General features: G+C 33.9%; 4 protein-coding genes across 4 annotated transcripts; 2 read left to right on the top strand and 2 right to left on the bottom strand.

Moving 5' to 3' along the window:
• Nucleotides 1-6,649: 6,649 nt before the first annotated feature.
• Nucleotides 6,650-15,562, bottom strand: LOC132564442 (V-type proton ATPase subunit d-like). The gene is made up of 8 exons (XM_060229096.1): nt 15,387-15,562; nt 14,495-14,666; nt 13,950-14,128; nt 13,253-13,332; nt 12,574-12,651; nt 10,586-10,762; nt 10,286-10,363; nt 6,650-9,791 (listed from the first exon to the last, which is right to left on the bottom strand). The coding sequence occupies exons 1-8, from the start codon at nt 15,520-15,522 to the stop codon at nt 9,630-9,632; spliced, it is 1,062 nt and encodes a 353-aa protein (XP_060085079.1). The 5' UTR covers nt 15,523-15,562; the 3' UTR covers nt 6,650-9,629.
• A 1,047-nt stretch (nt 15,563-16,609) lies between these two features.
• Nucleotides 16,610-28,046, top strand: LOC132564443 (adenosylhomocysteinase B-like). The gene is made up of 9 exons (XM_060229097.1): nt 16,610-16,684; nt 17,130-17,320; nt 20,006-20,134; nt 23,036-23,135; nt 23,930-24,042; nt 24,513-24,720; nt 25,159-25,364; nt 26,202-26,390; nt 27,348-28,046. The coding sequence occupies exons 1-9, from the start codon at nt 16,666-16,668 to the stop codon at nt 27,477-27,479; spliced, it is 1,287 nt and encodes a 428-aa protein (XP_060085080.1). The 5' UTR covers nt 16,610-16,665; the 3' UTR covers nt 27,480-28,046.
• Nucleotides 28,047-33,390: 5,344 nt separating this feature from the next.
• Nucleotides 33,391-35,049, top strand: LOC132564445 (uncharacterized). The gene has a single exon (XM_060229099.1). It carries the CDS (start codon nt 33,391-33,393, stop codon nt 35,047-35,049), a length of 1,659 nt encoding a protein of 552 aa, XP_060085082.1.
• An 8,039-nt stretch (nt 35,050-43,088) lies between these two features.
• Nucleotides 43,089-44,741, bottom strand: LOC132564444 (uncharacterized). Its single transcript, XM_060229098.1, has one exon. It carries the CDS (start codon nt 44,739-44,741, stop codon nt 43,089-43,091), a length of 1,653 nt encoding a protein of 550 aa, XP_060085081.1.
• Nucleotides 44,742-60,948: the final 16,207 nt, after the last annotated feature.

Genomic DNA, 60,948 nt, shown 5'->3' with positions numbered 1-60,948 from the left:
AATTTGGAGAAAACTTTACTTCTCTATTACACTTTGACATATCAAGTGAAATGAAATTGTATAGTACAGATTTGGAAGGCAGCATAATTATGATCTTACATAAAAAATTGTGTCCTTATATATAATAAAAAAATTGCTGTCAACATCAGTCTTAGCTTTAAAAAAAAAAAAATTTCAGTTAAAATCCATTTCTAGCTTATGAATTAGAAATCCTGAAATTCTTTGAATCAAATATAATTTTAAAATCCAAGGAAATTGATCGTTCTCCCTCTGCATTCCTTAGAAGTGACTTTGAGCTCTTGAACCATTCATCCGGCATTGTGTATCCGTAAACAATTTAACACTTTCAACTTCATCTCAAAAACCCTTAATCCAGTTTCAATGAAATTTTGCAGAAACCTTCCCTGGCCTCGCTAATATGAACCAATATCGTGAATTATACAGTCCCCACCCTAAGGGGCTTGAGGGTTGGGGCCAAAAGGGCTCAAATCGACTCAGATTTCAAAAATCTTCTTCTCAAGAGCCACATGTGGTAGAATCAAATACTCCTCATGAATGGAAGCATTTTTAAGGTGCTTTAATTACCAAAATGAGTCTCACATTTCTTCCTGGGGAGGAATATTTTTTTTTAGACTTTACTGTAATTTTCATAGAAAAATTGTATTTTTGAGCATAATGTTGATTATTTCCCACTTGAAATAACTTTGTGAGAATTATCCGTGTAGGAAGACAGTTTTGATGGTATGCATGTATTGACACTGCCTTACTTTATTCAGTGTCATAATTTCTGTTTCATGACATTTGATAACTATCCTTTAACATTCATATTCAAAATTGCTTATCTCAGGTGACCATCAAGGCCGTTAGACCTCTTGTTATATATAACACTGACTTGATGGTGGAAACCAGCAGTGGCTGGATTGTAGTACATTGTACAATTTTGATGTAACTTTATTTAAGTCATTTTTCTAGAAAGCAAATTGAAACAGATTTGAACTTGTAGAAACATTTTGCCATGAAGACTGAGTGGAATTTTATCTTGCCCTGAATGTACATGAAAAATGAACCAAAAAACATCGTCTCTCAATTAGCAATCATTTTCTCTGCATCATTTACTTTTCAAAATTGGTATACTTTTTAGATGAACAATATTTCTCTCTAGTGTTTTAAGTGATTTTCCATGTCCAATTTGGGTTTTTTTTATATTTATTCCCGTTTATGAACCATGATTAAAAGTCAATATTCAGTGGATTGTGAAATCACAAAAAAAATTCACGTTAACCAATAATATTTCAACTATTAAGGCACAAATTCTGATTTTTTATTTTTTTTTCCCTGTTGCTTCCTTTCTGTAAAATAACAAATATATGTAAATGTATGAAATAGAATGCTGCAGTACTTACACTAGGATCATGAAACTATTGTAGACATATTGAAAAATTATATATAGGTGAAAATTTATATAGATCATATATTATGTAAAAATTATGTAAATGTGTTCAATATTCTATTAAATGTCTGCTTATGGAGAAAAATTTAGATTGATAAAAGATTAGAAAACTTTGCCTTTTTTCATTGTTTGAGCTGTCCTCTCTTTTCTACATGCAACAGCAAAATAACCTGTAAAGTTATATAATTAGAAATATTTCCTTTATTGATAGATCAATAGTGTTTTAGTGTTGTAGTTTTTTCCTGTAAAATTTTACAATTTATTATATAACTAGAAAACACTTGATTATGATAAACATTTCTAATCAGGCACTTGAATTATTAACCCTACATTCTGTTTCATCAAACATTTTAACAATTTCGTCAAATCTATTAAAAAATTATTTTGTATTCTGACATCATGCTTAATCTGGGCATAACTTTAGCCGTTGTTAGAGCTTAGGTCTACATAACATCAGGTGACACTATATGTGGCAGTTTGTCCTGACACAGTTGTGTCCTTGACACTTCACCTTATTTGCTGTGGACAGCATGCAGCCAGCTTCTGGTATACTATTCATTGATGTAGCTGCCAGCAAGTACAAGGTGACTCTGTCTCAAAATAATTCTGATTATTTACAGAGCAATAAACCAAGTGAGAAAATTGTACAACTTTGTGTCAGATATTTTACTGGCTAAGTGTAAAGTGGCCACCTTTGTTCTATCCAAAGTGATCAAATTATGAGATGCTAGGATTTCTGGGACCCAGTTAAGGAACATTGCATTCTTTGTAAGCTCACTCTAGCAGAATGTCTTTGTTATTATTGGCAAAGGTGTGATGAAATAGTCAATTTTCAGATAAACATCGTGGAAATAACTGCAAACTTTCTTTTCAGGATGTTATAGTGGAACAGAATAATTGTCTTTAAAAACACAAGTTGGATTAACTGACATTTATATATTGCAGTAAAATACAGAGATTAATGTTCAGTGTCACAGGAAATTTCACTCAGTAATTTTGTCTTTGCCCTGAAGAAGAGAACGATTTTGAGAAAAAGGTAATACTATTCACTGTGTAGTGCCTGTGATAGTGTTTGTAATATTTATGCTGAGATTAATGTAAGTTAGTGAATGTGTGAGCTAGTCATGTGTGTGGTGTTGCATAAGTCCTTTTTAAGTATGTGTATGTGTTTGATTATATGTTATTATAATGGGTAAAAAATAGACACTAAATAATTGAAAGAAAGTTATAGAAAAGAAATCTGTTCAAACCTCATTTTAATATTCTGTTTGGCTACAACTAAACCACTAATCACTGCATACTGCAGGACAACCCCTTTCAAGAAAGGAGAAATGCAGAGGCTTGGAAGCTACATATACAAATGGGGAATTAATTTTTTATAATGTATAGATTCATTTAATTCAGATAATCAATAAACACTACAAGTACAAAGTATTCAGATGACACATGCTCATCATCTGATCTGACCATGCTACGATAATTGAGTAAATTAAAATCATACATTTTTTATGTCCATGACAACATTGTATTGAGAATGGTTGTTGTACCACACTAATCTTTTTATGTTTTATTTCACTTAAAAATGTTTTAATTTATCAAATCATTGTTGCTTTTTTATACTTGTAATTGTTAAAACTTAAAGCTTTTTATATTTGAATTAAAACAATGTACTTTCCTTTTGTTGCGTTTGTGTTTGTTTTCCTTGACAGGTAAAATTCAGTCCTTTGAAAGGTACGCTGACACAAGATCTGACAGAATTGTCTTCATTAGGGATTAAACATAACAAGTAACTGGGGTATTTCTGACAGCTGTATCCCAGAATGCATATATATTATCAACATGTACCTGGAACTTTGTTTTTACAGTGATTATAGTCTATATCATTAATGTAAGTTCGGTTTACCTGTGTTTTTACCTGTGGTTCTCACCTGTACGTGTATAAAACAAGAGGCCCAAAGGGCCTTAACGGTCACCTGAGGGATATATGTCAATAATCTGGGGATTTTAAAATGTTGCAAAAATGTAACAACACTTGTGCAGGACCAAGTGTAAAACATCTGTACCAAGTTTGATCATGACCCACCCAATGGTTCTTGAGAGGAAATCCGTAATGTTTTAGCCAAACAGAGGCCAGGGTGGCCATCTTGGATTTTGAAAGGCCCCAAAAAATTAAAACACTTGCCAGGACCTTGTGTAGAACATTCGTATTAAGTTTCGCCTTTTCCCCCTTATTGGGGCCACGCTCTTTTTCTTTGCAAACTTGAAGCGGCTTCCCATGGGGATGCTTTGTGCCAAGTTTGGTCAAAATCCATCCACTGGTTCTTGGGAAGTAGTCATTTAATGAAGGTTTTTACATATGGCCCCATTTACACCCCTTATGGGCCCCAAAGGGAACATTATCACTTTTTTCAACATAATTTCTGATGTCCTTCACTAAGGGATGCTGTCTACCAAATTTGGTTGAAATTGGTCAAAGTTGAATTTTCTATCCTTTTGAGTGCCCCCTAGTGGGGCCGTTTTTGACCCGATTTTTTTTCATTCTCAAACTTTGTAGACCTTGCTATAAGGACCCTAAATATCAAATATGAATTTAATCTGACTGTTGGTTCATGAGAAGAAGATTTTTAAAGATTTACCTAATTTTACCCCCTTTTTCCCCCTCCTGGGGCCCCTATTGGGGCCATGCCTTTTTTCTTCGCAAACTTGAAGCAGCTTCCCATGGGGATGCTTTGTGCCAAGTTTGGTCAAAATCCATTCAGTGGTTCTTGAAAAGAAGTCGAATATCTGAAAAGTTCACGACGCCTTCGGCTCAGACGACCTAAAAACTCAGCCATATAAGATTCAAAATGAATCCCCAATTCCATCATTCATTAATAGGTTCTGATACTTAGCTGATATTGTTAGAAACCAATCATGGCTAATGCTCAGTTTGATTTTAAGTTCATCCAAAAAAGAATAGGGGGTAACAACTTAGCATATAACGGTCATTTATACAGAATTAGGTCTTCTTGCCGAGAAAGGTAAATAATTATGTAAATTATTATGCATAGATTTATTATTTATCAATTTAATAGAGTAAGAAGTTGATTCATTTTTTAGAAGGACATGTGCATGTACATATGTACTTTCTATCTGCAATACTGAAGTACTAAGAGACAAAATATCAATAATTAATTGTTGATTTATAATGATACATCTGTAATATAATTTTAAAGTCATACATCTGTGAATATGTTAACCCGTCTGTGTCATCAAAATTGAAATCTCTTTTTATTCCTTTCAGAACTTACTGGAGATGTACTATCAGCACGTGCCTTGCTACTGTAAATACCCGCAACAACATCATAGTAGGAGTCGGATGACATCCACACAACCATCCACAAGTTTCTTCTTTGAAGTTATATGAAATGATGGACTTTAGTGCATATTAGTATACATTATGTAGATGCTGCTGTGTGTGGCATTAAATTGAACTTTTAGTGCTGTAAATAAGTTTCTTCTTTGAAGTTATTATTAATGTTAATTTTTTAGTATTTGTAACTAATGTCCTTCATGTAACTTTGCAGTCGAAAATAAAAAAAATACAGGTTGATCTACAAGTAAGCTATCTCGGGTAAATGCATTACCTATATGAAACAGACTTTAATTACCCTTCCTTCGATGTTTCTACCTATTGTCGTGGACATGTATATGCGTTCAGGGACCCCGCTCTGACACAACACACAACTGACTAATTGTTGATATTTAAAGATTCTGTAGAATGAGCCACAAGGGAAGCTCTGACACAACACACAACTGACTGTTCACATTTAAGGATTCTGTAGAATGAGCCACAAGGGAAGCTCTGACACAACACACAACTGACTAATTGTTGATATTTAAAGATTCTGTAGAATGAGCCACAAGGGAAGCTCTGACACTACACACAACTGACTAATTGTTGATATTTAAAGATTCTGTAGAATGAGCCACAAGGGAAGCTCTGACACTACAAACAACTGACTAATTGTTGATATTTAAAGATTCTGTAGAATGAGCCACAAGGGAAGCTCTGACACAACACACAACTGACTAATTGTTGATATTTAAAGATTCTGTAGAATGAGCCACAAGGGAAGCTCTGACACAACACACAACTGACTAATTGTTGATATTTAAAGATTCTGTAGAATGAGCCACAAGGGAAGCTCTGACACAACACACAACTGACTGTTCACATTTAAGGATTCTGTAGAATGAGCCACAAGGGAAGCTCTGACACAACACACACACTGACACAACTGACTGTTGATATTTAAAGATTCTGTAGAATGAGCCACAAGGGAAGCTCTGACACAACACACAACTGACTGTTCACATTTAAGGATTCTGTAGAATGAGCCACAAGGGAAGCTCTGACACAACACACAACTGACTGTTCACATTTAAGGATTCTGTAGAATGAGCCACTGAGGTAGCTCTGACACAACACACAACTGACTAATTGTTCACATTTAAGGATTCTGTAGAATTGGCACAGTGTTATTTCTGGCACAAGGTTACACAGAAATGACAAATAGTCCTTATTTGGGAACAACTCTGTAGAACTAGCCATTTGGGTAGTCCTCACACTATAGATTAAGGAATAGTAAGTAAACTGTCCTAATTAGAGTCTGGACAACTATGGAAGTGTAGACATTCAATATAAATGACAAGGTGCCTATACTTTAAGTTCTGTCAGAAAACATACAAAGAGTACATTAACTATAGGAATTATAGAGTTTAAGAAAATTACCCCAGTTCAGTACTGCCACTGTCCATGTGTGTTCTTTATTAGTGATTTTAACTGGAAAGTAACACTAAGGATTTTTCTGTTCCTGGGATGTACTGTAAGTCACTTTCATGAATACTTCACTCTTCAGGCATATTCACCAATTCATGATTTCACAAAGGCTGATCAAGGAATTACTTTTAAATTTGCAAATGATCGTAACAAAATCAACATGAATGCCATCCAGAGATATTTTGGTACAAATAATCACGAAGGATTTGATTCTTTTAAAGTGAAAATAAATTCCCCTCAAAAAGTAAGTAATTTACATTTAACAGTTCTGATAAAACAGATTCTGTAATTCTTACAACACACCTTTAACTATTTCAGATATTATAGACAAATTCTCTAGAACTCCTAGTCCAGGGCAGATTTCTTCAAACAAGAGATTCACCATTTTGACTTCTATATTTATTTGTGTATACACTTTACATAAATGTGTCTTGTGATTATCACAAGACATAACAACATCTGGGTTAAACAGGAACATGTGACATGTGTCATCTAGCCATCTAAATTACAACCAATATAATTCCCAACAATAACAGATGGTCATGCCAACCTGTTCATACATACACACAAAAAGAAGAGAATGTGGAAGTCATACAATACAACAGCACATTTGAAACCTATTGAAGACTTAATGTTTGTTCAAAAATGTATAACCTACCTGTATACATCTTCATTTAATGAAATATGTAGTTAAAAGATCTCAAGAAAAAATTATGACTAGGTATCACATTTTATATATACTACAAGATGATGTAATATTGTGACATGATGTGACATTCATAAATTTTGAACTGAAATGACACCTGTCTTTGCAAATCTGAAGTCAACTGATGACGACACTTGTCACATGATAGATCACATAACAGTGTTGATAAATACAGAGACAAGCTAAAGTGCTTTAATCATACATTCTATACTAAGCACAATACATACAATACAATCACATTTGGAATCAATAAATCAATAAATAATATGACACTTTATGGTCACTGATGCACATCCATAATTCACTCATCCATTACTAATTATATGTAATATATCATATAATGGTAAAAATTTATAATATCAAACGCAGACATTATCTGTCAATTATCAACCTGGACATGGCTTTCTCATCACATAAGCTGACTATGGTATTTAACCAAGATGAAGTTATACTCCCTGGTATATATACAAGTCTAAAACTTCTATTGATTTGCACAAGTCATACATTAATATATTTGTTAATTCTGTTGATCTTCCTGACACCATTTCAGTCAAGAGATAGCATCCACTCACATTTCACCCAGGATCATTAATCAAACATCAAAATCAATATTGTCATAATTAACTTAACATGATCCCAGAGTGTTAACACATAACCCTAATTCAATGTTGTGAGATGAGTTCCCTGGTATATAATGGGGAATTTGATAAAAACATATTGTTTGGATTTCCAATGAAAACAATACAGATGATGGTGGACTTTGTCATCAGTGTTTTGTCCAATTAATCAACTGAAAATCAGCAATGACTTATATTTACTCATGGAAATTTCATTGTGGCATGTTTTTCTTTTTCTTCCTCTCCTCTTTTTTGGAATAGATAAGAAATCAATTAAGTCAGGCAATTGTATTTGTTCAAAACTCCTTTATGAGTAGATATTAAAGTTCCTTGGTTATATATATATATATATATATTGACTAATCAGCAATTCTAAAATCCAGAGAGTGATTTTACAGCTATATCATTTGATGAAAACAATTCTAAGAAACAGCACTTCCCAATCACATAAAGAATAAACAATATCTACCACTCTTCCCTCACAAAAATCACAGTTTATACACAAAATATTTATTGATAAATATCTTTCAGAAAGAAAGAAAATCTTTTTAGAAATTAACACAACAATAATGAATGTTCAATAACAGATCTTGATAAGGAAATCAATTTCATGTTTTTTCATTATAATTTTGCACTGAAAAATATCTTCCATAACATTCTGTATAGTTTTACTACATTTGTCATTACTACATTGTAGTTTTCCCTAATAGTATATCAAACAAATCTCATCTTTTTATGATCACAAATTACTTCAATATCATGTTAAAAAATTCATCCGTTTGGTCCTTGTAGTTATGTGGGTGGTATTCAGGTGTTATTATCAAAATGTTTTGGTAAATTTAACTTGGTTGTAATCGAAATATTTTGTTCTGTTAAATTCTGTTATTTTAAACTTAACCCCTTTCTTTGCAATCTAGATATGAGAGGGAAATAATGGGTAGTTTGGTGGCACAATAGTAATGAACCCATCTTCCACCTAGAAGTCCTGGTTTTGATTCCCTGAACAGACATGAAAAAGTATGGGGTCACCTGTTTGACCTCATAGTTTTCCTCATATCCTCTATGTACTCCTTGCACACTTACATCTGGCTAACAAAAATGATAAGTAAAAGTTGAAATTGTTTCACAACTCTTGTAAAATCAATGAAATTCATATTATTGTGAGACAATAAAAATGACTAAAATTATCTATTGGTTTTTGAATGATCTTATCAAAATATTTTTTTCTATGTTCTATTGTTTTTTCATAATAAAACTAATGAAAGTATTTCTTTTCAACAGATCCATTGAAAGTGTACCAAACTTATACAACTTATGATAATCATTTCTGATTCGCCAACGTTGACTCAAAAAGAAATGAAAGTAACTATAGCATACCGTTAACTATAAACCTAACACAAATATCTGGAATGTCCTGCATATGAATGGATTTCTTCTCAACCTTAGGTTTCAAAGTTGAATCAATGTCAACCAATGATCTTATTAACACTAACAATTCTAAAGTAAAACCGTCACTTTTTGAAGTATGACAACATGGTAACTCCCTACCACTTATCATGGATATCCTTTGATCTACCTGTAATCAGAAGTATTTCAAATATTTTCCGATGTATTACCCTGCAAACTGTACCTAGTACTGGTGTTAATGTGAGTACAACCAAATTAAACTTAACATCAAAATGTGATATTTTTGAAGACTAGACTAATTCAAAATTCCATTTCACTTAAAAAAAAAAAATCTGATGTCTTTCCACACCTATCCTTATTACACTATTATACTTATTACTATTCTACGGTGTTCAAACTTTATTTTTTTAAATAAATTTGCATGTAAATAAGTTTGTTCATGTTTAAAAAAGTCTTTAAAACAAATTATTGGAAGTCCACAGATTTTCATTCTATGCTTCATAAGAATAAAGCTTTAGAACCAAAACTGATCACATCTAAGACTTCTCCTAAGTGTAACGGAGACTTCCAGTTTTGATTCAAACTTCTTTGCTCCCAAATCTTAGTTTTCCAGCCTGTTAATCCTGATCAGAAGATGGGTATATAGCTATCAATTTTTGCACGATGTCTTTGTGCTACACACTCAGCGATCCACACGATGTTGCGGTTTTCCTGCTCCTTCAGTTTGACATAGGAGTAAAAGGTACCCATTTGAAACTGTTGCATGAAGGAATTTTTCATCAGTTGTACCTAAAAGCATTTCAAATACATTAATAATTTCAGTTTTGAATATTTCAGCATCAGAGACTGAAAGTAACATAATAAATATGGTATTCTTTATTTCATTTAGAAGAATTTAATTGCATTTGTTATTAACGTAAACCTTGAGGTTATCTCCCGTTTCAGAAACTGCCCATTGTTTTTAGTTGGTTGACCTACAGTGGGAGATAACTCCTGATCTAATGGCAGGGGATGATTACATGAGCTTATAGTTGGAGATATTTGTGAGAGATTTAATTTTGCTATATCTGTGGTTATAAAAGACTGCACAGGGCCAAGTAAATACTCAAAATCTCCGAAAATGTATGTATATATATATATATATGTATATATGCATGTTCTGCTGTTTACTGTCAAAGGGGCATTGTGCATAATTCAATCCCAGCGAATTAATACAAGGTAGTACAACCATAAAAATATGAGCCCCACAAAATTAAACAACCATACAGCAATAAAATCCTTACCTCACGATCAAAGAATCTATCCTCCAGTGTTTTGTCCCCAGGGTTGGTACCAGATCCCTCAAACAATTCTTTATATTCCTAAATCATAAAATACAAAATCTACATTGAATATAAAATTTTGCAAAGAATCCTTAAGATCAAAGCCTAACTGAGTATAAACGGCTGTTAATGGAATATTTTCACAATCAAAACATATGATGATGGGTTACTGAAATGTTACTACTTGTGGAAGATATCTTTTCTTATATAAGCTTCTACATTTACTGTTGCTATTTCTTAAATGAATGTAGAGTGTCTTACACCATAGATGTCAGCAACAGCACGGACTTGGTCATAATCATCTGCCCTGCCTAGCTGAGTCAGTCCATATGGGTTCAGCTTCCCACAGCGGGGATACAGTTTTGCACGATCATCCTTGGTCAACTCAGTACCAAAGGAGTTGATAGTAATAATGAAAGCTCGTCGATCTGCCTCAAACTGAAACCGGTGAAATTTAAACAGGTCAAAATTTTCAAGTTTTTTATGAAATAATTTCATTATATTTCTATGAATTAAAATTTTGTGATCTGAATGTAAAAAGACATTAATACACATATGTCTCACTATTTCTCAGATAAAATATTTGCTTTCATGTTAATGTACCATGAAATAGAGAAAATATCATCCCAACCAAAATAACCCACTACATCATAATATTTTTAACTTTGGAAATTGAAAGTTCAAGATTTCTTCCAAAAACCTGTCAGCTGAACTGGCTGATAAACTGGAAATAATGTCTTTAACAAAACCATGAAATTTCAGTGAGTTATACATTAACTGAAAACTTATCATATGGATTGTCTGGTGACACTTCATGAAAACTATTTGTTAAGATTTGTTAAGATGTGAGGAAGTTTGATCAACATTCATTGTTGTAAACTGCTTTAGTTCACTATGCAGAGAAATGAGACACTTGACATTATCTGACTATTGCACCTACATTTTAGGATTTAGATAATGAGTGTTTCTAAAACCTACTAATAATTTTCTGAAGAATAATTAAGACAAGAGTGCCGTTGACACAATATACGCCGCCACAACATATAAAGATAAAAAAAAACCTAAAATCGCCACTTCCAGCTTATCCACCCATTGTAGTAGTGACATTGAGCAAGTTTCGTGAAAATCTGATCATTAGTTTAGGAGGAATTACATTCAAAAGGCTCCACTATGAGCAAGCTACAAACACAAAGATGAAAATGGCATAAATCTTACAAAAATCAATGAACCGTAAAATCACCCCTTCATGCCCTTCATGCACATTGAACCATTGTATTAGTAACACTGAGCAAGTTTTATGAAAATCTGATCATTAGTTTAGGAGCAAGCTACAGATACAAAGTTGAAAATGGCATAAATCTTACAAAAATCAAAGAACCGAAAAATCGCCCCTTCATGCACATCTACCCATTGTAGTAGTGACATTGAGCAAGTTTCATGAAAATCTGATGATTAGTTAAGGAGGAGTTGCGTTCACAAGAAATGGATGAACGGACGGATGGACAGATGGAGAAGATGATGCCAATATACGACCGCCTCCGGCGGCGTATAAAAAACCCACTCATGGGAGACAACTAACACAGAAACAAAGATGCATAACTTTAATGGAAGGATAGCTGTTAGGAAGATCTGAAACATAAAAATGCATCCCTTTGTTTTTTGTAAGATTTCAATTATCACCAATAAATTATTTGAACAAAAGGACTACCATATTGGTCGTACTGTCAAACCAAAATAAGTTCAGGAAGATTAAAACAAGAAAATTTCTTGTATTCAACACATTTGACCATTGGCCTATGTGAAAATCTATCTTTGCTCATATTTTGAAGCAGTTTCAAAAATTGTGAGTTGAGGGGCTCTAGGTTATATGTTATCTACAGATCAAGGACATTCACTGATTACTCAATGTCAAAAACACAATATTTATTTGGTTTGGGACATGCTGTATAAATCAGATTGACGCAATAATTTTATTGGTACATAACCATTGTCTAGTATCAACCTAAGAACATAGATCAACACATACTATACCGTACCTTGTATATCAATGATGTGATAACATGTATAAACCAAATGTAAATATCTCAAAAATAAATAAACAAATTGATGAATACAAATCATGTATAAGACATGTAATCTATCATTATTTGGATCACGACCATCCTACATGATGTCAACAAAGCTGATATCATGACTTAAAATATCAATTTGTAACCACCATTAATGTTTTCTGTTGGACAAACACTTACTGCCAGAGCATCACACATGACCTCTGCTGTAGCACCACCCAGCTCACTACAGAAACTGTAGAAATCTTCAAGGTATGCCTGAAATGAAAGCAATATTAAGCTGTGTATCTACAAACGTAATATACAAAATATTATCAACATATAAAACAAGGTTATCAGTGAAACTGTTGAATGCTCCCCGAAAACAACTTTATTAGACTCAAAACTTAATCAATGGGCAATAATTCTGTAATTAAGAAGTTGCTGGCCCTGAATTTGGTATACTGCAAATTCTCCAAGTTTTGATAACACCTTAATTATGCAAAACAGAGTTATGGTTCTCATACACTGCACTTATCGAGATCCTTCGACCTTTGACATTTCATGTTGATACCTCTTGTAGTTTTTGTGATATGCCCTCGACAAAATTCTGATGGGCGGACAGATGGATTAACAAAGCAGCAGTGATATGCTCTACCATTGGGGAACATAAAAACCTGTAAAGTTTATATCTGTAGCTTCAAATAATTAATCAGAAATTTTAGCATCAAAAGTCAATACTCATCTAATACTTGGTTTTAATATCAATGGCTGATGTGATAAAGTAGTAATACTGTTGTAACTGACACAAGTTGTACTGTTGACAGGAAAATATACATATTAGACAGCAAATAAATATGTATCCATGCACTTTTAATACCTTGTACAGCGTGTTTCTGATGATCTCAATGTTCATTTCATCCAAATCTTGTTCAGAAATGCAGTCGATGAAATAAGGAGCTGTGAAAAAAAAAATAAATAAAAAAGGATATTATAATTTGATGGAAACAATTTTATCATTATTGTTTTGATTTTTATCACCAAATCGGGAATGGGTGACTTTAAAATTTTTTCATTATCTACTAAACAAATTTTCGGCAATATATACCTGCATCAAAATATATGACCAGCAAAACTGATCATCTATTCACACCTTCATTTCAAACTTTCAAATTAGCAATCTTAATACAACTAATTGTAGATATGAATACACAACATCACTCTCTTATTACCTTTTATGTATAATTTCCTAATTATCATAAGTAATTACATTGTTGTCAAATATTCGTTCATATCATTATCAACTGTATGTTGAGATGTAAGCAGGTAAGAATTTATCTTTTAGATACTGGTTGCTGCCTTACTCTGGCCAAGTATGTATTCTCTTGTATATGATATAACAATTTTTCTAGAAATATTTGAAATCAAATATTTTCCTTCTTCTTGAATAATTTTGTTATCTACCAACGAAAAAAAGGGCCCAACCCCAGTACAATGCTAAACATAGCCCTTCCAAAGTCATTCCTACTTAGAAATATATCAGGTATAATAGCATATCTATATAATGGTTTACTTACCAAGTGGAGTGTCCACCAACACAGCATTATACAGTTCAGCTGGAGTAGCAGCTATGTGTATGGCCTCCATTTGTTCAAAGCTTCCAAGAGGGTGACACTTGGGGATCAGTTCATTAATTGGTCGCTGGTGAAGTGTGCCGGTAATAAGCAGAATGATATTGTCTATCATGTAACTATACCTGTAACAAAGACATTGATTTGTTGTCATTTTTTGTAACAGCTGAAAACATTATTAACACTTTTTTTGTCTTGATTTTATGTATAAAAAGTTTAATTTCTTCCAACACTGAAAGTTGATAAATCTACACATCCACATTTTTTTTTACATGAAACCAAATGATTTGTACAAGCAATTATACTCATCAGATGACAAAACTAAATGTGACTGATCATGATTTAAAGCCTGATATACAATATGCAAGTAAATATTCAAGACTGGTAAATTTCTTTTCTGGATGAATACTTTTTCCAGGCTACTGGTCTGATGGATGAGTGACTTCTGAAAGTTTTAGCCAACCTCTGTTTAAATAGGCAGTTATATTTACGTTATATAATCCAGAAATGTGGCAAGAGGTTCCAAGCAGTGGTTACGGAGATGCTGGAACTCAATAACAAGTTTTTCCTTAAGTTTGTCATCAATAACAGATACTGTCAAAGGACTTGGCTCATTGGCAAGGAAGTTTCCATAGTCAGTGCTCTGTAGATGAAGCTTCAGGTCTGCAAAGGAAAATCATGCAAGTGTTGTAATTATTTCTATTTTTGCAATATTGAAATAATTCATATTGTAAAAATGTGTTGATACCCCTTTTGATTTTTCTTGTGCATTCAAGATGATTTGATAGGATACTAGGGATGGTTATAACATGTATTGAAAATATTTGAATTACTGAAATACTGTACTCATTAACTTGCATTTCAATTTTAAAAAAGACAATAATCAAGTCCACAATTTTATGGCCTCTCATTCACATTGTCTAGAATTAAGGAACTTGTGAAAAGTGCAAATTTCAGTATAAATATTGAGTATTCAACATGTACTTCCAAATATTTTGCATAATACATTAAAGTTCAAGCTGAAGTGAAAATACATCAACAGTTTTATGAATTTGGTAACATCAAAAGTATTTGATTTTTTCATACGGTGCTGTTTACTTTGATAATCAAGAAGAATATAGACAATCGTCCTTGCTCTATACTTTACAGACACAAAAATATTGCACGGTCTGCAACGTGTGCTACAATACCGGTGGCATACGCATAGATCAAAGTGTGCTAGATTTGTACGCCATTACAAATGTTTTTCAAGTAATTATAAAAGGAGATAAACAAAACTACATATCCAACATTATCATTTGACTCATAATCACATACACCATGTCGCTGTGATCACTGATGATCTGTCATTGAGACGTTATAGGTCATCATGATTCGTCTTACCATCCAGACTTTCACACTGTACAAGATTTAGATAATCCGCCTGTTTTAAGATCCCTCCTTTAAATCCTCGAACAAGACCTTCGAGATAACCATGGTCTATGTTGAAGTACATCTCTGGCATTGCGTAGGCCGACATTCTGGTGTATTATTGAAAATCTGCACAAGATTCTTCCGTTGTCAATATTTTATCCGGAAGTAAGGATCACATGAACGATTGACGCGTCATCTATGAATTATCCAAGGGAGATAAATAATTCATAACCCTTCCTTTTTTATTATTACTCACTAATGTAATCCAGAGCGTGTTATCATTGTAACAATACAGATTACAAGTTTTTTTGTGTGTAAATGTTTGCGTTTGGACGGCATGAGACACATTGTCTTCATAAGTAATTTTAGGATCTATGAAATACACATATTTTCCGAAAAAGATCGGGGCTCCCAAAGGGGTAATGAATGACCAAATAGGCTGGTATTCCATATATGATCAGTCCGAACGAAAGAGATTTGTCAAAAAATATCTTTTCACTTCTATCTTTATATTGTTTTTGTAATCAGGGGCGTGTTTATAATGCACTTCACTTCGCCATCGTAATTTAAAAAAAAAAAAAAAGCATACATACACAAATCTGAAGGCTTGATTGATACCAGTTGAAATAACGATAGTATCGTCGATCGTAATCTGTTCATCAACTTGAAAAGTCAATTTTACATCCCTGGTTGAAGTTGCTAGATATAAATAAAAACTATTTTACGGCATACTGAGTTAGATATATAGTCATTGGTTTATTTAAAGCATGTCAAAAGAGATAAGAAAAATGCATACGGAGACCGGATTTCGGAAATCCGGCATCCCAACGTCACAGAGGCTAATTCTAGGAAGACAGTTCGACCCATAATTGTAGGACTCTCTCGCATCACAAAATTCTTTCACAAAAATCACTTCATACAGTTCATAGGGAAAAAAGTTCTACATACTGTGTATTAATGTATTTATTTTTATTGGTTGCCAGAAAATTTCACAGAACATAACCAAACTACGTGATGTGTTAAAGGTTTCCTGTATGTAAACCCAAAAATACCTCCCAATCCAGATTTATTACAAATGTTTTCATTCGCTGATTTGTCGTACGTTAGGCCAAACATATCTCTTGAAACAAACAACGTCACGTGATTATGCAAATAAGTAAAGGGTATAAATTGGCCGGCGAACATGAATGCGACCTCTTTCTTCAACTAACACACGTGGGCTCAGAAGTGCCGTAGACGATCTAGCAAAATGCCCTCATATAAAGTCGGTACGTGTGTTTACATAGAAGTATGTTATGTCATGCACCAAACTTTACGCCATATGAAACTTCACTTATCACTTCATCATCTACAAGTATCATATTTGACATGAGTTTCCTCATAATATGAAAATGCAACGTTTGCACATAACGAGCAGGTGTAGTTACACGAAACGCATTGTCTTCCTTAGTCCTCAAAATTGTCGAGGCCGAGAACACAATCGAGTTGTGTTTAGAGCGTGGGATTACGTTTTACGAAAGATCTTCCTACAGACCCCTATTTACGGAACTGAAGCTGACAAGTGTACTTGTGCGAGATCAGCGTGGCTAGATTATAATTGTATAGATATATTGATCGCGATTTCTTGGGCAGGGGATTAATGCTGACATATTAATTTGATATATATATAATACTTGTTATCCGTGTGATGTTGCAAATGATTTCCGTTTCCAGCGGACATTGGTTTGGCCGATTGGGGCCGCAAATGCATTGAAGTTGCTGAAAATGAAATGCCTGGATTGATGCAGATGAGAACAAAATATGGTAAGACTAAGCCTTTGGCCGGAGCCCGGATCGCTGGATGTCTTCATATGACCACACAGACAGCAGTGCTCATTGAAACTCTTACAGCCCTCGGAGCAGAGGTAGGGAAACGGTTGGAATGAACTAAAGTGGTCCTTGTGGTGACGTACGTGTGTAAATATACTTGATATATTATAGATTGATGCTTGGCCACTACATAATTAGTATTGGAATGTTTGTTTATTGAAACTCTTGACTTGTACAATTGTTTGTCTTTTCAATGTCAAATGTTTTAAAAGCTTACTCCACACATCCACCAATATCCATGTTGTGCTTGCATAAGTTGGTAATATATGTTTTCTTTTTTTTTTTTGTTTCTGGAAAGTCAAAAAGATATTCTGACTTCAATTTCTTCATTTTACAAAAATGATTTACTTTTCATCAGAGGGAAGCAACCTAGATTTTCTATAAATGTAGTGAAAATTTCACATTTTAACCCCATGTCAATAAATTGTGTGTGCGTGCATTTTTTTTATTAACAGATCATTTGAGCTGTACACCTGTTTGTTGGAAGATTTTTAGCTTGCCTCTGTAAGAGAGGGGGAGCTTATGTTGTCACCCTGATGTAGGTGTAGGTGTCACCATTGGTTTTATAATGTTAGGTTTTGGTGCAAGTGTTGAAAGACATAAGTAAACCCATTATAATTGTACTAGGGTTCTGATGTTTGGCTGTAGGGTTCCTGTACAGATTAACTATTACTACCAGGAGTCAGAATGCCCAATTTTTTGTATGTATTTTGAAACTTTTGGAATTTTATTTTATGTCAAATCTAATGTTAAAGTTTGGTGCAAGTGATGAAAGGTATTAGTAAATCCCTTTAAAATTGTACTAGGGTACTGGTATTTGGTTGTAGGGATCCTGTGGAGGTCAACTATACTACCTGGGTACTGGTATTTGGTTGTAGGGATCCTGTGGAGGTCAACTATACTACCTGGGTACTGGTATTTGGTTGTAGGGATCCTGTGGAGGTCAACTATACTACCTGGGTACTGGTATTTGGTTGTAGGGATCCTGTGGAGGTCAACTATTACTACCGAGGTACTGGTATTTGGTTGTAGGGATCCTGTGGAGGTCAACTATTACTACCGAGGTACTGGTATTTAGTTGTAGGGATCATGTTGAGGTCTACTATTACTACCTAGGTACTGGTATTTGGTTGTAGGGATCCTGTGGAGGTCAACTATACTACCTAGGTACTGGTATTTGGTTGTAGGGATCCTGTGGAGGTCTACTATTACTACCTAGGTACTGGTATTTGGTTGTAGGGATCCTGTGGAGGTCTACTATTACTACCTAGGTACTGGTATTTGGTTGTAGGGATCCTGTGGAGGTCTACTATTACTACCGAGGTACTGGTATTTGGTTGTAGGGATCCTGTGGAGGTCTACTATTACTACCGAGGTACTGGTATTTGGTTGTAGGGATCATGTGGAGGTCTACTATTACTTCTTGGGTACTGATATTTCAGTTTTTTGTGGCAGTTAACTTATTAATTTCTTTTATGAAAGGTCAGGGAAATATAATGTGGCCAAATGAAGATAAAATGAAATATCATTCCTTTTCTAAATTGTTCAAAGTGCACCTATACTACTGGCAATAGTATTTAAGTACAATAGTCACTGTTTGCTTGAGATAAAGGTTCACATATTCATTGATCAAGGTGAGGATCATTGAACCTGTTATCTGTGACCCAGATCTTGCTTGGTCTTGTCTTGTTCATATCTGGCTAGAGACTACACTATCACTATTATCAGTAGGAAAGATGGTGATTTCACAACTTTCACATATGTTGGGTCAAAGTCATTGAACTCTCAAGACCACTTTATCATGCATATCCTGTAACCTTGATACTCGAGAGATTGCAATTACTTTCGCTCTCTGCACCCTTGGAACATGTCATAGCAAAATTGAAGGTTCTCTGTGCAACATCTTGTAGACAAGACATGAAGACTAGTTTGATCCTTTGGTTACATAAAACAAATCTCGAAGTTACATAACAGTTCATTGCACAGGTTTTGAAGTTGGGTGTCTCTCCTTTGTAATCTTCAAAAGGAGCATATCGGCCTGTGGTTGGTCAATTTTTTCTCCTGGAACCAATCAAAGTACTTTGTTTGAGCCTTCCAAGTTTGCCATGACATGTTCTAGGGTGCGGAGAGCGAAAGTGATCATAACCCCTGAAGTATCAAGTATACCTGTAAAAAGCCTCGGGAGCCCAAAAAAAGTCTTGAACAAAACTTGGGAGATTGCAGACGTGTATATGTCACAGGGTTTATTGGAGTAAGTGTCTGTAACATCCTGTTTAATCTGTATTCGTTACTGTACGTGTATGTCCTTATTTGGTGTTACCTGTTAGGTAGTGTCAGTGTCTGTCCTTATATGGTGTCGTCTTGAGACATATACATGTCCATGTGTGACAGGTGAGGAAGTCGTGCAAGAGTGAGTGTGTAGGGTAATAAAACTATGGATACCTCTGGGTGCTGGGCAGAATCACAGATTAGCCACGTCGCTCTGGACGTCCTCAGGGGTCCAGGAGCCACAAATAGCTACAGTTGAGTTACTGACACGAACTGACGGTCGGCGTAATGATGTGGTTGTAATCCTAAACCAGGGGTATTAATAAAAAATGTTCAACACACAACAAATTCGAGTTGATGGTGTGACGTATAGTTTGCTGTGCGGTTGAAATTCTACTGAAATTGTATTGCGGAGGATTTTTTCTCATCAGTTGTCATTGTTTTTGGGACAGGTTCAGTGGAGTAGCTGCAACATTTTCTCAACACAGGACTTTGCTGCAGCAGCTATAGCCAAAACTGGTGTCCCAGTCTATGCTTGGAAGGGAGAGACTGATGAGGAGTACATCTGGTGTATTGAACAGGTAAATCACAGTTGTACAAGGACAGGATCTATGGATTCATGTCTCAATTAAGGGCCATACGTCTCACCAGGGCACTTTATGTAAACATCATCAATGACTTTAATGGCCAACATTTCAAACCTATTTCCCAAGCAATAGATCAACCCACTTATCTGTTAGGTCCAGGATGGTCTAGTGTACTTATTGTGATTGGTTAGTACCATGTGTGAGTGGGCGCCATACCACAAGTTTTCTGATGTATTTTTATACATACCAGGATCAAAACATTTCTCATGGGAAGATTTGGTCACAATATCGAGCAGTCATTGTTTTTGTCTTTCTGCAAGACTTTTATTAATTCATGAGTACTGGTGACACGACCGTATGTTCTGAAACAAGGTTTTCCCTATGCTGTGTTTTACCACGTGATTGGCAATTACAAATAACCACTAGTATAACAGCCAATAAGAAATGATGTTTTGAAGGTTCACACTCGGTCAGCTTTTTTGCCAGCAGTGCTCTTTCGAACACATTTGATTGAAGTTGCAGAGATACACACTGTAGATATATCAACTTTGCTATGATGTACTATTATGCAGCATATACAGTAATGAATGAATTATGTGACAAATTATCAGCTGATGACACATTAGTGTCGCATATGAATTTGATCATGTGTGAATTTTGAACATGACATCATTGATGACAATGATTTATTATAGCACATCAGATGTTTCAAAGAATAAGCAAACACAAGTTGAGGAAAAGTACAATGCATATGAAAAAATGCATCAAATTAAGACAAATTGTCTTCAACCCATTTCTGTAAGAAATAAGCCAGTTTTGCCCATCAGGAAGTTAATTTCTTGGTTAAGACATCAAAAAAAATGTCAACTGTTAATGTCACATTCTGCTTACTGTCACATTTCCCCGACAAATGGAACATGATATCAAATGGTTTTCATTACATTGGGGCCATACTTTTTTCTTTAAACTTCTAAATAACCAATGGATCAAATGTTTTGATATTTGGGTGATGTTCCTAGGAAATGACCTTTATCAATATTCAAGGTCACGGGTCTAATTTCTTAACCTTTAAATGACCTCTTAGCATGAACGAAAAAAGGCCTAGAGGCATGATATTTGGCTGATATGTTCAAAGAATGAACCCCAACAAAATTGGTGAAAAACAAATTACCTTGTCTTATAGGCCAAATTAGTTTAAACATTAAAACAACTTGTCAAACATTTAAACAACTTCTTCTCATGAACATGCATGCCTAGAGGCAAGATATTTTGCTGGTGTGTTCCCAAGATGCAGTCTGACAAAAGTTGGTGAAAAGAAATGATTTTGACTTTTATTCAAGGTCACGGAGGTTCAGATTTGCTAGTATTTATATGTACCAGGTGAGAGCTGCAGGCCCATTGGGCCTCTTGTTATTTCTTTGTGTAGGAATTATATCTGATGACCTCATTGAATGATTGTAAGACAACTGAATTTAGATTTTTTTTTCTTTTTCCAACACTATTTCAATTTTTGTCAGTTACCCTTGTCAAGACATCCTTTTTTATGCATACATTTGTCCATCCTTCATACATTTGTCTGTGCATATCAAAAAAGCTGTAAGAGGATATAACCACAGAACTTCTCTAGATAGATCTTGATAAAGAGAAGTGTACTCTACAAGAACCATAACTCTTTTGTGTTACTAGGAGAATGTGTAGTATAACGAATTCGGGGCCTGCAACTTCTTAATTACAGAATTTTTGCTCTTTGATTCCAATAAAGTCGTTTTCAGGGAGCAGTAATCATTTTCACTGATACTCTTGTCAGAAATGGTAGTAATTATTCGCTGTTTAACATGTTAGTGTAACAACTAGTTAATCCATTGTTGGTTGTTTTGCTGGAGGCAGTATAAAATCATGATTAAATAGAAACTTGTTAAAAATCTGGTAAGTATACATTAACTGACCATTTTGTGTTGAGGCAACCAAGATACTTAACACTACCAGCTAATTCTGCATAATACATGACTGATGTTCAACTAACCATATTCCTATAAGCCATAAGCTTAGGGTTGTAACATCGGACTTCTCAAACACCAGGTCTTTTCCTGCAAGATAAAGAAACATCTTGGTTTTATAATTTCTTTTATCAATGGGTCTCCTCTTAGATAATTGTCAGTTTTAGATTGTAGTTATATCACATGCTAATCATCAGAACAGAATTTTGTTGTTTTTACTTACTTTCCCTTCTCATAATATATGGTTATTTATAACACAGTAGTTTATTTAAAACTTTAAGGATGAAAAAACCCTTGTCAATTATCATTGCCTGTGACAGTATAATGAAATGATGACTGTGCTTCCATATTGAAAGAGTTATGGATAAGTCACACTTCACAATGTAATTGAACCTAAACCAGTAATACATTGTCGAGCACTTGATGTTATCTGTTAATATATTGATTCCTCACAAGGAGATGTGATTCTAAAATCGGCACATATTTTTAATGATGGAGAGTTATCTCCCTTATGTAGATTTTCTACATGTAGATTAATTTGCCAATAGTTCTCAAAAAAACTTCTCAACCTTTACACCAAATATTTTGAAGGTGGAATACAATGTGGAAATATTTGACATGTTTATCATTTATTTTGTATTTTTAATCTACTCTATTAAGGGAAATGGTTGTTATTTCAGAAGTCTGGATTTAGTGTTGACTTCGTAACTGATGGTATGATATTTTATCCGTCACATTATTCTGACAATGTGCTGTCATTCCTGTAAATATACAAACCATCCAAAACATGTCACACTTCGTCAATCAGTTTGCAGATATAATTAGTTTTGTTTAAACAGAGAAATGATTGAACAGATTATTTTGTTTTGTTTTCTAACTCTTTTGATGTCTGTTGTAGACTTTGATGTTCCCTGATGGCAAACCTCTGAACATGATCCTTGATGATGGTGGTGATCTCACCAATCTTGTCCACGAGCGTTTCCCACAGTACCTCGAGGGTAAGTAAATGGTTGATGATAAAAGAAAAAATACTTCTGAAAATCTCACTTTGTACTTTAGCCTCATTTTTGTTTAGATTGGGAAACCCTTTTAGAGAATATTTTCAAAAACATGGAAAAATACTTCTACAAAATAAAGGTCTTTCGCCACCTTGTGAATGGGACCCGTGGTTTTAATATTGAAAAAAAAATCTCCAATCAGGAGAAATAACAATTCAACACAAAATTGATTTAGTAATACTTTACAAGTTTATTTCTTTCTGTAAGTATTGCTGATTATCACAATTGTACAAGTTTGCGATCAAAAAAATGTTATTTGAACAGCACCACCGAAATGATTAGACCATTTGTTAAACTGCCATTATCAAGGAATTTCATTGATAAGAATATAAAGGTTTTGACATAGGGAAGAATGCCCACATTCCAAAGTTCTGCTGAAGAAAAACATTTGAAATATTCCACAAACCTTAATTCAGTAAGAATTCACTTTGACTTTTTCAGCATATTATTGTTATTTCAGATTGAATTCCATGTAGTATGTATATACAATATAAAAAGTATGTTGTCATTTGTTAGATAAGGAAAATGTAAATAATTTGTTTGTAATTCCTTTTACCATGTACAAACAATATCTATACACTTTTTCAAAATACTTCCTAGTACAATATGTTATCTCCCTTTACTAGTGGTACATCAGTAAAATTTGTGTAGCAGTTAGAAAACAAGATATGTGTATACATAATCAGGGATGAAGGTTAACATTCTAGCTTGTTCATGTATTTTTGTTTTTTAAGGGATTAAGGGACTGTCGGAGGAGACCACCACAGGTGTCCACAATCTCTACAAAATGATGAAGAATGGAAAACTTAAGATCCCAGCCATCAATGTCAATGATTCAGTTACCAAGGTAAACTTTCAAATATAAGTATTGTGAATAAAGCTTAGTTGGTGTGAACTTTTTTGCAAATTTTCATCTGTGATTTCAGTGGATAGAATTTTCCCGATGCCTTGTTTCTCATATTTTCAAATAGCATTTCCTTGAACTCCTTCCATCTCATTGATTTGGTCTTGATGAGACGATTGAAGATGAAAATTCTGTAATATAATATAAACATTCAACATTTGAAACTTAAGTTATGAATCTTTATAAGATGCTCATTGTTGGGACGTGTTGGTACAACATTGCATTAGGTCTCAATTTAAAATTTTAATACTTTTGAGGAAAAAATTAAAATGAAATGCATGTCCAGAAAAAGCTAGAGTTTGGTGAAACCAGTCTGCAATATTAAATTGATGAACTTGCGTCTCTAGCTGTTGAGATGGACTTCTACTTTCTTAAAGATTATAACGGTATATTACGACATTGATTTGTTACAGAGCAAGTTTGATAACCTGTACGGCTGTCGTGAATCACTCGTTGATGGCATCAAGCGTGCAACAGATGTTATGTTGGCTGGTAAGGTTGCCATGGTTGCTGGTTATGGAGATGTTGGTAAGGGATCTGCCCATGCCCTGAGAGCTTTTGGTGCCCGTGTACTTGTCACAGAAATTGATCCAATCAATGCCCTCCAGGCTGCAATGGAAGGTAAAAACTTGCTACCAATAAGTTACTTCTAAACATTTAGATGTTTTAGATTATTTTATACCATGACTGAAGAAAAACTGAGGATGAGGATTCTTTGTAATTCCAAATAGTTTGTTTCAGTTTTCAGATTATACATCATAGAGATGTTTTTATTCAAGTTTATTTCACCTATTCATAAATAATTGTGACAGAATGGTCTTTATTCTGAACTGTTAGAACAGTCAATACATTTTGTCTTTTTTGGGTTTTTTTTTTTTATTATTTCTTTTGGGGGCAGGGGGGAGTAAAAGTGCTATAAAAATCTGTATTGAAAAGTAATTGAATTGAATAAATAGTTCTACATTTTAATCTTGTGAGTTACAAGAACAACTATGAATTTAGAAATAGATAAGATAATTGAAGCCTTTAAGTCACTAACTCTTTATACATCCTTTGCAGGATTTGAAGTGACAACTGTTGAGGAAGCTCTGAAGAAGGCCAGAATCTTCGTCACTGCTACTGGGTGTAAGGATATCATTCATGGTAACATGTTCGAACAGATGCTGGAGGATGCTGTTGTGTGTAATATCGGACATTTTGACTGTGAACTTGATGTCAAATGGCTTAATGAAAACTGTGCCAAAAAAGAACAAATCAAACCTCAGGTATACAATTGTTCTCAACTAATATGAACAAAACTTGACAATTTAATGACTTCCCTTGAGTGACTGTTTAGTGAAAAGTACCACAGAAACATATTGATAGAAATCTTGTCTTTATTTTTTCTTGCAGACTTAAATTTTCGAAGTCTAAATTTCCAAAGTGTTTAAAAAGTCCAGAAATTTGAAACATTTACAAGAACTTTGAATAAAGTGCTGCAATTTGAAGATAAATCTTTAAATTTTACGAAATTTTTATATATTTCTGATTCAGCAGAATTGAGAGTGTCAAAGAAAAATATTATTGAGAGAAGTTCTATTTTGATTCTGAATGTACATATAGTGCATCAATAATTTTATGGTTTCAGTAGTAATTTGAAATATGTGAATATTTGTTGTTTCAACGCCTAAGATTGTAGGATTACCATGTCACTGTGTTGATATCTTCAGTGTATAACATATAACAGTTTCCTTATATGACGTTAAAATTGTTGCCATGATCAGCTTGCTGTAGCCAAAGCATTTATGTTGGGTAAGGAAATGCATTAAAAGTGCTTGAGGGGAAAAACTTGTAAAAAAAAATAGGGAAGTTCTTCGATGGCTCTTTCAAAAAGTGGGGAATGGTTTTTCACTAGATAAATTGCAGTGTTCATTCTTTAGAATATTTTACCAATATCTCAACATTTTTGTATCATTTCAGTCTTGGTAGTTTTAGAGCTGTAACATATCTTTTAATTTGTTTTAGATTTTTCCTGCTTTATCTTAGCTTTTTGGCTGTTCAGTCTCATTTTAACAAATTCCATGTAAATTTGTGTTTAAAAATATCATTTAATTGTTTGACAGGTTGATAGATATACTCTGAAGAATGGGCGTCATATCATACTGCTTGCTGAGGGTCGTCTTGTGAATCTCGGCTGTGCCCATGGACATCCAAGCTTTGTCATGTCCAATTCCTTTACAAATCAAGTTCTTGCCCAAATTGAACTGTGGACCACACCCTACAAACTTGGTGTTCATCTTCTACCAAAGACTGTAAGTCATTCTGTTATTATTTTGTGATAAATTACAGATAAATTATAAAACAGGGCAAGCTGGTATGTTGACTGGATAGATTTTCCTGCTAGCACTTCCTCTCCTTTTGAACAGAAATTTGTTTTAAAACAGAACTGTTTTTTGCTCACCTGGCCCAGGGTACTGATGTTGGGCCTGTAGCATGCTGGGTTGGAGGGCGATCAAGTTTGTATAAATATATGAACTTGACCCATTTTCAAGAATGGATTGTGATACAGAAATATCAAGTTCATAAATGAATTAAGACTGGTCAGTTCTTTGGTCCTTCCTGGCTTATTTAAAATGACCGGAATACTTGATTAGCCTTCTCTGCATTGTTATCGCATGTTCCTTTACTGTAAATCACTTAGATTTCATGAATAGTTTATTTTACAAACTTACCTGTTCAGACAATTTGCAAAAACATGATTTCCTGGACACTGTTCTAGTACTGACTCTGAATTAAAGAATGATGAGCTATTAGAGACGAGGACTCGTGAACACTTCAATATGGGTTACCAAATCAACATGGATGTCATCCAAATTACTTTCGCGCAAATAATCATGAAGGATTTTAATTCAGGATGGAATCTCCTCCTGTATTACAGTAGCAATTGTCGATATTTGATATTGACACGAACAACATCAGACACAAAGAGTCTAACTTTACAATCTAAACTCTAAAGAATATTATTTTAATAAGTGTGGTTAATAGGAAGGTTTCATTTTTATGGATTAAATTAAATTTCAGAAATAACCATCCAGTTTATCCTGAGGTGCTAGAAGACATTTGTTTCTAGTTTTTTTTTCAGTTCCATAACAGTCTGTTACATTGTTGATTTTCTATGAGGTGTAGGTGAGTAATATCTGTTCAATATGATATATTCATTGTCTTAAGAATGACCTTTTCATTGGTGAAATTCATTCTTTTATTTTCAGCTTGATGAACAAGTAGCTGCTGCTCATCTTGATCACTTGGGAGTTAAGCTGACCAAACTCTCGGCAGACCAGTCAGAGTACCTCGGAATCCCACAAGAAGGTCCCTTCAAACCAGAAATTTACAGATACTAAGATGTATGGAGAGCCAAGGGGGACTCGAGGACAGTGGCTATTTGATATAGTACATAGATATTTATGCAGATATGTCGCTCAATTCATTAGCAACCTGTCACCCCTATAAGTGTTATTAGACCAATCATGAACTAAGAAAGAGCTCATCTAATTCACTATAATGGGGTTGATATGGTTCTAAGATAAAATGGGTTTCATGAGACACAACTCTTATCAAATTTTGTGTGGGGATGGAATTGAGTACCATTTCATTTGCATGATGAGAATAAGATATATATCATAAGTTAAGAACTGTCATTGAGAATTCAGAAATCCAATTGAACTGTGTATGTTTGTTGGTAATGTTATTTGTTACAGATGCTGTGTTTCTGAATTTCCAATATTAAAGCTTTAAGCTATGCTAATGCAAACAAGGCCTCCCATATATATCTGTAAATGAGTCCATTTGAAATAGTTCTTTGCTAAAATGGAGTGCATTTTTTTCCAGGCATATTGAATATATTTTAAACAGATTTGTTTTCTATCATGTCATCTTCATGAAAAATAAAAAGAAAAAAATATTAGAAATATTGATTTTTGTTTTTATTCAGTAAAGTTATGCTTCAAAGAAATGAAGCAATTAAGGTATGTAAAGACTTAAACTCTCCCTTGATAAGCAAAGGCCTGCAGAAATATTGATTTGATGACAAACGACATCAAAACAAATATTGTACAATAGGTGTTGGTGAATAGGAAGGTGGAATGTTTGCACGATCTCTACGATATTGGTGCAGAGCAGTTTACACTATGATCAAAAATTTCAAACTGTCGCCTTGGATTTGTACAATGTAAGTTTGGTACAGATATTTCCTAAGTACCTGTTAGCTTTTCAATTTCACGTGTGGGTTCCCTTAGTCTCTGGTACTGATATGATGTTGGGATTGAGCAGAAAAGCAAAATGACAGACAAGCGGCCATCTTGAATTTTGACAATTACAGATTGCGATCCCCATTGTTTGGGGAATACTGGATGAATCTTAAATCATTTATGTATGTTCCCCCTAGTTGTTAAATGTAACAACCACCAACTGTTAAACCTTATGAGGGAAAGAAGTCTCGGTATAATCATCATAAAGATGGTGAAAGGTAACGGACTTTAATCAGAGAAGACAAGTAGACAGACAAAAACGTGTAGGATGATAAGTGTTTGGAGGGATATATGTAACGTCTCCTGCCTCTTCGTCAGTGAATCCTGCCTAGTTCATTAATGATGAAAATTATGCATCGTTAGTGGTTTACATAGGATTACTGTAATTCTTGTGTTTTAGTTCAATGTAAGGTAAACTTACTCTCGTATAATTTAACTTTTGCTTTGTTGTACAGTTAAAAAGAATTTTAAAATTTCTAAACGCTAAGGGAAAAAGCTAAAAAAAAAATCATCAATTGTTAAAATTAGAGTTTGATAAAGTATCCTTTAAACTAACCAACATCAAATGAAATAGTTATATGTATTTAGCTGATTATTGAATTGTGTGATTATCTACATCATTAAGGTGTTTTTGATTGAGTATTACATGAATGGTATATGATATCTAGTCACTGATACATAAATTGACATTTTAAGACGAGAGTGTTGACTATAATGCCGACAAATAAAGGTACATGATCAGATAGCGGTAATAAGTGATCCTAATACGTCCTACCTGTACCTGATGGTTTACCTACAGTTTGTACCGTCTCTCTATCTCTGCCTCTCTTCTCTATCTTGGCTACACAAGTAATTCCCACGGTCACACCTATTTTAATAGTACAAACTAAAACCCTAACCCTATCCGGTTACACACTGAAGTCTTTCGAGTCACATTGTAGTCTTTAATGATCGTTATTAATAGTCATTAAAAACTATATTATACACGAATACATGTACTACCTAAATATGTTTCAGTTTATGAAATATAAACATTCCGTATAATATATATTTCAGATCACATGTAATGGACGCCAATTTAAAATTATTAGATATATAACAATGACGAAATTTTAGGCTAGTGCACAGTCCTATCTAGATTTCGATATTTCTTTTGATCAGTTTTGGTCTTCATCAGTGGCCTTCTACGTTTCGAAATTGAGGCCCAAAGCATCTCTGACGACTTCTAGAGGCACGAAACAACAATATAAGCTTTAAGCTAAGAATAAATGTACCTGTCTGTATTAAAATGCTAATTATTGAATAAAATATTGTTTAAACTAATCAACTCTCTGATGCCATTTGATTCATTGACTCTATTTTATCTAATTCTATATATTGAAAGGTGTTATATAATTGCGAGTCTTGTATACAATCTTTGGAATCCGTAAAAATATTGTTTTATTATTATTATATACTGTATACATACTTACTGTATACATACTTTAAGAAAATATTTATTTTAGTTTTGGAAATTTCAAATTCAAGATTCTTTATCAATTTGTATAGCCAGTGGTAATATTAAAACAAGATACTTTATCAATTTGTATAGCCAGTGGTAATATTAAAACAAGATACTTTATCAATTTAAAACAAGATACTTTATCAATTTGTATAGCCAGTGGTAATATTAAAACAAGATACTTTATCAATTTGTATAGCCAGTGGTAATATTAAAACAAGATTCTTTATCAATTTGTATAGCCAGTGGTAATATTAAAACAAGATACTTTATCAATTTGTATAGCCAGTGGTAATATTAAAACAAGATACTTTATCAATTTGTATAGCCAGTGGTAATATTAAAACAATGTTTAAGGATTTTAGGACATGTTTGAAATTTTATGCGCATTTTATCTAAAGGAGACATAAAATCAGAAATTGTTCGAAATCTTGTTTCAAGTAAACAGTTGGTGTTTTAAAAGAATTACTGTCACTAAGAATACTTGAAGCATACTACTGCAGCCTCACAACAAATATTAACGTGTAAAATTCTTGAAGGATTTTTTAAAAATATTCGTAATTTAGGACAAGAGGCAGTAAATAGCCAAACGTTAATTTTGATTTCAGAATATTTTATTGATATAAACAATCAATAGGATTAGACAGCAGATGTTGATGTTGATATAATTACATCATATAGCTGTTTTGTCTACGCCTTGCCAGTTATCATGCTTAAGGACTATATTGTTGAAACCTTAGGAGCGAATTGTACAATTGATTCTTTCAAAACAACGTCAATTAAAGGTGCTTATAATTTGGACCATATTTTAAAGCAATCGAGACACAGGCGTTACAGCTAACCTCGGTGACTAAGTGTCTACCACAATATCGGAGAATGGTAAAACATTGAAGACATAACTTTTCACAAGTGATGCACATTAGTGAAAGCTATCAATGCATTGCCCTTGTAAAAGGGGTCAAAAGTGAAATCAGACTTTTATTTCGTTTAATTTCGTTCGTCAAGGAAATATTCACGATATTTTATTATTATTGTTATTCTAATTAAGACAAGAAAATAAATCTTAAAAAATTATAAGGTATGGTTTTTTCAGTATTTAAAAAAACCCACTTATTTGGAAGAATGCAATGTTTTTCACAAGGTTCCTGGTGAAAGTCTCCCCAAAAGCCTAAAATACTGCTCTGCTCTAAGTCCCGACTTTCTCCATCAATAAGGACACTGATATCTCATGCCTACTCAGTAAAGGTGTCCTTGCATGCACTAGTAACCCCGATATACATATATATGTGAGTTTTTTTCGTTACCTAAACGGTTTTACTCACATACATGCGTACGCACGACTCAGTCATCATGGTACGCTAATTACTTATATATTGAATAAATTCTCTTGATGTTACAAGTGCATAGACCCAAGTAACATATATGTATTGTCGACTATTTTATTATAGTCTTCTTGCATTATATATGTACCGTGAAGTTTTTCAACTTCGTAATAGTTTATCGCAATCGTAAAATGCATGCTTCATATACAGTTAGAAATCTATAGGGAATATTTTGGCAACAATACCAAGTTTTTAGATAATTGACTGGTATACATGGCACTTCAATGACCCGCTTGTTACGGATGCCGGGTTAGGTCTACGATATCAACTTGTATATGTTTATCGCCGTAAGTGTGGTAAGAGGCGACTTAATTTGCTTAATATTCACATCTACCGTGAGGCTGACCAATGCAGTGTTATCGTTATTCTTGATCTGACCTTGTATATTTACTTAGATAAAGAAACAGAAAAGCTCACAATTACAATAAGATCTAACGGAAATATGTTGAGGACAAGTTGATGTTAAAATCAAATATCTACCGGGAATATGTTATTGATAAAATATCTATTGAGAATATGTCCATGACAAGTCAATGTATTCTGTTAATCGCAGGCGGTAAAATTATGACTTTGCTGTTATTATTTAATTTCCTGATATCATATCAACGTTAACCAAGATTTTAATTTTCCTAACTTTCATTTAAGAGTTCTATAAAAAGAATGTAGCTGTATGATACTCAGTCCCGACGTATGCCGTAATCCTTGTAGCAAGTTGAAGTACTTACTTATTAGTAAACCATAGTAAGACACAGGTTTTACGTAACTCGGTTTATGCTGCATTCATGTAAAGACTTCAGCCACTCGCATGAGTTTTTCACAACCCTTTCAATATGAGAAGAGCTGATTTTGTGTCCAAGTCATGAGATGATGTCATGAATCTTTATCAAAGAGCTGAATTATGTTTAATGTGATACTATTTTGAAAACTACAACAGTTTTTTAAGATAGAACTTATATCTCAAGCCAGTTCAGTTTTGGCGTTAGGGATGGACAAATAATGCCAACAAAACATTCACTGTGAAGAGTTGTGATACTTGACTCTGCCCATCCGTAAATAACAGTAATTTGGCAAGTTTTATTTTCAACGAAGAAAACCTAATTATATTTTTTAATATTTTATCCATAAGTATGTAAAGCAATGATCATTAAAGTCGTTATATTGTTAGTACGTGTCTTTTAATCAATTCATGCACTGTCAGCTGAACCAATCCTCACGCTTCATGAAATATTCTGAAAGGTCGGACTATTATATGTCTTGTTAAACGACTTTCACCTCTATATGCTAAACATAGTTGGTGCTAACATTTCATGCATATTATCATATAGTTGTAAGTACATTACAGTGAAGTGACCTATACTTCAAGCTGACCGAGCGTTCTGTAGAAGCCGTATGTTGGGAACACACAGCAGTGGGTTGTCTTCTAACCTTACCTAACCCTGCCAGACGGAGATCGTAGATAATCTGTAATCACACCAATCAACAATAGGCAGAGCCACGCTCCATGCCCATCCACCGTGTACCACACAGTACGATAATAAATAGCCTCTCCGCGTTGGTTAAAGACATTCAACTCCATTACAACACTGAATGTTCCTAAAACATACATTTATATCACTGAGAGTACGTATTCCGGCAAATAAAGAGAACCCTGTTGTTGAACACTGTAATTAGTTACTAATTTTACAGGTGTAGCTGTATATATAGGCTGTTTTCTTGAAAAGTATGTACTTATTACCAACAAAATTTATCCAATTACATCGAAATTATTTCCGAATTGTCTTACTTGTTTGATTGACAGGGCTAATATAGCAGAATCATATTACATGTGAATAGACTAATATAATTGATATTAGGCGTGCGCGAGGCACGACTCTACCCTCGTTACTGTTGCTATCATAAAGATCAGTGGACAGATTGTTTGGAGCTGGGTTATTACACTAGTCGAAAAAGACATTTTCCACAAAACACGAAAATATCGGTGTAGGAGAAGGACGGTGTTATATACATTTGTCGGAATTATACGGAAGATTTCTCACGCAGAATTATGCCGCGAACAAAAAAAATTGTGGATTTTGAACTTGTATCTAAGATTTACATGGGATTGGGCACATAGTAAACTGACATGGAGTGCAAGAAGCATCGAGATTCCCAGGTGGTAATGATATGTACCACATGTAACAACGTGTTTGTGTGTCTGGAATGTGCTACTAACGAGCACAAAGGACATACATTTGGAAAGTTTGACGAGGTAGGAAAAGACATACGCAAGAAGTGCTCAAATTTATCCAACGTATTACGAGAATTACGTTCCGATCTTCAAACCATCGTCCATGCGAAGAAAAATCAAATAAGATATTCGAAAACTGCCAACTCTAAAATAAAACAGCAGAGAGATTTGATGCACAAAGCTATAGATGATATATCCGATTATGTTATTTCTATATGTGAAAAGCAAAAGCTCAGAAATCTTGCTTTACTCAATGAACACGAATCCGCATTGTCAGAACAATTAGTTCAAGTTGAATCCGAGGATGAAAAACTTAAACGGATTATGACTTCCAAAAACGATTTAGATCTTATACGTGGTTCTCAAGATCTGAAATCATCCTCCACGAGACGGAAATCACGACATATACCAAAACCTCTGGAGTTCCACACAGGGACAATGGACGCCAGTGTACTACAACAAATGCTTGGCTCGCTCATTAGCGATCCAGTGGATACTCTCATAGTTCCTTGGCATGACATCCCTGCATCTTTGAGACCTCATGAAAATGATGACATGTCCACAGTCCGCTCAAAATTTCCTCCGATAGAACACAACGGGAACTATCATGAAAATGCCAAAACACCAAGTTCTCCGATTTCTACTGTTTCGTTCAACAAAAAGAAAGCAATTTCTGTGGTTTCTACATTCAAGCATTCTGCCAGTATGGGGATTAGTTCTGTATGCACTGCTAATCCAGGGCACGCCTGGGTGAAATGTGCTGGTCAGAACGAGATCAGGTTGACTGATAAGTCTGGTTACATCAAGCGTATCCTTCGTTTCGGAACTTTGATTCGCGGACTAGCCGTTACTGCCGATATGAGACTTCTCGTTTGCTGCTTTGACGCACGTTGTATAAAGAAACTTTCTCCTCCAAACTACAAAGCGTCGACTTCTTACAGCACAGGCAATTTGAAACCCAATTACGTTTGTTCCACAACAAAAGGTGATTACCTCGTAACGCTTGTAGACAGGATGTACCATGATGTCTCTCATGAAAGTCATCGAATACTTGCCCGATACACAGAATCTGGTAAAGAGGTCGCCCGTGCTCAATTTGACAAGTTTGGCGTAAACCTCTTTGTTTTGCCAGGCCAGGTCAGATTAACAACTAACGGCGATGTTGTAGCAGTAGTTAACGAGACAAGTGAGGAATCAGCACATCTGGTTCTTTTGGACGGGAGTTTTAAACTGAAATTACGCTTCTTCGGTGATGGCCGTTCTATTCCAGGCGAAAAGAAGCATAGTTTTCCAAGAAGACAGAAGAAATTTTATATCAACGATGTGGACTTCGATTCATTTGATAATATCGTGTTTGCCGAGTCCCACACTAGAACCGTCCAAATTCTCGACCCTGCTTGCCAGTTGCTACAGGTTATCCTGCAAGAGATCCACATCCCATGGTCTATCGGTCAGTATATGCACAATCATACGGAGTATTCTTGTTTGAAAAAGGTATATGTGGTTGGTTGTTTTTTCTCTAACTTTCGAAGTTATGTAAATAAAGAGGATTGAGTCTTGTCTTGTATCGCACTGTAAGACATTACACTATAAAATGACACACATTTAAAAGTATGTTATCTTGGTCTTACATAGTATATTATATACTATGCAGCAAACACAAATAGAACGAAAACGAACACGACGTATAGAACCGCTGTATACGGTACAGTATTTGGATCGAAAGGAAAGTCAACGTTTGTATCTTTTTCAGCTGTGAATGAGTTTGGTGATATATGGGTTGGTCTAGATGACGGACGAGTGAAATTACTCAAATAACAGGAAAGGTACGATATTTAAAAGTTAATAAAGACCGTTTGTTTATTACCTGTAACACGATCAAAGAAATGATATATTAAGCTATTGTAGCAAGATTCTACATTGCAACTTAGTGGCATGTTACAATAAAATCAAACTTCGATATCTCGTACTCTGTTAACTCGAAGACCCCATTGCTTATCCGGTCCAGACCAAATCTTCTCTTTATCCTAGCAATGAAGGGCTGAAGTATGTCAAAACATCGAAAGGTTTTTCGAAATTAGGTCGAATAAAGTTTGATTTATGCTATTGTGTTTTAGTATCATGATTCAATATTTTCACTGCTTACAGGTATCATTGCCGTGTATTGAAGATATTTCTGCTCATAATACTACCAGTGCATGGACTTGTGCAATCATCACAAATCCAAAAGAAAGATTGATGGTGAGTCAACCTACCTCATTGGTGTGCGTTTGTTGCTACAGAAATTCCGCCCTGTGTGCTTGGATTACCTACGGCGTTTCGTTGAAAGTGATGTGGTTATGCTGTGGAGTAGCTTGACTGCGATGATAGAATTAATTGATATTGAACTGTAAAACCATAGTTGGAACGGTGAAGTATTTCTGCTCCCATTGGCGCATTCATTCCGTTGCTAGGGTAGTGTGCCAGTGTAAGTATATCTTGTGAACAAGGACAATGTTGGCTTCATTATAGCTTTCTTCTACTATGGATAGTACTTTTATAACAGATTTAATCCTATTTGAAACAACAATTTTTATGGGTCAATTTATCACCAATATAGCATAAAAACTCGACGTCGTTTTATAACGTCACATTTCATTGTAAATGAATAGAATGCTGCAATTTGTGATTAAATTAAAAACATTTACTTTAATTCTTTCATGTTTCTTATTCATAATAAACGGAATGTACTCTTGTCATAAACCATTCTGTTGTTTTTAAGAGTATGCTCCGTTTTCTGTGCCATGGCTTAATAAAATAAAAATGTTTTAGTCCTTAACCAAAGGTTGGCTATTTTAAACTTATTTCATCACGTACATCAAAGAAATAGTTTTGTAGTTGTAAAGCTCACAGCGTAAGTGAAACATTCACCCAATTTTTTTCTATCCTCTTATAACACTTTTGTTTTTTGTCTTGTATTTGTTTTTAAATACATATTTTCCCAAATCTCAACACCAGCGTTAAACTTCGGCAATAGTTTCGGTACACAGAATTGATATGTTTTTTTCTAACTTTCTACAAACATCAATGTCTTGCATCGACCACAAGTTTGTTTTCAATCGTGGCAATTTTCAGAAAGATAAAACTCGGTTGGCTTCTTGTTAAATCTAACTTTGAGACATTGTTCACTAGGCTGTTGAATTTGATTGTTTTCCCCAGAATATTGTGAGCACATTCTTTAATACAAATCCGTTATTAGAAATAATAATGCTTGAAAAGTCAACAACGCAATTAAAGATTTTCAATAAGAATCATTTCGAAAAATAACGCGTTTATTTGTAAAAGAAATGTTCATATCAGTACCTGAAATATGACCATATAACCATCTGGCTATCTACAAGTGTATCAGGTAATCAAATTAATGACGTCTTATGTTTAAAAGATTTATGGTGCATTCATTCAATTAATAGCATTGATAGTTTACTTAATTTGTTAAATTTAATAAACCAGTGCGGTAAACCTACTGAACACGGTTCTGCTCTATTTTACTCTTTGCCGCACTGTAATTATTATTACAATTAGTTATATCCCGCACACATGTACAATACCCTTACTGACCAAGCACGGGATGACAATAATACGAAATTAAATTTGCTTTTGATACGCTACAAGAACCGATGTATGAAACTACAAATCATATCAGTATGACTTTATTATGAATCAATAAACATATGCAAAACGCGGTACTAGACAGTGTTTATCTGTTACAGAAGTACAAGTACTAGACTTCACCAATCACGCACAGATACACACAGTATGTTTTATCAATGAAAATACGTTGAGCACTTCATTGTCTTAATACTAAATCTGACAAAGTGCCCGATCACAGTCCTTTGATAAACAAGCTAAACATGTATTAGTTTCTCTCAGCATTGTGGGGATCAATAGGTCAAAACAGTTCGTACTGGTTTGACGGTTTCGTTTTTATCGTTCCTGAAGATGGAGATTTTTTTCAGATTTTGTGTAAACGCGCTAATTTTTAACGAACAGGTAAGTCACTGCTACAGGATGGTGACGCTGATTAAGAAGACGAACTTGCATTGGATAATTAAACTCGTACTTAATCGCCAGAGACCAAGTGTTGTGTGTACGATGGACTACCGATACGCCGTAATTAGTTCCGGTGACTTTCTACTCTGTGTATGTATTGACAGATTTCGTCAGAAGACGTGCCGATGTTTTGACAAAAAAAGAAAAAAAATCGAGACAACGAATGACTTTTCCCTTGTTTCAAATTGAAGTGACTGAAAAATCGCTTCAACTCAAACCGAATTTTCGAGCCATCCGAAATAAAATTACCAAGATATAGAAGGATAAATTCGGGACATGCAAATTATTTCGACTCAAACGGAATTTCGGCTCAAGCGATTTTGAGACAACGAGTTTCATCTGTATATGCCATAACGAAAGTCACATTACTTGTGTGACAAATCACTATACCTAGACAAGGAAAGATTATCCATGGATCATTTTATGAAAGAAAAAAAACTAGACAAATACAAAATCCAATATTTTTAAGCTTGTTTGGTAACGTTCTTTATTTTTATGCCATTTTAATGTAAGAGGTATTTAAAGAAATTATTTGAAACGATGTTATGGCTTTATATATTCTAGATATTCACATCCCGAAATAGACATGGGAATCCACTAAATATGTTTTCTTCTGAATTGTTTCAAGTGAAATTTTGTTGGCGAATATCAACCTTTGATAAAAAAAAAATGAAATAAAAACTCACATAAATGTAATCTTTCATTTATCAGTCAATATAAATTGTATTGTTAAGATTGCTCCACTGTAACAGCTTGACCAGATCTATAACGAGATAATACCATGTACACAGCACCAGGTTGTACTAATCTTATACCTTTAAAATTTAAACAAGACAATATATTACATGAAGCACTATTGAATACAAAACAATGTACATTGTGTGTCCTGGTCAGCCTTATTTTAAACTTGCTATCTAATGACCAACTACATTAATTATGTAATGTACTTGGGAATTTAAATTAAGTTGCTTCTGTATTAAAATTAAACAGTAAATGTTTATCCTTATCGGTGTATATGTTTATATTATATAAGAATATCTGTGCCTTAAGTACTATACCTCTGTACTATACCTCATTGTTGTACACATAACGGTTATATGTCAGATATAAGAATATCTGTGCCTTAAGTACTATACCTCTATACTATACCTCATTGTTGTAGACATAACGGTTATATGTCAGATATAAGAATATCTGTGCCTCTAGTACTATACCTCTGTACTATACCTCATTGTTGTACACATAACGGTTATATGTCAGATATAAGAATATCTGTGCCTTAAGTACTATACCTCTCTACTATACCTCATTGTTGTACACATAACGGTTATATGTCAGATATAAGAATATCTGTGCCTTATATGTCAGTACTATATACCTCTCTACTATACCTCATTGTTGTACACATAACGGTTATATGTCAGATATAAGAATATCTGTGCCTTAAGTACTATACCTCTCTACTATACCTCATTGTTGTACACATAACGGTTATATGTCAGATATAAGAATATCTGTGCCTTAAGTACTATACCTCTGTACTATACCTCATTGTTGTACACATAACGGTTATATGTCAGATATAAGAATATCTGTGCCTTAAGTACTATACCTCTCTACTATACCTCATTGTTGTACACATAACGGTTATATGTCAGATATAAGAATATCTGTGCCTTAAGTACTATACCTCTCTACTATACCTCATTGTTGTACACATAACGGTTATATGTCAGATATAAGAATATCTGAGCCTCTAGTACTATACATCTGAACTATACCTCATTGTTGTACACATAAAGGTTATATGTCAGATATAAGAATATCTGTGCCTCTAGTACTATACCTCTGTACTTATATGTCTAACGGTTATATGTCAGATATAAGAATATCTGTGCTCTGTACTATACCTCTCTACTATACCTCATTGTTGTACACATAACGGTTATATGTCAGATATAAGAATATCTGTGCCTCTAGTACTATACCTCTGTACTATACCTCATTGTTGTACACATAACGGTTATATGTCAGATATAAGAATATCTGTGCCTTAAGTACTATACCTCTGTACTATACCTCATTGTTGTACACATAACGGTTATATGTCAGATATAAGAATATCTGTGCCTTAAGTACTATACCTCTCTACTACTATACCTCATTGTTGTACACATAACGGTTATATGTCAGATATAAGAATATCTGTGCCTCTAGTACTATACCTCTGAACTATACCTCATTGTTGTACACATAAAGGTTATATGTCAGATATAAGAATATCTGTGCCTCTAGTACTATACCTCTGAACTATACCTCATTGTTGTACACATAAAGGTTATATGTCAGATATAAGAATATCTGTGCCTTAAGTACTATACCTCTGTACTATACCTCATTGTTGTACACATAACGGTTATATGTCAGATATAAGAATATCTGTGCCTTAAGTACTATACCTCTGTACTATACCTCATTGTTGTACACATAACGGTTATATGTCAGATATAAGAATATCTGTGCCTCTAGTACTATACCTCTGAACTATACCTCATTGTTGTACACTTAAAGGTTATATGTCAGATATAAGAATATCTGTGCCTCTAGTACTATACCTCTGAACTATACCTCATTGTTGTACACATAACGGTTATATGTCAGATATAAGAATATCTGTGCCTCTAGTACTATACCTCTGAACTATACCTCATTGTTGTACACATAAAGGTTATATGTCAGATATAAGAATATCTGTGCCTTAAGTACTATACCTCTGAACTATACCTCATTGTTGTACACATAAAGGTTATATGTCAGATATAAGAATATCTGTGCCTCTAGTACTATACCTCTGAACTATACCTCATTGTTGTACACATAAAGGTTATATGTCAGATATAAGAATATCTGTGCCTTAAGTACTATACCTCTGTACTATACCTCATTGTTGTACACATAACGGTTATATGTCAGATATAAGAATATCTGTGCCTTAAGTACTATACCTCTGTACTATACCTCATTGTTGTACACATAACGGTTATATGTCAGATATAAGAATATCTGTGCCTTAAGTACTATACCTCTGTACTATACCTCATTGTTGTACACATAACGGTTATATGTCAGATATAAGAATATCTGTGCCTTAAGTACTATACCTCTGTACTATACCTCATTGTTGTACACATAACGGTTATATGTCAGATATAAGAATATCTGTGCCTCTAGTACTATACCTCTGAACTATACCTCATTGTTGTACACATAAAGGTTATATGTCAGATATAAGAATATCTGTGCCTCTAGTACTATACCTCTGAACTATACCTCATTGTTGTACACATAAAGGTTATATGTCAGATATAAGAATATCTGTGCCTTAAGTACTATACCTCTCTACTATACCTCATTGTTGTACACATAACGGTTATATGTCAGATATAAGAATATCTGTGCCTCTAGTACTATACCTCTGAACTATACCTCATTGTTGTACACATAAAGGTTATATGTCAGATATAAGAATATCTGTGCCTTAAGTACTATACCTCTCTACTATACCTCATTGTTGTACACATAAAGGTTAATAGATGTAAAAAGATGAACAATAACTACACAATGGTCTGAATGGAAATGGGAACTGTTTGACTATTAACAGTATTTAATATAAAAATGTAGTAACAGGGAATAAATGTATAACAAAACACTGGAAATTTATATATCAAAAGCTGTCGATTGTCACCAGGGAAAAACCAAGCTGGTAACTGATATTTTTATGCTCCCCAAACGGAGAGCATATAGTCGCCGCTTTGTCCGTCCATCCGTCCTCTTGTGCGTCCGTTCGTCTCTACGTCATAGTTTTGTCCGGAGCATATCACAAAACCTATAACAGGTATCCACATGAAACTTCATCCATAGATAGATCTTTCGATAAAGAGAAGAAGTGCAGTGAACAAGAACTATTCAGAACTCTTTTCCATTGGCTGATAAAAATAATTTCAATGGTTATTTTCATAGTTTGTTTATTTTAGAAGTTTCGAAATTTGATTTTTTTTTTCTCTTTCAAATTTAAAGCTTACAATATATAAGACAAATAAGGCACATATGCACTTGAGGTCGTGCAGTACAATTGTAATATTCCAATTACAGATAAGACGAACAATGGTACAGTCTTTGTTTACGCAACTGGAACACGGTGGATTTAATTTCTCGTTGTATTTTTAACAAAAGAAAAGCGTGTATATGATACAATTCCTATCCTTTATTTGTTTCATAGCATGTATTAATAAATGAAAATTTACTATCTATTTTTAAAGATGATGTTTGTTACTTTGGAATGTCATTCATAATGATAATATGCTTGAAACGGTATTGTCAACAACATAGATTCATTGAAAAATATACAAACAATCTTATAATGTTCGGTTTGATAGACGTAAAAAAAAACAATGAGACGCCCACTTTGGGTCGTCCTGACAGGATGTATTAGTCAAAATGTTGAATGAAAATAAATAGTATAGGTTTATTATTTCTAATATACTTCACAAAGTTAAGTTTTATGTCAAGATAGAATTGTTACCTTTACATGTAATTTACTCAATAACGATAATATTCTTTTATAGATAATTCAAGGTACAAATACAATCAAAAGTTGTAATTACTTTTTGTATTTAAATATAAAGAAATACTTCGCATTGAAAACAAGTATCGTTATACATTGTATAGTACAAATAGTCTTCAAACATGTTACAATCGTCTGATCAAAATGAACGAAAACATTAAATAGTAAGTATGATAAAAAAGTTATTTAAAATACAATCAATAATTGTTATTGTCACGATATTTGGTTTACAATGCATAGTTACCATTAACTATGTACTGTATCACCCATATACTATTCTGAATCTTAAAAAAACACATGCTCGTATGACTCCAGTCCTGATTTAAATACCTTATATATTAACATTGTAAATAAGTAACGCTATTCAGTATGATAGTCAGTTTATATTTAGAACTAAAGACCAACCTCTGTGCAAAACCTGTAATGTATCATTCGCAATAAAATATATTAGAATTAATTGATCCTCAGCCTACACCGTCAATGGTTAATGGCAACATAACAAACCTAAAAAAATAGCATTAAATATGTATCAAATTCTAGAACTGCTAGGAAGTCAGTCTGTTTCTTTTGGTAGTTTTGTTTACCGTATGTTCGCCACTACTGCTGATGATAGCTTCTAGGACCACCACCGTCACTACTGCTGATGATAGCTACTAGGACCACCACCGTCACTACTGCTGATGATAACTACTAGGACCACCACCGTCACTACTGCTAATGATAACTACTAGGACCATTCCATCATTTCTGCATATCACTTATTCTTCTGCTAATCAAAAAATATGTTTGTACCAATGGTGGATATAATGCATTATTGTACAAAGTTTATGAAAAAGAGTGTTCCTATGTGAACACATAAACAGTCTTTCCTTGTTGTAATCTAAACTACATGACTCATAACGCATAGTTTGTCACTGTCATCCTTTACGAAGAGATTGTGATTACGATAATCCATTGCGAGAGCGACGGGGGCCGCCATGTAGGTCCCTAGAATTTTCAGATGCTCCATTCTCTGATTAAGCAGTTTCACAGTATTTGTTTTTCTGTCTGCTATCACCACATTGTCCTTATAATCAAACACAACGTCGGTCAAGCACATGTTCGTGTCATTCTGAAGATGACGTGGGTCGATATTTTCGTGCCCTTGGTATGCTTGAGCATCACCGAAGTAGCGCCACATTGGCTCTAAATTCCTGTTTATGATGACCAAATCAGATCTTCGTGGACCACGATGGTTGAGCACTGCTATTTTAGTCCCTGTTCTGTTGAAAGATATTTTTTCTGAACAGTAGAATAAATTATTTCCAAACCTGTCTACATTTATTCGTTTTTCTTCTTCTCCGTTGCTGTTGTATCTAACAAGTTCGCATGGACCCGGCTCTGGGGCGATACTTTGATCATACACAATTGCTACTATCTTCCCATCGAAGAGACCAGATTGTACACACCTCGGAGTGAATGGCGCTGTGCTGACGATGTCAAGAACGCTATACGTATCAACCTGTTGTATGAGTTTCTGATCCGGCAAACAAACAAGTAGTTTACCACCAGGAAAACCGGAAAATCCCCCAATTTTGTCAGAAAATGGAATCTGCTCTTTCATTTCTGTTCCTGATCTATTGACTAAAGTTAGTTTGCTTTGGTCTTGATTCTTCACCCAGCAGTTCTCTGAGTTCGAAGATAAAGCAATGTAGACTGCGTCTTTCTCAATATTTATTTTACAATGTTGAATAAGGGAAACTCGAGGTATGTTGCAAGCAGCTTCCTCGCACAGGCTGGGAACGCTGGCTGATCCTGACGACATTGAGAAAGAACTACATCTAGATGGCGTTAAGCTCGCGTATGCATCGTCATCATTTTCAGTCGGATGCGTGATCACTTTATTGCGCGTCCTAGGCCCTATTTTGTCATAGAGGTGAGTTTTCCGTTGCTCTTCTATACGCCCAAACATTTCAACAGGAGAATATCCGTTTCCTGGGATAAATCTTGGTGATGGTAATGGCATCTCTGGAACAACAACTTCGTCCTCAACAGGAGCAGTGACTAATTCGAACTGTCTTACTAGATCTGACACCTTGTCAGTGTTCATAAGTCTTGATAAATCTGCTTCATATTTTGTTCGCTTCTTAATTCTTCGTTTGATGTTTTCAGAACTTTTCTGTAAATTAGCTATTGTTCTATCATAATAGATTTGACACTCATCCTCAAGCTGTTTTTCTTGCTTGTCGATTTCTTTTTTTACCTCTTTCTTTCTACTTTCTATTTCACGAAAGGTTTGTGAATGATTTTCATTTTGTCTAAGAATTTCTTTTTTATTTTTCCTGAGGTCCTGCTCTAATTTCTGTTTAATTCTGGTATTTTCTTCTTTCTTTTCCCGTAATTTGGCGAGAATTCCTCCTTTCACTTCTGAAGTTTTCTTGAATCTGTGACCAGCATGAAGTGTTGTGATACACGAATTACAAACTGGAAGATAGTTACAGTCCTCACAGAATAGTTCTGTCCTTTCACCCGGATGCCTGCTACACCTCTCCATATCTAGCAGCGTTGTCAATACACCCGGTATATAAGCATAGAATGACACAGCTGACGCAATAGAAATTCTTTTACGTCAAATGTAAAAATAGCTGCTGATATATCTATTGTACATAGGTGCATTATTCTTCTAATAATAACATAATTGCAATACTTACTAAGACACGTATAATCTAATTATACCCGTTTAAACGAAGGTATACAAAAGGAAATAGGTCCAACATTACTGAACAATTTAGATGACTTAATGATAAGCCAACATGGGTTTTCCTTCTGTAATAAAAACTTTAAACGGAAATTCCTACTTAATAGTAAAGAAACTGTGAAATAACATTCGTTGGATATGATTAGTAAACGAAGATTCTTTATAATTTGTTGACGAAACGAAGTCTTGCTCACATGACTGAATAATATTATTGGAGTACATTTGTAAGTGAAAATAATCCCTAGATTGAGAATATCACCTACTGTAGCGATTACGGTGTATCAATATGACATTACTGACAAACTAACTTGAAGCAGAGAAAAGCCTATCGACACATGTCACAAAGATTATCATCATCTTTACTTCACATTTCGATGACATATTTTAGCTTGTCGTTCAATAAATTTCTCCAATAATCATCATAATTGGTTATAAATATCAATGAAATCATATTGCATTGATATACATATGAAAAACATAAATAGATTTTACAAGAAAGTAAATTCGATTAAGGATGGACAGGCAGGTCTAGGTATACATCAAACAAACAGGCATCGACATCTTAAAAAAAATATTAATGACATAACGAATTGTTCTAAAACTAAAACTATCTTACAGCATTTGTAGGGATTAATTTGCTATTAGAATGTGTGATTTATATCGTCGGTGATTTAAACGACACAAAAGGAGAGCCGTTTCATCTCTGTTAATTACTTTGAAATCCAGTACATCATGTATATAAATCTTATACAACAGTTCAGTCTTTCAAGAAGGCGATGAAGTAAGGTTATACCGCTAAAATAACTACAAAACATTGGATACATAACAGGGAAGTTTACTAGTTCTAAAAAAGGTCAAAAATAACTACAAAACATTGGATACATAACAGGGAAGTTTACTAGTTCTAAAAAAGGTCAAAAATAACTACAAAACATTGGATACATAACAGGGAAATACATAACAGGGAAGTTTACTAGTTCTAAAAAAGGTCAAAAATAACTACAAAACATTGGATACATAACAGGGAAGTTTACTAGTTCTAAAAAAGGTCAAAAATAACTACAAAACATTGGATACATAACAGGGAAGTTTACTAGTTCTAAAAAAGGTCAAAAATAACTACAAAACATTGGATACATAACAGGGAAGTTTACTAGTTCTAAAAAAGGTCAAAAATAACTACAAAACATTGGATACATAACAGGGAAGTTTACTAGTTCTAAAAAAGGTCAAAAATAACTAAAAAACATTGGATACATAACAGGGAAGTTTACTAGTTCTAAAAAAGGATACAAAACTAAAACATAACAAACAGGGAAGTTTACTAGTTCTAAAAAAGGTCAAAAATAACTACAAAACATTGGATACATAACAGGGAAGTTTACTAGTTCTAAAAAAGGTCAAAAATAACTACAAAACATTGGATACATAACAGGGAAGTTTACTAGTTCTAAAAAAGGTCAAAAATAACTACAAAACATTGGATACATAACAGGGAAGTTTACTAGTTCTAAAAAAGGTCAAAAATAACTACAAAACATTGGATACATAACAGGGAAGTTTACTAGTTCTAAAAAAGGTCAAAAATAACTACAAAACATTGGATACATAACAGGGAAGTTTACTAGTTCTAAAAAAGGTCAGAAATAACTACAAAACATTGGATACATAACAGGGAAGTTTACTAGTTCTAAAAAAGGTCAAAAATAACTACAAAACATTGGATACATAACAGGGAAGTTTACTAGTTCTAAAAAAGGTCAAAAATAACTACAAAACATTGGATACATAACAGGGAAGTTTACTAGTTCTAAAAAAGGTCAGAAATAACTACAAAACATTGGATACATAACAGGGAAGTTTACTAGTTCTACAAAAGGTCAAAAATAACTACAAAACATTGGATACATAACAGGGAAGTTTACATTGGATACATAACAGGGAAGTTTACTAGTTCTAAAAAAGGTCAAAAATAACTACAAAACATTGGATACATAACAGGGAAGTTTACTAGTTCAACAAAAGGTCAAAGATAACTACAAAACATTGGATACATAACAGGGAAGTTTATAAGTTCTAAAAAAGGTCAAAAATAACTACAAAACATTGGATACATAACAGGGAAGTTTACTAGTTCTAAAAAAGGTCAAAAATAACTACAAAACATTGGATACATAACAGGGAAGTTTACTAGTTCTAAAAAAGGTCAAAAATAACTACAAAACATTGGATACATAACAGGGAAGTTGAGAAGTTCTAAAAAGGGTCAAAAATAACTACAAAACATTGGATACATAACAGGGAAGTTTACAAGTTCTAAAAAAGGTCAAAAATAACTACAAAACATTGGATACATAACAGGGAAGTTTACTAGTTCTAAAAAAGGTCAAAAATAACTACAAAACATTGGATACATAACAGGGAAGTTTACTAGTTCTAAAAAAGGTCAAAAATAACTACAAAACATTGGATACATAACAGGGAAGTTTACTAGTTCTAAAAAAGGTCAAAAATAACTACAAAACATTGGATACATAACAGGGAAGTTTATTAGTTCTAAAAAAAGGTCAAAAATAACAAAAAAGGTCAAAAATAACTACAAAACATTGGATACATAACAGGGAAGTTTACTAGTTCTAAAAAAGGTAAAAAAAAATAACTACAAAACATTGGATACATAACAGGGAAGTTTACTAGTTCTAAAAAAGGTCAAAAATAACTACAAAACATTGGATACATAACAGGGAAGTTTACTAGTTCTAAAAAAGGTCAAAAATAACTACAAAACATTGGATACATAACAGGGAAGTTTACTAGTTCTAAAAAAGGTCAGAAATAACTACAAAACATTGGATACATAACAGGGAAGTTTACTAGTTCTAAAAAAGGTCAAAAATAACTACAAAACATTGGATACATAACAGGGAAGTTTACTAGTTCTAAAAAAGGTCAAAAATAACTACAAAACATTGGATACATAACAGGGAAGTTTACTAAAAAAGTTAACTAAAAAATTGGATACATAAAATAACTAACAAAAACATTGGATACATAACAGGGAAGTTTACTAGTTCTAAAAAAGGTCAAAAATAACTACAAAACATTGGATACATAACAGGGAAGTTTACTAATTCTAAAAAAGGTCAAAAATAACTACAAAACATTGAATACATATCAGGGCAATTTACAAGTTCTAAAAAAGATCAAAAATAACTACAAAACATTGGATACATAACAGGGAAGTTTACTAGTTCTAAAAAAGGTCAAAAATAACTACAAAACATTGGATACATAACAGGGAAGTTTACTAGTTCTAAAAAAGGTCAAAAATAACTACAAAACATTGGATACATAACAGGGAAGTTTACTAGTTCTAAAAAAGGTCAAAAATAACTACAAAACATTGGATACATAACAGGGAAGTTTACTAGTTCTAAAAAACAAAACATTGGATACATAACAGGGAAAAGTAAAAAAGGTCTAACAAAACATTGGATACATAACAGGGAAGTTTACTAGTTCTAAAAAAGGTCAAAAATAACTACAAAACATTGGATACATAACAGGGAAGTTTACTAGTTCTAAAAAAGGTCAAAAATAACTACAAAACATTGGATACATAACAGGGAAGTTTACTAATTCTAAAAAAGGTCAAAAATAACTACAAAACATTGAATACATATCAGGGAAGTTAACTAGTTCTAAAAAAAAGGTCAAAAATAACTACAAAACATTGGATACATAACAGGGAAGTTTACTAGTTCTAAAAAAGGTCAAAAATAACTACAAAACATTGGATACATAACAGGGAAGTTTACTAGTTCTAAAAAAGGTCAAAAATAACTACAAAACATTGGATACATAACAGGGAAGTTTACTAGTTCTAAAAAAGGTCAAAAATAACTACAAAACATTGGATACATAACAGGGAAGTTTACTAGTTCTAAAAAAGGTCAAAAATAACTACAAAACATTGGATACATAACAGGGAAGTTTACTAGTTCTAAAAAAAGGTCAGAAATAACTACAAAACATTGGATACATAACAGGGAAGTTTACTAGTTCTAAAAAAGGTCAAAAATAACTACAAAACATTGGATACATAACAGGGAAGTTTACAAGTTCTAAAAAAGGTCAAAAATAACTACAAAACATTGGATACATAACAGGGAAGTTTACTAGTTCTAAAAAAGGTCAGAAATAACTACAAAACATTGGATACATAACAGGGAAGTTTACTAGTTCTAAAAAAGGTCAAAAATAACTACAAAACATTGGATACATAACAGGGAAGTTTACTAGTTCTAAAAAAGGTCAAAAATAACTACAAAACATTGGATACATAACAGGGAAGTTTACTAGTTCTAAAAAAGGTAAAAAAAAATAACTACAAAACATTGGATGCATAACAGGGAAGTTGACTAGTTCTATAACAGGTCAAAAATAACTACAAAACATTGGATACATAACAGGAAAGTTTACTAGTTCTAAAAAAGGTAAAAAATAACTACAAAACATTGGATACATAACAGGGAAGTTTACAAGTTCTAAAAAAGGTAAAAAATAACTACAAAACATTGGATACATAACAGGGAAGTTTACTAGTTCTAAAAAAGGTCAAAAATAACTACAAAACATTGGATACATAACAGGGAAGTTTACTAGTTCTAAAAAAGGTCAAAAATAACTACAAAACATTGGATACATAACAGGGAAGTTTACTAGTTCTAAAAAAGGTCAAAAATAACTACAAAACATTGGATACATAACAGGGAAGTTTACAAGTTCTAAAAAAGGTCAAAAATAACTACAAAACATTGGATACATAACAGGGAAGTTTACTAGTTCTAAAAAAGGTCAAAAATAACTACAAAACATTGGATACATAACAGGGAAGTTTACTAGTTCTAAAAAAGGTCAAAAATAACTACAAAACATTGGATACATAACAGGGAAGTTTACTAGTTCTAAAAAAGGTAAAAAATAACTACAAAACATTGGATGCATAACAGGGAAGTTGACTAGTTCTATAACAGGTCAAAAATAACTACAAAACATTGGATACATAACAGGAAAGTTTACTAGTTCTAAAAAAGGTCAGAAATAACTACAAAACATTGGATACATAACAGGGAAGTTTACTAGTTCTAAAAAAGGTCAAAAATAACTACAAAACATTGGATACATAACAGGGAAGTTTACTAGTTCTAAAAAAGGTCAAAAATAACTACAAAACATTGGATACATAACAGGGAAGTTTACTAGTTCTAAAAAAGGTCAAAAATAACTACAAAACATTGGATACATAACAGGGAAGTTTACTAGTTCTAAAAAAGGTCAAAAATAACTACAAAACATTGGATACATAACAGGGAAGTTTACTAAGTTTACTAAAAAAGGTTAACTAAAAACATTGGATACATAACATAAAAAAAGGTCAAAAATAACTACAAAACATTGGATACATAACAGGGAAGTTTACTAGTTCTAAAAAAGGTCAAAAATAACTACAAAACATTGGATACATAACAGGGAAGTTTACTAAAGGTCAAAAATTCTAAAAAAGGTCAAAAATAACTACAAAACATTGGATACATAACAGGGAAGTTTACTAGTTCTAAAAAAGGTCAAAAATAACTACAAAACATTGGATACATAACAGGGAAGTTTACAAGTTCTAAAAAAGGTCAAAAATAACTACAAAACATTGGATACATAACAGGGAAGTTTACAAGTTCAAGTTCTAAAAAAGGTCAAAAATAACTACAAAACATTGGATACATAACAGGGAAGTTTACTAGTTCTAAAAAAGGTCAAAAATAACTACAAAAACATTGGATACATAACAGGGAAGTTTACTAGTTCTAAAAAAGGTCAAAAATAACTACAAAACATTGGATACATAACAGGGAAGTTTACTAGTTCTAATAAAGGTCAAAAATAACTACAAAACATTGGATACATAACAGGGAAGGTTACAAGTTCTAAAAATGGTCAAAAAGAACTACAAAACATTGATACATAACAGGGAAGTTTATAAGTTCTAAAAAAGGTCAAAAATAACTACAAAACATTGGATACATAACAGGGAAGTTTACTAGTTCTAAAAAAGTTACAAGTTCTAAAAAAGGTCAAAAATAACTACAAAACATTGGATACATAACAGGGAAGTTTACAAGTTCTAAAAAAGGTCAAAAATAACTACAAAACATTGGATACATAACAGGGAAGTTTACTAGTTCTAAAAAAGGTCAAAAATAACTACAAAACATTGGATACATAACAGGGAAGTTTACTAGTTCTAAAAAAGGTCAAAAATAACTACAAAACATTGGATACATAACAGGGAAGTTTACTAGTTCTTCGAATATTTAATATCATATTACGAAAACACCAAAACATATGTATGGGTTTTCGGAAGTTGACACATTTGGGCTTTAAATTCGTTGAAACTATCGGTCAAATCATTGAGCGGATTCGATTGACTGCCATTAAAACTTGTCCATGTACAGTAACACCATATGACGATATATCGGTAGCACTCTGCCGGTATATTCTTGCTTTAAACAACAATTATCCCAGTCCAGTGGACTTTAGTAAATATGTTACGAATGTTGTGAGCAACGCAATTATTATATGCATTTTTCAAAAGTATTGCTTATTTAAAACTAAGATTTCAACAAAATGATTAGATTATTCCGCTAATGTTGAGAATAGCAGAAAGAATCATATCCTCTTTTGCCGTGAAAACTAAACCTTATTTATGCTTACGTGTTTGGTAAATTCGCATAGTTCACTGTAAAAGCTACATTTCAGTTTCTACCAAAGCGTGATGTCCTCAAATATTAGCGTTAATCATACACAATTTACTTAAATAGATATTATTATGCAAAAAAAATGACCATTTCTTAATTTATTTTGGAATATTTTCTACATGTTAATTTACTTCTTTATTTGTTTATCGAGGATTGTGAACAGCCTTACGGCTACGAGTCACTTTCCTCACATTTAACATTAAACGTACAACGTTTGTAGACAAGAACATGCATCAAACAATATTAATAACAGACACAATACTGTTACACTCACGCTTGCACACCAAATATTCTCAATCATATACACACTATCAAACATTATCACTCATGCTCACTTGCACCTGCTCACACATCTCAAGTGTTCACATACATGTGGGACAATAGGAGAAATATGTAGATTAAGGGGTTACATAAGAGATGGGGAGAGAGAAAGACAGAGGAAGAGAGAGAAAGACAGAGGGAAAAGGGGTGTAACCAGTAGATTCATTGGAATATATTATTTGCATTAATGTACTCGAAGACAGAGTCGAAGATTTTAGTATTTGGTTTGCTATCAAGAGTGTAAGACCCATAACGAAGGATAGAAGAGAGTTGGTCTGGCATCAGGTGTAGAACGGTTAATGGATTGACATGTGGTGAAATTTTGCACATACTTTCTAGAAAGCATCTGTCTACAATCGTTATATCTAGGACAAAATAGAAAAAAATGCTCTACACCTTCTACCATGTTAATACAATGGTACACAGTACTTATTGGGAGTTCATTTGTATGGAAACCTTTGATTGTTTAGCCCACTTAAACCCATCATCATACGCGCATGTTGGGTCTTAAATTTCCCGTGACCATATAAAAAGAGAGGGTTACGTTTGCAAGAAAAGTTATTGTTAAAAGCAGATTTGAAAGCATGTAGACTTGGGGATGATTTGAATTGTTCAGGTAAGTTGTTATAGTCGCGAATAGTTTTTAGGGGAAAGGAATGGTAGAGGAGAGTCTTTTTAGTAGGTAGGGGAAGGGTAGCGTTAGCATTCCTGAAACTATAGTTGTTAGTTCTATAGTTTTGAATTGGAGGATAAAGACCTTGGTTTATTTTATATAGTAAAGATAAACGGTGATTTTGTCTCCGATCTTTGAGCGATTGCCAGCCTAATTCATGAAGTAGGTTCAAATTCTTGGTAGCTCTGTATGCACCAGTACATAAAATTGCAACTCTACAGTTAACTTTTTCCAGCAGGTCTGTGCCATATTGTAAGCAGTTATTGAAGTTATCGAATGTCACCATATTCAAGCATGATCTGGGAATGATGTAACAGAGTGACTGAAGAATGTCTAGTATTTTATTAGCTTTGGAAATTATTTCAGAGATATGAGATGACCAAACAAGATTTTCAGAGAGGATAAGACCAAGATGTTTATGAGAAGATAATCTCTTGATTACAATGTTGTTAAGTGTGATCAGAGGTGTTACGATATTGGACTTTTTAGAAAAGATGACAAATTCGGTTTTACATGCGTTGAAGGTGATGAGCCCATATCGTGAGTATGTAAATGTCGTTAATTCTTTAGAAAGGAAAGTGTCATCAGCAAAAGGATTAATATCGCACTCTAAATTCTTGTTGATATTATTAATATAAATTAGAATTAGAGTACCTAGAATTTACCCCCGAGAGACACCAGTATTTATGTATATGTAATTGAACGATTGACCGTTTATAACAGCAGATTATTGCCTAAGACTCAAGTAACTTGAAAGCCAACTAAGAAGAGGTCTATTTATACCAATATTTTGAGGTTGAAAAAGAAGCCCATCATGCCAAACCTTGTCCAATGCTTTGGGTACATCAAGAAAGAATGTGTATCCGTCCTTTCCATGGTCTAGAGAATGACATAAATTATGAACGATTTTGAGTAGTTGATTTATAGCGGAATCTTTTTATTTTAACCAGAGTTTTCTTCGATTAGAATGTTGTGATCAACACAGCATTCATAAATATGTTTGTAAACAATTTTCTCTAGACATTTAGAGTTGTTTGACAGCAAAGATATAGGTCTGTAGTTGCTTATGAGTCGTTTATTCCCTTTCTTATACAAAGGGCAAGCAAACGACTTTTTCCATAAAGAAGGAAAGAAACCGCACGGATTTGTTAAAGACTGCTGACCAAATCTTACTGAGGGTGTAATGCAGTGCTTTAGTATGAAGTTTCCTAGTCCGTCAGGTGCTGAAGATTTCTTATGGTTTACACTCTGAAATATAGATTGTACTTTATGAGAACTTGTGTGGAGGAGATCAAGGCTGTGATTATTTGCTGGGAGTAGAGATGACAAGCAAGGTTTAGTAATATCATTAGAAATAGTACATTGTTCAGAGAAGTATTTATCAGAAGCTTCTGTTTTATGTTTATCATCAGCGATTAACACACTGTCAATATTTATAGGACGAATTGTCGCATTTTGTTACCCATCAAAGCTTTAGAAGCTGACCAAAACGTTTTCGTGCTGGCCCTTCCCAAATGACGTTTTGTCAGGATATTACCATTAAATAGTTTTATTGCAGTTGTCTTTATACGGTTTTCTTCTCTGCGTGAAAGGAAAAAGCCAGAATATCATTATCACTTTTGGTTCGTTTGAAGCGTTTGAAGGCCCGATCCCGTCGTCTAAACACATGTCTTATTTCATTTGTCACCCAAGATTTATGGCGTGATCGAATAGTAACTTTCTTGTTAGGAATGATTTGCTTATATATGTCAACTATAAACGAGTAATGTTATCGACAACATCATCAATATTATCAAACACGTTCAAAATCGTATTTATATGAGCATTGTCTAGCGCAATGTTTATGTTTACTAAGTCAGCAGACTTATAATCCCAAATTTCTCTGACTTACGACTGGGGTTTCTTCACTTTAAGATTCAATTTGCACTATATTGTGTTATGATCTAAATAAGACAATTGGTCGAGAACACCACTTTCAGCAACAAAATCGGGGTTGTCGATAAAAAATCAGATCTAGTATGTTTGAAGTATTTTCTGTATAACGGGTAGGATCAGTTCTGTGTTGATGCAGGTTGTCTTGTACGTGTATACTATAAAGTTTCAGACCAAGTTCACAAGTTGTATTAAAGTCGTCCCATTTTTGCACCTATCGTTGAAATCACCAAGAAATGCAAAGGTGTCGGGAAGTTCCTGTCTGATATTTTCAATATTATCGATAAAGTGTTTTAGAAAGGCACGTCGGTTTTCGATTAGCACAAACACGAAAAATAGAACAGATAAGGCTGTATTCTGAATCGGATACAAAAATTCAAATTCAAGGTGGAGGTATCAATCACCAGTATATTGGTGAAAAGGTAGCATTTATAATGGAGCATTTGCAAACCAAAATCAACTCATAATTGAATCACATTTGTAACTGAAATCTCCAAGGCATCAAGTTGAATACAGATTACTGCTAAACATACAACTCATAATGTAGATTACTAATAGGCATACACGTCAGAGACATCCATGTACAATTTTACTAGACATACCAAGGCATTAATGTAGATTACTACTAGACATACATGTTAAAATAGTATCAATGAAGATTACTACTAGACATACATGTTAGATATATCAATGTAGATTACTACTAGACATACATGTTAAAATAGTATCAATGAAGATTACTACTAGACATACATGTTAGATATATCAATGTAGATTACTACTAGACATACATGTTAGATATATCAATGTAGATTACTCCTAGACATACATGTTAAATATATCAATGTAGATTACTCCTAGACATACATGTTAAAAGTTTCAATGTAGATTACTACCAGATATACCAAGGCATCAATATAGATTACTAATAGACATACCAAGGCATCAATGTAGATTACTACTAGACATACCAAGGCATCAATATAGATTACTACTAGACATACCAAGGCATCAATGTAGATTACTACTAGACATACCAAGGTATCAATGTAGATTACTCCTAGAAATACCAAGGCATCAATGAAGATTACTACTAAACATACCAATGTATCAATGTAGATTACTCCTAGACATATGTGTCACGAACATGGGTGTCACGAACGCAGGTACATCTATTTGTTATTATGAATGTTGAGTGAATTGGTCACGTGTGCGTTTGTGTGTACGTGTGAAGAATGACGGGTAGTGCATGGGCTGCACAGGTGAGAGGAGTGGCCATTGTTTGGCAGAACTGTTTATGATTATTTTCCCAGCCATAATTCGTGTGTGATGAAGCCCGGATATCTGACTGGGGTAAGTATTCTTTCTATCTTTCATAAATTGTTTTAGTTGGCTATTTCGTGCCATATTTTAATTGTCCCTATTGCCGGTCAACCAATCTATCTATCGATGCGTGTCCACTCGAGCGTAACTATTTGCTGTTATCGTATACAGATGTGCTGGTTTTAAATGTCATAATTAACAGTATTAGGTAATTAGGATTTATGTGGTGTAATATAGTAAAATAATGTGTTGATATGTATAAGTAATTTAGTTGCCTTTAAGCGTATATTTCGCTTAGTAACGTGATTTTGTTCGAGTAGTTTATCTATGGAAGCCCTGAGTAGTAGTTGTCTACCTGGTGCAAGGGTTGAGTGCGCGCAGGTGTAAAAGGTACGGAAGCCACTCAGTAGCATATATGGTTGCGGTGAAACGTGCGTTTTGGCATTATTATTATAAGAAAAGGGTCACGCATCCTAGAATTTAATATGTTTGTAGGGGTATATGTACAATAAGGTTTAGCATTTATAAAGGGAAGTAGAATTGATGGTAAATTATATAGTTAGTTAAGGAATGTCTTAGTTGGATTAAAGAATGGATGTGCGTGAGTGTTTATGATATTTTGTTCATATTTATTATAGCTTCACACGACGGGCAGACAACCAAGTTAGGCTACCCAAAGCCTGCAAAGACTGCAACAGACTGGTATGCAACGGGGCCGGCCAGCATTGCAACAGTAACTACCAGGTTCACGGTCAGCTACCAGGACGTTCAGACAAGACGTCAGGCGGGCTATGCAGGCAGTGTTGATGTTGGGGATCCTGGTCTGAGAGGGATCAGTGATGCTGATAGGCATATGCTATTCTGTTTATTGTGTTAGCCGTGGGCTAAATTTTGTATCCATTTTGTGCGCCGTCTCGAGCTGGTAAACGACGAGTCGGGACCTGTAAAAACCACTGGGTGACTGTATGTTCTCGGAGAAATGTGAAAAGACTCACAGTGTGTGAAGAGACTGTAGTATAACATTTAGAGACGTGGAAGATAGAGTGGGTGAATGCGAGTGTGTTATTGTCTATATTTAGTGTATGTAGTGTAAATAAACTTGTATATATCTGTATTGCAGTATCTCTTGTGGTTTTTTCCCGTAAATGCCGGACTGAGGCTCTTCCCACGTTACACATGATAAAGGTATCAATGTAGATTACTACTAGACATACATGTTACAGGTATCAATGTAGATTACTACTAGACATACATGTTAAAAGTATCAATGTAGATTACTACTAGATATACATGTTACAGGTAGCAATGTAGATTACTACTAGATATACATGATAAAGGTATCAATGTAGATTACTACTAGACATACATAGTAAAAGCATCAATGTAGATTACTTCTAGAAATGCATGACAAATTTATCAATGTGTATTACCACTCTACATACATGTCAAGGTTTCAATTTTGATTATCGAATAAATGAGCCTATATCAGTGTTCAAACGAATTTCGTGAGTTCTACCTCATATGTCAGAAGCAGAAAATTAGCGTTCCACGCCCACGCATTGTTTACGGTAGGGTGATCAAGTACAGTTCTTAGTAGGTTTTCATTTCTCATGATTGTCATTTTGTCATTTCGTTTGAGGAGCCTGACAATTACTGGACGTGGTTTGCTACTTTTCACTGCCTCGACCAAGGACCTTTGACGGCAAAGTCGTTGGGCCACTTCTATGGTAATGTCGTTCAATTTCAGTGACTCGGAAAAAAGCTTGGAAACCTCGCTGACACAGTATTTCTTCTTTTCTTTTTTACTGGACCAAAAACCTTAATGTTGTTTTCCTTTACACCGTGCAACGTCATTGATTTCAGATTCAAGGAATTGAATGTAGTTATAGAGTTCGTCAAGCTTAGGTTATTCCACCACAGGTGCTTTAAAGCTTTCAATTTTCTCGGACAGAGAGGTAATCGTCTCAGTTTTGCCTCTGTTTTCAAGTCCCAACTCGTGGATGCTCTGTCCCATCTTAGATATACGGGTACCAAAGTTATATATAAGGACCTTTTCAATCCGGTGAATCGTAGATTCCACGGCCTCCTCCATAGCAGCACGACTACAGAAGTGATCATACCGGCTAACTGGGAGCTATCAAGTTTAGTTGGTTCACCGTTATGTCCTAAAATAACCGAGCCACTGAGATCGAAACGTGGTCTTTTGACACCAGTATTAACTGGAGTCGACTCGGCAAACGGAGTGACATTTACATCCGATTAATTGGCCATGTTGGAATATATACATACGGTGATAGAAAGATGTGATCGCGCCACTGAGACCGAATTGATGTGAACAATGTCAACAGTTGAAAGTCAGAACGCTCTCTAGACATACTACGGTAATTGAGTCCAACAGGTTATCCACTATAACGCGTCGCACCTGGCCAGGTAACATAGCAAGTGAATAGCCTTCTATTTATAGCACACAGAACGCAAAGATAGCGAGATGCGCGACTGGAAATTTCACATTTATAACACAAATGGTCAACACTCACTTGAACTCCAAGATGTAGATAGACATATTAGTTTGGTTGCCAAATATGATGGCGAAAATCCTCCTACAAAGCGGTTCTTGATCACATAATGACAGACCGATGTAAACAACAGCTAAACAGTCAAACAACTGGTTGCCAATGACAACAGAATAAAACAGGGATGAGGAAGGTCAGACTCTCGCACATATATGGTCCTACGATACATTGTTACCTTCTTCTTTATTTTTTGTCAATAATCTGTTTACCGTATCGAGCACACTATTTTAGATCTTAGTGTACATAGACTTATAGTGGAGCCGAACAAATTGGTCGATCTCTTACCATTCCGTGTACTACGGACACCAGTGCTAGTACGCTCCACACTGGGCATTTGTCTGATGAACCGTGTAGTCATCAAAACGTCACACTCTAATTTTGTTATAAGAACTTCTATTATTTCTTAAGCATCATTTTCGTGTTCTTTAATGTTTCGTAGGTTCCTTTTGATAAGTATTGGTACCATTCAATATATCTGCTGTCGGTAATAGGGGGTAATATTGGTGTATGGACGCTGTTGAGGTTACATGCACTGCAACTACCAAACCACCAGCCGCTATCTGATACGAATGCACAGTTAGCAGAGGTATCGTCGTCATTGTCTCGGTCTATCGTACCAAAGTCTCTCCCATTGTGATAAGCAAATGCATCATCTAAAACGATATGAAACAATTTTGGAATTATATATATTATTGATATAAGCCCCCAACATTATCTTCCAATTAAAACAATTGACTACGTTACACTTTGAAAACTTCTGCAATACTGGTACATATAGATTTGTGAAGCCTGTTCTGTGGGATGTGTTTGTTAACGTTGAGTAATTATTTGGACAAACCATAAACTTAGACTTTAGTGTACGATGTAAGGTAAGGTTTATCAAACGGTGGACATATTTGTTCAAGTTTCAAGTGGGACATATAAGAGCTTGTGTGTAAAACTGGAACACACATTTTAGTTAAAGATAAAATGTTGACAGACGATAGAAAGTGCCGCACAAATATATATTTTGAACTCAAAATTGATCAACCGAATTCAAGGAACGAAAAAGGAAAAATAACATGGGAAAACTTGAAATCGTCTTTTACATGATTGATGTCTCCCGCTATGTATATCTGTGCATATTCTATTGGTATTCTGGAATATTACCAACACACCAACTAAAGAACACCACCACATCTATTTCCATTTTGCACTAGGAAATTGAAAATTTCCAAGAAATCTGATGGTGGAAACATAATAGTTCCTTATTGCCTCCAAAGCATGCATCATTGAAAAGCATGTGTTTCAAGTATGTCAGCTATCGACACTTGCCAGGGAAATGAAATCACAGGAGAAAAAAACTTGATTATCGAACAGTTATCAAGGCTTATGTAATGGACGTATATAACTGAATAATATATTGAATATATCAGACTAGTGTTGGTAGGAAAACAAAGTATAGAGTCCATACCTTGAAGGAACAATTAATTAGGTAAAGCTTGGACTTTTTAGATATCGTAGAATCCTTCATAAGCTTATTGTTCAGTGATCCTTATAAACGAATCAAGCTGAAATATTGGCAAAACGCGCGAATTTACTTAGCAATTTAAACTTGATAACAGTGAAACTTTTATTGTTGTGTAACGCTATGTCTCGTGTGAGGTTTACATTATAAAGCATATCGTGTATGCTTGCGATAACGATTTTGTATGTGAAATCAATCACGGTATGATGTTAGGGATGTGAGCCCGGATGATGATATTTTTACACATGTATATCCATTATTGAAACTGACCATCGTAGAAACTGTGTACAAGTTATCTCAATATTGATTATCATATAAACTGTTATTATGTGTAATATAATATCTGTTTCTCGCCGCTTTCAAGTCCGCAATGTGACCAAATTATCCCTTTAATGTTTAAAGAATAGTGTGTCTCCTTAACATGAAATGACAAATAGTGTTAGCCATACTTAAAATATGAATTTTGGAATAACGTTTTGATAGTGGTCACAACATCATACAGCTGTCAATTACGTGTTAAAAACAAAACAAAAAACATCAGTGACGACATGAAAACTCATTGAAAAAGAGAGAATGCAAATTTCTGCAAATCTCTAGTTATATAAATTGAAAGTATTAGAAATACATCATTAATGAGAACAAAAAATCTATCGAAGATGGAGAAAACTGGTATGTTACTTACAAACATTGCCAGAATACCCACTAATGGATAGTCTGTAGTTATTCGCCTCATTCGCTATCTGAAAATATGTGTATTCAGCATATCGGAAGTTACCAGCCCAATCCTCCAACTCGACTCGTAGCATACACGGGTCGGCTGTCAATTGATATATGTTTTCATTTCCTAAGATTAACGTAA

Source organism: Ylistrum balloti, unplaced genomic scaffold, assembly GCF_031769215.1.
Source record: "Ylistrum balloti isolate Yb309-2 unplaced genomic scaffold, AGI_CSIRO_Ybal_v1 Utg372282, whole genome shotgun sequence".
NCBI classification, from domain to species: Eukaryota; Metazoa; Mollusca; class Bivalvia; order Pectinida; family Pectinidae; genus Ylistrum; species Ylistrum balloti.
This window is presented reverse-complemented; position numbering and strand designations above follow the sequence as displayed.

What these genes read in the sequence shown, in the direction of transcription:
- LOC132564442 (XM_060229096.1), bottom strand. Translation starts at nt 15,522, where the DNA reads ATGTCGGCCTACGCAATGCCAGAGATGTACTTCAACATAGACCATGGT. An exon ending in ACAGTGTGAAAGTCTGGATG is followed by an intron (nt 14,667 to 15,386) that starts GTAAGACGAATC and finishes TTTCCTTTGCAG; the next exon opens with ACCTGAAGCTTCATCTACAG. An exon ending in TCAGAAACACGCTGTACAAG is followed by an intron (nt 12,652 to 13,252) that starts GTATTAAAAGTG and finishes CTTTCATTTCAG; the next exon opens with GCATACCTTGAAGATTTCTA.
- LOC132564445 (XM_060229099.1), top strand. Translation starts at nt 33,391, where the DNA reads ATGGAGTGCAAGAAGCATCGAGATTCCCAGGTGGTAATGATATGTACC.
- LOC132564443 (XM_060229097.1), top strand. An exon ending in TTACAGCCCTCGGAGCAGAG is followed by an intron (nt 17,321 to 20,005) that starts GTAGGGAAACGG and finishes TTTTTGGGACAG; the next exon opens with GTTCAGTGGAGTAGCTGCAA. An exon ending in ACATCTGGTGTATTGAACAG is followed by an intron (nt 20,135 to 23,035) that starts GTAAATCACAGT and finishes TGTCTGTTGTAG; the next exon opens with ACTTTGATGTTCCCTGATGG.
- LOC132564444 (XM_060229098.1), bottom strand. Translation starts at nt 44,741, where the DNA reads ATGGAGAGGTGTAGCAGGCATCCGGGTGAAAGGACAGAACTATTCTGT.